Genomic DNA, 72,089 nt, shown 5'->3' with positions numbered 1-72,089 from the left:
ACCTGCTTTCTGGGCTGAGATGGGGAAGCGCTGAATTTTGGACTCGGCTTGTGACAAAATGTTCCAAACACACCCCATGCACAACTCCACCGGGGAAGGTGCCAGAAAGGAGTTCTTTTGGAACTTTTTACATTGCTCGGGTAGGCAGCTGAAAGGCACCACAAGACTTCTTCTACCTGCTTTCTGGGCTGAGATGGGGAAGCGCTGAATTTTGGACTCGGCTGGTGACAAAATGTACCAAACACACCCCATGCACAACTCCACCGGGGAAGGTGACAGAAAGGAGTTCCGTTGTAAGTTCTTCCACTACCCCGGTAGGCAGCTGAAAGGTACCACAGATGTAGTTCATCCTGCTTTCTGGGCTGAGATAGGGAAGCGCTGAATTTTGGCCTCGGCTGGTGACAAAATGTTCCAAACACACCCCATGCACAACTCCACCGGGGAAGGTGCCAGAAAGGAGTTCTCTTGGTACTTTTTACATTGCTCGGGTAGGCAGCTGAAAGGCACCACAAGACTTGTTCTACCTGCTTTCTGGGCTGAGATGGGGAAGCGCTGAATTTTGGCCTCGGCTGGTGACAAAATGTTCCAAACACACCCCATGCACAACTCCACTGGGGAAGGTGCCAGACAGGAGTTCTGTTGCTAGTTTTTACATTACTCGGGTAGGCAGCTGAAAGGCACCACAAGACTTGTTCTACCTGCTTTCTGGGCTGAGATGGGGAAGCGCTGAATTTTGGACTCGGCTGGTGACAAAATGTTCCAAACACACCCCATGCACAACTCCACCAAGGAAGGTGACAGAAAGGAGTTCCGTTGTAAGTTCTTCCACTACCCCGGTAGGCAGCTGAAAGGTACCACAGATGTAGTTCATCCTGCTTTCTGGGGTGAGGTGGGGAAGCGCTGAAGTTTGGCCTCGGCTGGTGACAAAATGTTCCAAACACACCCCATGCACGACTCCACCGGGGAAGGTGTCAGAAAGGAGTTCCTTTGCTAGTTTTTACACTACCCCGGTAGGCAGCTGAAAGGTACCACAGATGTAGTTCATCCTGCTTTCTGGGCTGAGATGGGGAAGCGCTGAATTTTGGACTCGGCTGGTGACAAAATGTACCAAACACACCCCATGCACAACTCCACCGGGGAAGGTGCCAGAAAGAAGTTCCTTTGCTAGTTTTTACACTACCCCGGTAGGCAGCTGAAAGGTACCACAGATGTAGTTCATCCTGCTTTCTGGGCTGAGATAGGGAAGCGCTGAATTTTGGACTCGGCTGGTGACAAAATGTTCCAAACACACCCCATGCACAACTCCACCGGGGAAGGGGCCAGAAAGGAGTTCTCTTGGTACTTTTTACATTGCTCGGGTAGGCAGCTGAAAGGCACCACAAGACTTGTTCTACCTGCTTTCTGGGCTGAGATGGGGAATCGCTGAATTTTGGACTCGGCTGGTGACAAAATGTTCCAAACACACCCCATGCACAACTCCACTGGGGAAGGTGCCAGACAGGAGTTCTGTTGCTAGTTTTTACTTTACTCGGGTAGGCAGCTGAAAGGCACCACAAGACTTGTTCTACCTGCTTTCTGGGCTGAGATGGGGAAGCGCTGAATTTTGGACTCGGCTGGTGACAAAATGTTCCAAACACACCCCATGCACAACTCCACCGGGGAAGGTGCCAGAAAGGAGTTCCGTTGTAAGTTCTTCCACTACCCCGGTAGGCAGCTGAAAGGTACCACAGATGTAGTTCATCCTGCTTTCTGGGCTGAGATAGGGAAGCGCTGAATTTTGGCCTCGGCTGGTGACAAAATGTTCCAAACACACCCCATGCACAACTCCACCGGGGAAGGTGCCAGAAACGAGTTCCTTTGCTATTTTTTACACTACCCCGGTAGGCAGCTGAAAGGTACCACAGATGTAGTTCATCCTGCTTTCTGGGCTGAGATAGGGAAGCGCTGAATTTTGGACTCGGCTGGTGACAAAATGTACCAAACACACCCCATGCACAACTCCACCGGGGAAGGTGCCAGAAAGAAGTTCCTTTGCTAGTTTTTACACTACCCTGGTAGGCAGCTGAAAGGTACCACAGATGTAGTTCATCCTGCTTTCTGGGCTGAGATAGGGAAGCGCTGAATTTTGGCCTCGGCTGGTGACAAAATGTTCCAAACACACCCCATGCACAACTCCACCGGGGAAGGTGCCAGAAAGGAGTTCTCTTGGTACTTTTTACATTGCTCGGGTAGGCAGCTGAAAGGCACCACAAGACTTGTTCTACCTGCTTTCTGGGCTGAGATGGGGAAGCGCTGAATTTTGGACTCGGCTGGTGACAAAATGTTCCAAACACACCCCATGCACAACTCCACTGGGGAAGGTGCCAGACAGGAGTTCTGTTGCTAGTTTTTACATTACTCGGGTAGGCAGCTGAAAGGCACCACAAGACTTGTTCTACCTGCTTTCTGGGCTGAGATGGGGAAGCGCTGAATTTTGGACTCGGCTGGTGACAAAATGTTCCAAACACACCCCATGCACAACTCCACCGGGGAAGGTGCCAGAAAGGAGTTCCGTTGTAAGTTCTTACACTACCCCGGTAGGCAGCTGAAAGGTACCACAGATGTAGTTCATCCTGCTTTCTGGGGTGAGGTGGGGAAGCGCTGAATTTTGGCCTCGGCTGGTGACAAAATGTTCCAAACACACCCCATGCACAACTCCACCGGGGAAGGTGTCAGAAAGGAGTTCCTTTGCTAGTTTTTACACTACCCCAGTAGGCAGCTGAAAGGTACCACAGATGTAGTTCATCCTGCTTTCTGGGCTGAGATGGGGAAGCGCTGAATTTTGGACTCGGCTGGTGACAAAATGTACCAAACACACCCCATGCACAACTCCACCGGGGAAGGTGCCAGAAAGAAGTTCCTTTGCTAGTTTTTACACTACCCCGGTAGGCAGCTGAAAGGTACCACAGATGTAGTTCATCCTGCTTTCTGGGCTGAGATAGGGAAGCGCTGAATTTTGGACTCGGCTGGTGACAAAATGTTCCAAACACACCCCATGCACAACTCCACCGGGGAAGGTGCCAGAAAGTAGTTCTCTTGGTACTTTTTACATTGCTCGGGTAGGCAGCTGAAAGGCACCACAAGACTTGTTCTACCTGCTTTCTGGGCTGAGATAGGGAAGCGCTGAATTTTGGACTCGGCTGGTGACAAAATGTTCCAAACACACCCCATGCACAACTCCACTGGGGAAGGTGCCAGACAGGAGTTCTGTTGCTAGTTTTTACATTACTCGGGTAGGCAGCTGAAAGGCACCACAAGACTTGTTCTACCTGCTTTCTGGGCTGAGATGGGGAAGCGCTGAATTTTGGACTCGGCTGGTGACAAAATGTACCAAACACACCCCATGCACAACTCCACCGGGGAAGGTGCCAGAAAGGAGTTCCGTTGTAAGTTCTTCCACTACCCCGGTAGGCAGCTGAAAGGTACCACAGATGTAGTTCATCCTGCTTTCTGGGCTGAGATAGGGAAGCGCTGAATTTTGGCCTCGGCTGGTGACAAAATGTTCCAAACACAGCCCATGCACAACTCCACCGGGGAAGGTGCCAGAAAGGAGTTCTCTTGGTACTTTTTACATTGCTCGGGTAGGCAGCTGAAGGGCACCACAAAACTTGTTCTACCTGCTTTCTGGGCTGAGATGGGGAAGCGCTGAATTTTGGACTCGGGTGGTGACAAAATGTTCCAAACACACCCCATGCACAACTCCACTGGGGAAGGTGCCAGACAGGAGTTCTGTTGCTAGTTTTTACATTACTCGGGTAGGCAGCTGAAAGGCACCACAAGACTTGTTCTACCTGCTTTCTGGGCTGAGATGGGGAAACGCTGAATTTTGGACTTGGCTGGTGACAAAATGTTCCAAACACACCCCATGCACAACTCCACCGGGGAAGGTGCCAGAAAGGAGTTCCGTTGTAAGTTCTTACACTACCCCGGTAGGCAGCTGAAAGGTACCACAGATGTAGTTCATCCTGCTTTCTGGGGTGAGGTGGGGAAGCGCTGAAGTTTGGCCTCGGCTGGTGACAAAATGTTCCAAACACACCCCATGCACGACTCCACCGGGGAAGGTGTCAGAAAGGAGTTCCTTTGCTAGTTTTTACACTACCCCGGTAGGCAGCTGAAAGGTACCACAGATGTAGTTCATCCTGCTTTCTGGGCTGAGATAGGGAAGCGCTGAATTTTGGACTCGGCTGGTGACAAAATGTTCCAAGCACACCCCATGCACAACTCCACCGGGGAAGGTGCCAGAAAGAAGTTCCTTTGCTAGTTTTTACACTACCCCGGTAGGCAGCTGAAAGGTACCACAGATGTAGTTCATCCTGCTTTCTGGGCTGAGATAGGGAAGCGCTGAATTTTGGACTCGGCTGGTGACAAAATGTTCCAAACACACCCCATGCACAACTCCACTTGGGAAGGTGCCAGACAGGAGTTCTGTTGCTAGTTTTTACATTACTCGGGTAGGCAGCTGAAAGGCACCACAAGACTTGTTCTACCTGCTTTCTGGGCTGAGATGGGGAAGCGCTGAATTTTGGACTCGGCTGGTGACAAAATGTTCCAAACACACCCCATGCACAACTCCACCGGGGAAGGTGCCAGAAAGGAGTTCCGTTGTAAGTTCTTACACTACCCCGGTAGGCAGCTGAAAGGTACCACAGATGTAGTTCATCCTGCTTTCTGGGGTGAGGTGGGGAAGCGCTGAATTTTGGCCTCGGCTGGTGACAAAATGTTCCAAACACACCCCATGCACAACTCCACCGGGGAAGGTGTCAGAAAGGAGTTCCTTTGCTAGTTTTTACACTACCCCGGTAGGCAGCTGAAAGGTACCACAGATGTAGTTCATCCTGCTTTCTGGGCTGAGATGGGGAAGCGCTGAATTTTGGACTCGGCTGGTGACAAAATCTACCAAACACACCCCATGCACAACTCCACCGGGGAAGGTGCCAGAAATGAGTTCTATTGGTAGTTTTTACACTACCCCGGTAGGCAGCTGAAAGGCACCACAAGACTTGTTCTACCTGCTTTCTGGGCTGAGATGGGGAAGCGCTGAATTTTGGACTCGGCTGGTGACAAAATGTTCCAAACACACCCCATGCACAACTCCACTGGGGAAGGTGCCAGACAGGAGTTCTGTTGCTAGTTTTTACATTACTCGGGTAGGCAGCTGAAAGGCACCACAAGACTTGTTCTACCTGCTTTCTGGGCTGAGATGGGGAAGCGCTGAATTTTGGACTCGGCTGGTGACAAAATGTACCAAACACACCCCATGCACAACTCCACCGGGGAAGGTGCCAGAAAGGAGTTCCGTTGTAAGTTCTTCCACTACCCCGGTAGGCAGCTGAAAGGTACCACAGATGTAGTTCATCCTGCTTTCTGGGCTGAGATAGGGAAGCGCTGAATTTTGGACTCGGCTGGTGACAAAATGTTCCAAACACACCCCATGCACAACTCCACCGGGGAAGGTGCCAGAAAGGAGTTCTCTTGGTACTTTTTACATTGCTCGGGTAGGCAGCTGAAAGGCACCACAAGACTTGTTCTACCTGCTTTCTGGGCTGAGATGGGGAATCGCTGAATTTTGGACTCGGCTGGTGACAAAATGTTCCAAACACACCCCATGCACAACTCCACTGGGGAAGGTGCCAGAAAGGAGTTCTCTTGGTACTTTTTACATTGCTCGGGTAGGCAGCTGAAAGGCACCACAAGACTTGTTCTACCTGCTTTCTGGGCTGAGATGGGGAAGCGCTGAATTTTGGACTTGGCTGGTGACAAAATGTTCCAAACACACCCAATGCACAACTCCACCGGGGAAGGTGCCAGAAAGGAGTTCCGTTGTAAGTTCTTCCATTACCCCGGTAGGCAGCTGAAAGGTACCACAGATGTAGTTCATCCTGCTTTCTGGGCTGAGATGGGGAAGCGCTGAATTTTGGCCTCGGCTGGTGACAAAATGTTCCAAACACACCCCATGCACAACTCCACCGGGGAAGGTGCCAGAAAGGAGTTCCGTTGTAAGTTCTTACACTACCCCGGTAGGCAGCTGAAAGGTACCACAGATGTAGTTCATCCTGCTTTCTGGGGTGAGGTGGGGAAGCGCTGAAGTTTGGACTCGGCTGGTGACAAAATGTTCCAAACACACCCCATGCACGACTCCACCGGGGAAGGTGCCAGAAAGGAGTTCTCTTGGTACTTTTTACATTGCTCGGGTAGGCAGCTGAAAGGCACCACAAAAGTTGTTCTAGCTGCTTTCTGGGCTGAGATGGGGAAGCGCTGAATTTTGGCCTCGGCTGGTGACAAAATGTTCCAAACACACCCCATGCACAACTCCATCGGGCAAGGTGCTAGAAAGGAGTTCCGTTGTAAGTTCTTCCACTACCCCGGTAGGCAGCTGAAAGGTACCACAGATGTAGTTCATCCTGCTTTCTGGGGTGAGGTGGGGAAGCGCTGAATTTTGGCCTCGGCTGGTGACAAAATGTTCCAAACACACCCCATGCACAACTCCACCGGGGAAGGTGCCAGAAAGGAGTTCTCTTGGTACTTTTTACATTGCTCGGGTAGGCAGCTGAAAGGCACCACAAGACTTGTTCTACCTGCTTTCCGGGCTGAGATGGGGAAGCGCTGAATTTTGGACTTGGCTGGTGACAAAATGTTCCAAACACACCCCATGCACAACTCCACCGGGGAAGGTGCCAGAAAGGAGTTCCGTTGTAAGTTCTTACACTACCCCGGTAGGCAGCTGAAAGGTACCACAGATGTAGTTCATCCTGCTTTCTGGGGTGAGGTGGGGAAGCGCTGAAGTTTGGCCTCGGCTGGTGACAAAATGTTCCAAACACACCCCATGCACAACTCCACCGGGGAAGGTGCCAGAAAGAAGTTCCTTTGCTAGTTTTTACACTACCCCGGTAGGCAGCTGAAAGGTACCACAGATGTAGTTCATCCTGCTTTCTGGGCTGAGATAGGGAAGCGCTGAATTTTGGACTCGGCTGGTGACAAAATGTACCAAACACACCCCATGCACGACTCCACCGGGGAAGGTGCCAGAAAGAAGTTCCTTTGCTAGTTTTTACACTACCCCGGTAGGCAGCTGAAAGGTACCACAGATGTAGTTCATCCTGCTTTCTGGGCTGAGATAGGGAAGCGCTGAATTTTGGACTCGGCTGGTGACAAAATGTTCCAAACACACCCCATGCACAACTCCACCGGGGAAGGTGCCAGAAAGGAGTTCTCTTGGTACTTTTTACATTGCTCGGGTAGGCAGCTGAAAGGCACCACAAGACTTGTTCTACCTGCTTTCTGGGCTGAGATGGGGAAGCGCTGAATTTTGGACTCGGCTGGTGACAAAATGTTCCAAACACACCCCATGCACAACTCCACTGGGGAAGGTGCCAGACAGGAGTTCTGTTGCTAGTTTTTACATTACTCGGGTAGGCAGCTGAAAGGCACCACAAGACTTGTTCTACCTGCTTTCTGGGCTGAGATGGGGAAGCGCTGAATTTTGGACTTGGCTGGTGACAAAATGTTCCAAACACACCCAATGCACAACTCCACCGGGGAAGGTGCCAGAAAGGAGTTCCGTTGTAAGTTCTTACACTACCCCGGTAGGCAGCTGAAAGGTACCACAGATGTAGTTCATCCTGATTTCTGGGGTGAGGTGGGGAAGCGCTGAATTTTGGCCTCGGCTGGTGACAAAATGTTCCAAACACACCCCATGCACAACTCCACCGGGGAAGGTGCCAGAAAGGAGTTCCGTTGTAAGTTCTTACACTACCCCGGTAGGCAGCTGAAAGGTACCACAGATGTAGTTCATCCTGCTTTCTGGGGTGAGGTGGGGAAGCGCTGAAGTTTGGACTCGGCTGGTGACAAAATGTTCCAAACACACCCCATGCACGACTCCACCGGGGAAGGTGCCAGAAAGGAGTTCTCTTGGTACTTTTTACATTGCTCGGGTAGGCAGCTGAAAGGCACCACAAAAGTTGTTCTAGCTGCTTTCTGGGCTGAGATGGGGAAGCGCTGAATTTTGGACTCGGCTGGTGACAAAATGTTCCAAACACACCCCATGCACAACTCCATCGGGCAAGGTGCCAGAAAGGAGTTCTGTTGGAAATTTTTACATTGCTCGGGTAGGCAGCTGAAAGGCACCACAAGACTTGTTCTACCTGCTTTCTGGGCTGAGATGGGGAAGCGCTGAATTTTGGACTCGGATGGTGACAAAATGTTCCAAACACACCCCATGCACAACTCCATCGGGGAAGGTGCCAGAAAGGAGTTCTGTTGCTAGTTTTTACATTACCCCGGTAGGCAGCTGAAAGGCACCACAAAACTTGTTCTACCTGCTTTCTGGGCTGAGATGGGGAATCGCTGAATTTTGGACTCGGCTGGTGACAAAATGTTCCAAACACACCCCATGCACAACTCCACTGGGGAAGGTGCCAGAAAGGAGTTCTGTTGGAACTTTTTACATTACTCGGGTAGGCAGCTGAAAGGCACCACAAGACTTGTTCTACCTGCTTTCTAGGCTGAGATGGGGAAGCGCTGAATTTTGGACTCGGCTGGTGACAAAATGTTCCAAACACACCCCATGCACAACTCCACCGGGGAAGGTGCCAGAAAGAAGTTCCTTTGCTAGTTTTTACACTACCCCGGTAGGCAGCTGAAAGGTACCCCAGATGTAGTTCATCCTGCTTTCTGGGCTGAGATAGGGAAGCGCTGAATTTTGGCCTCGGCTGGTGACAAAATGTTCCAAACACACCCCATGCACAACTCCACCGGGGAAGGTGCCAGAAAGGAGTTCCGTTGTAAGTTCTTACACTACCCCGGTAGGCAGCTGAAAGGTACCACAGATGTAGTTCATCCTGCTTTCTGGGGTGAGGTGGGGAAGCGCTGAAGTTTGGCCTCGGCTGGTGACAAAATGTTCCAAACACACCCCATGCACAACTCCACCGGGGAAGGTGCCAGAAAGAAGTTCCTTTGCTAGTTTTTACACTACCCCGGTAGGCAGCTGAAAGGTACCACAGATGTAGTTCATCCTGCTTTCTGGGCTGAGATAGGGAAGCGCTGAATTTTGGACTCGGCTGGTGACAAAATGTACCAAACACACCCCATGCACGACTCCACCGGGGAAGGTGCCAGAAAGAAGTTCCTTTGCTAGTTTTTACACTACCCCGGTAGGCAGCTGAAAGGTACCACAGATGTAGTTCATCCTGCTTTCTGGGCTGAGATAGGGAAGCGCTGAATTTTGGACTCGGCTGGTGACAAAATGTTCCAAACACACCCCATGCACAACTCCACCGGGGAAGGTGCCAGAAAGGAGTTCTCTTGGTACTTTTTACATTGCTCGGGTAGGCAGCTGAAAGGCACCACAAGACTTGTTCTACCTGCTTTCTGGGCTGAGATGGGGAAGCGCTGAATTTTGGACTCGGCTGGTGACAAAATGTTCCAAACACACCCCATGCACAACTCCACTGGGGAAGGTGCCAGACAGGAGTTCTGTTGCTAGTTTTTACATTACTCGGGTAGGCAGCTGAAAGGCACCACAAGACTTGTTCTACCTGCTTTCTGGGCTGAGATGGGGAAGCGCTGAATTTTGGACTTGGCTGGTGACAAAATGTTCCAAACACACCCAATGCACAACTCCACCGGGGAAGGTGCCAGAAAGGAGTTCCGTTGTAAGTTCTTACACTACCCCGGTAGGCAGCTGAAAGGTACCACAGATGTAGTTCATCCTGATTTCTGGGGTGAGGTGGGGAAGCGCTGAATTTTGGCCTCGGCTGGTGACAAAATGTTCCAAACACACCCCATGCACAACTCCACCGGGGAAGGTGCCAGAAAGGAGTTCCGTTGTAAGTTCTTACACTACCCCGGTAGGCAGCTGAAAGGTACCACAGATGTAGTTCATCCTGCTTTCTGGGGTGAGGTGGGGAAGCGCTGAAGTTTGGACTCGGCTGGTGACAAAATGTTCCAAACACACCCCATGCACGACTCCACCGGGGAAGGTGCCAGAAAGGAGTTCTCTTGGTACTTTTTACATTGCTCGGGTAGGCAGCTGAAAGGCACCACAAAAGTTGTTCTAGCTGCTTTCTGGGCTGAGATGGGGAAGCGCTGAATTTTGGACTCGGCTGGTGACAAAATGTTCCAAACACACCCCATGCACAACTCCATCGGGCAAGGTGCCAGAAAGGAGTTCTGTTGGAAATTTTTACATTGCTCGGGTAGGCAGCTGAAAGGCACCACAAGACTTGTTCTACCTGCTTTCTGGGCTGAGATGGGGAAGCGCTGAATTTTGGACTCGGATGGTGACAAAATGTTCCAAACACACCCCATGCACAACTCCATCGGGGAAGGTGCCAGAAAGGAGTTCTGTTGCTAGTTTTTACATTACCCCGGTAGGCAGCTGAAAGGCACCACAAAACTTGTTCTACCTGCTTTCTGGGCTGAGATGGGGAATCGCTGAATTTTGGACTCGGCTGGTGACAAAATGTTCCAAACACACCCCATGCACAACTCCACTGGGGAAGGTGCCAGAAAGGAGTTCTGTTGGAACTTTTTACATTACTCGGGTAGGCAGCTGAAAGGCACCACAAGACTTGTTCTACCTGCTTTCTAGGCTGAGATGGGGAAGCGCTGAATTTTGGACTCGGCTGGTGACAAAATGTTCCAAACACACCCCATGCACAACTCCACCGGGGAAGGTGCCAGAAAGAAGTTCCTTTGCTAGTTTTTACACTACCCCGGTAGGCAGCTGAAAGGTACCCCAGATGTAGTTCATCCTGCTTTCTGGGCTGAGATAGGGAAGCGCTGAATTTTGGCCTCGGCTGGTGACAAAATGTTCCAAACACACCCCATGCACAACTCCACTGGGGAAGGTGCCAGAAAGGAGTTCTGTTGCTAGTTTTTACATTACTCGGGTAGGCAGCTGAAAGGCACCACAAGACTTGTTCTACCTGCTTTCTGGGCTGAGATGGGGAAACGCTGAATTTTGGACTCGGCTGGTGACAAAATGTTCCAAACACACCCCATGCACAACTCCATCGGGAAAGGTGCCAGAAAGGAGTTCCGTTGTAAGTTCTTACACTACCCCGGTAGGCAGCTGAAAGGTACCACAGATGTAGTTCATCCTGCTTTCTGGGGTGAGGTGGGGAAGCGCTGAAGTTTGGACTCGGCTGGTGACAAAATGTTCCAAACACACCCCATGCACGACTCCACCGGGGAAGGTGCCAGAAAGGAGTTCTCTTGGTACTTTTTACATTGCTCGGGTAGGCAGCTGAAAGGCACCACAAAAGTTGTTCTAGCTGCTTTCTGGGCTGAGATGGGGAAGCGCTGAATTTTGGCCTCGGCTGGTGACAAAATGTTCCAAACACACCCCATGCACAACTCCATCGGGCAAGGTGCCAGAAAGGAGTTCTGTTGGAAATTTTTACATTGCTCGGGTAGGCAGCTGAAAGGCACCACAAGACTTGTTCTACCTGCTTTCTGGGCTGAGATGGGGAAGCGCTGAATTTTGGACTCGGATGGTGACAAAATGTTCCAAACACACCCCATGCACAACTCCATCGGGGAAGGTGCCAGAAAGGAGTTCTGTTGCTAGTTTTTACATTACCCCGGTAGGCAGCTGAAAGGCACCACAAAACTTGTTCTACCTGCTTTCTGGGCTGAGATGGGGAATCGCTGAATTTTGGACTCGGCTGGTGACAAAATGTTCCAAACACACCCCATGCACAACTCCACTGGGGAAGGTGCCAGAAAGGAGTTCTGTTGGAACTTTTTACATTACTCGGGTAGGCAGCTGAAAGGCACCACAAGACTTGTTCTACCTGCTTTCTAGGCTGAGATGGGGAAGCGCTGAATTTTGGACTCGGCTGGTGACAAAATGTTCCAAACACACCCCATGCACAACTCCACCGGGGAAGGTGCCAGAAAGAAGTTCCTTTGCTAGTTTTTACACTACCCCGGTAGGCAGCTGAAAGGTACCCCAGATGTAGTTCATCCTGCTTTCTGGGCTGAGATAGGGAAGCGCTGAATTTTGGCCTCGGCTGGTGACAAAATGTTCCAAACACACCCCATGCACAACTCCACTGGGGAAGGTGCCAGAAAGGAGTTCTGTTGCTAGTTTTTACATTACTCGGGTAGGCAGCTGAAAGGCACCACAAGACTTGTTCTACCTGCTTTCTGGGCTGAGATGGGGAAACGCTGAATTTTGGACTCGGCTGGTGACAAAATGTTCCAAACACACCCCATGCACAACTCCATCGGGAAAGGTGCCAGAAAGGAGTTCCGTTGTAAGTTCTTACACTACCCCGGTAGGCAGCTGAAAGGTACCACAGATGTAGTTCATCCTGCTTTCTGGGGTGAGGTGGGGAAGCGCTGAAGTTTGGACTCGGCTGGTGACAAAATGTTCCAAACACACCCCATGCACGACTCCACCGGGGAAGGTGCCAGAAAGGAGTTCTCTTGGTACTTTTTACATTGCTCGGGTAGGCAGCTGAAAGGCACCACAAAAGTTGTTCTAGCTGCTTTCTGGGCTGAGATGGGGAAGCGCTGAATTTTGGCCTCGGCTGGTGACAAAATGTTCCAAACACACCCCATGCACAACTCCATCGGGCAAGGTGCCAGAAAGGAGTTCTGTTGGAACTTTTTACATTGCTCGGGTAGGCAGCTGAAAGGCACCACAAGACTTGTTCTACCTGCTTTCTGGGCTGAGATGGGGAAGCGCTGAAGTTTGGACTCGGCTGGTGACAAAATGTTCCAAACACACCCCATGCACAACTCCTTCGGGGAAGGGGCCAGATATGAGTTCTCTTGCTAGTTTTTACATTACCCAGGTAGGCAGCTGAAAGGCACCACAAAAATTGTTCTACCTGCTTTCTGGGCTGAGATGGGGAAGCGCTGAATTTTGGCCTCGGCTGGTGACAAAATGTTCCAAACACACCCCATGCACAACTCCATCGGGGAAGGTGCCAGAAAGGAGTTCTCTTGGTACTTTTTACATTGCTCGGGTAGGCAGCTGAAAGGCACCACAAGACTTGTTCTACCTGCTTTCTGGGCTGAGATAGGGAAGCGCTGAATTTTGGCCTCGGCTGGTGACAAAATGTTCCAAACACACCCCATGCACAACTCCTTCGGGGAAGGGGCCAGATATGAGTTCTCTTGCTAGTTTTTACATTACCCAGGTAGGCAGCTGAAAGGCACCACAAAAATTGTTCTACCTGCTTTCTGGGCTGAGATGGGGAAGCGCTGAATTTTGGACTCGGCTGGTGACAAAATGTTCCAAACACACCCCATGCACAACTCCATCGGGGAAGGTGCCAGAAAGGAGTTCTGTTGGAACTTTTTACATTACTCGGGTAGGCAGCTGAAAGGCACCACAAGACTTGTTCTACCTGCTTTCTGGGCTGAGATGGGGAATCGCTGAATTTTGGACTCGGCTGGTGACAAAATGTTCCAAACACACCCCATGCACAACTCCACTGGGGAAGGTGCCAGAAAGGAGTTCTGTTGGAACTTTTTACATTACTCGGGTAGGCAGCTGAAAGGCACCACAAGACTTGTTCTACCTGCTTTCTAGGCTGAGATGGGGAAGCGCTGAATTTTGGACTCGGCTGGTGACAAAATGTTCCAAACACACCCCATGCACAACTCCACCGGGGAAGGTGCCAGAAAGAAGTTCCTTTGCTAGTTTTTACACTACCCCGGTAGGCAGCTGAAAGGTACCCCAGATGTAGTTCATCCTGCTTTCTGGGCTGAGATAGGGAAGCGCTGAATTTTGGCCTCGGCTGGTGACAAAATGTTCCAAACACACCCCATGCACAACTCCACTGGGGAAGGTGCCAGAAAGGAGTTCTGTTGCTAGTTTTTACATTACTCGGGTAGGCAGCTGAAAGGCACCACAAGACTTGTTCTACCTGCTTTCTGGGCTGAGATGGGGAAACGCTGAATTTTGGACTCGGCTGGTGACAAAATGTTCCAAACACACCCCATGCACAACTCCATCGGGAAAGGTGCCAGAAAGGAGTTCCGTTGTAAGTTCTTACACTACCCCGGTAGGCAGCTGAAAGGTACCACAGATGTAGTTCATCCTGCTTTCTGGGGTGAGGTGGGGAAGCGCTGAAGTTTGGACTCGGCTGGTGACAAAATGTTCCAAACACACCCCATGCACGACTCCACCGGGGAAGGTGCCAGAAAGGAGTTCTCTTGGTACTTTTTACATTGCTCGGGTAGGCAGCTGAAAGGCACCACAAAAGTTGTTCTAGCTGCTTTCTGGGCTGAGATGGGGAAGCGCTGAATTTTGGCCTCGGCTGGTGACAAAATGTTCCAAACACACCCCATGCACAACTCCATCGGGCAAGGTGCCAGAAAGGAGTTCTGTTGGAACTTTTTACATTGCTCGGGTAGGCAGCTGAAAGGCACCACAAGACTTGTTCTACCTGCTTTCTGGGCTGAGATGGGGAAGCGCTGAAGTTTGGACTCGGCTGGTGACAAAATGTTCCAAACACACCCCATGCACGACTCCACCGGGGAAGGTGTCAGAAAGAATTTTTTTTGCTAGTTTTTACACTACCCCGGTAGGCAGCTGAAAGGTACCACAGATGTAGTTCATCCTGCTTTCTGGGGTGAGGTGGGGAAGCGCTGAATTTTGGACTCGGCTGGTGACAAAATGTACCAAACACACCCCATGCACAACTCCACCGGGGAAGCTGCCAGAAAGAAGTTCCTTTGCTAGTTTTTACACTACCCCGGTAGGCAGCTGAAAGGTACCACAGATGTAGTGCATCCTGCTTTCTGGGCTGAGATAGGGAAGCGCTGAATTTTGGACTCGGCTGGTGACAAAATGTTCCAAACACACCCCATGCACAACTCCACCGGGGAAGGTGCCAGAAAGGAGTTCTCTTGGTACTTTTTACATTGCTCGGGTAGGCAGCTGAAAGGCACCACAAGACTTGTTCTACCTGCTTTCTGGGTTGAGATGGGGAAGCGCTGAATTTTGGACTCGGCTGGTGACAAAATGTTCCAAACACACCCCATGCACAACTCCACCGGGGAAGGTGCCAGAAAGGAGTTCCGTTGTAAGTTCTTCCACTACCCCGGTAGGCAGCTGAAAGGTACCAAAGATGTAGTTCATCCTGCTTTCTGGGGTGAGGTGGGGAAGCGCTGAAGTTTGGACTCGGCTGGTGACAAAATGTTCCAAACACACCCCATGCACGCCTCCATCGGGGAAGGGGCCAGAAAGGAGTTCTCTTGGTACTTTTTACATTGCTCGGGTAGGCAGCTGAAAGGCAGCACAAGACTTGTTCTACCTGCTTTCTGGGCTGAGATGGGGAAGAGCTGAATTTTGGCCTCGGCTGGTGACAAAATGTTCCAAACACACCCCATGCACAACTCCTTCGGGGAAGGGGCCAGATATGAGTTCTGTTCCTAGTTTTTCATTACCCCGGTAGGCAGCTGAAAGGCACCACAAAAGTTGTTCTACCTGCTTTCTGGGCTGAGATGGGGAAGCGCTGAATTTTGGGCTCGGCTGGTGACAAAATGTTCCAAACACACCCCATGCACAACTCCACCGGGGAAGGTGCCAGAAAGGAGTTCTCTTGGTACTTTTTACATTGCTCGGGTAGGCAGCTGAAAGGCACCACAAGACTTGTTCTACCTGCTTTCTGGGCTGAGATGGGGAAGCGCTGAATTTTGGCCTCGGCTGGTGACAAAATGTTCCAAACACACCCCATGCACAACTCCACCGGGGAAGGTGCCAGAAAGGAGTTCTCTTGGTACTTTTTACATTGCTCGGGTAGGCAGCTGAAAGGCACCACAAGACTTGTTCTACCTGCTTTCTGGGCTGAGATGGGGAAGCGCTGAATTTTGGCCTCGGCTGGTGACAAAATGTTCCAAACACACCCAATGCACAACTCCACCGGGGAAGGTGCCAGAAAGGAGTTCCGTTGTAAGTTCTTCCATTACCCCGGTAGGCAGCTGAAAGGTACCACAGATGTAGTTCATCCTGCTTTCTGGGCTGAGATGGGGAAGCGCTGAATTTTGGCCTCGGCTGGTGACAAAATGTTCCAAACACACCCCATGCACAACTCCACCGGGGAAGGTGCCAGAAAGGAGTTCCGTTGTAAGTTCTTACACTACCCCGGTAGGCAGCTGAAAGGTACCACAGATGTAGTTCATCCTGCTTTCTGGGGTGAGGTGGGGAAGCGCTGAAGTTTGGACTCGGCTGGTGACAAAATGTTCCAAACACACCCCATGCACGACTCCACCGGGGAAGGTGCCAGAAAGGAGTTCTCTTGGTACTTTTTACATTGCTCGGGTAGGCAGCTGAAAGGCACCACAAAAGTTGTTCTAGCTGCTTTCTGGGCTGAGATGGGGAAGCGCTGAATTTTGGCCTCGGCTGGTGACAAAATGTTCCAAACACACCCCATGCACAACTCCATCGGGCAAGGTGCTAGAAAGGAGTTCCGTTGTAAGTTCTTCCACTACCCCGGTAGGCAGCTGAAAGGTACCACAGATGTAGTTCATCCTGCTTTCTGGGGTGAGGTGGGGAAGCGCTGAATTTTGGCCTCGGCTGGTGACAAAATGTTCCAAACACACCCCATGCACAACTCCACCGGGGAAGGTGCCAGAAAGGAGTTCTCTTGGTACTTTTTACATTGCTCGGGTAGGCAGCTGAAAGGCACCACAAGACTTGTTCTACCTGCTTTCCGGGCTGAGATGGGGAAGCGCTGAATTTTGGACTTGGCTGGTGACAAAATGTTCCAAACACACCCCATGCACAACTCCACCGGGGAAGGTGCCAGAAAGGAGTTCCGTTGTAAGTTCTTACACTACCCCGGTAGGCAGCTGAAAGGTACCACAGATGTAGTTCATCCTGCTTTCTGGGGTGAGGTGGGGAAGCGCTGAAGTTTGGCCTCGGCTGGTGACAAAATGTTCCAAACACACCCCATGCACAACTCCACCGGGGAAGGTGCCAGAAAGAAGTTCCTTTGCTAGTTTTTACACTACCCCGGTAGGCAGCTGAAAGGTACCACAGATGTAGTTCATCCTGCTTTATGGGCTGAGATAGGGAAGCGCTGAATTTTGGACTCGGCTGGTGACAAAATGTACCAAACACACCCCATGCACGACTCCACCGGGGAAGGTGCCAGAAAGAAGTTCCTTTGCTAGTTTTTACACTACCCCGGTAGGCAGCTGAAAGGTACCACAGATGTAGTTCATCCTGCTTTCTGGGCTGAGATAGGGAAGCGCTGAATTTTGGACTCGGCTGGTGACAAAATGTTCCAAACACACCCCATGCACAACTCCACCGGGGAAGGTGCCAGAAAGGAGTTCTCTTGGTACTTTTTACATTGCTCGGGTAGGCAGCTGAAAGGCACCACAAGACTTGTTCTACCTGCTTTCTGGGCTGAGATGGGGAAGCGCTGAATTTTGGACTCGGCTGGTGACAAAATGTTCCAAACACACCCCATGCACAACTCCACTGGGGAAGGTGCCAGACAGGAGTTCTGTTGCTAGTTTTTACATTACTCGGGTAGGCAGCTGAAAGGCACCACAAGACTTGTTCTACCTGCTTTCTGGGCTGAGATGGGGAAGCGCTGAATTTTGGACTTGGCTGGTGACAAAATGTTCCAAACACACCCAATGCACAACTCCACCGGGGAAGGTGCCAGAAAGGAGTTCCGTTGTAAGTTCTTACACTACCCCGGTAGGCAGCTGAAAGGTACCACAGATGTAGTTCATCCTGATTTCTGGGGTGAGGTGGGGAAGCGCTGAATTTTGGCCTCGGCTGGTGACAAAATGTTCCAAACACACCCCATGCACAACTCCACCGGGGAAGGTGCCAGAAAGGAGTTCCGTTGTAAGTTCTTACACTACCCCGGTAGGCAGCTGAAAGGTACCACAGATGTAGTTCATCCTGCTTTCTGGGGTGAGGTGGGGAAGCGCTGAAGTTTGGACTCGGCTGGTGACAAAATGTTCCAAACACACCCCATGCACGACTCCACCGGGGAAGGTGCCAGAAAGGAGTTCTCTTGGTACTTTTTACATTGCTCGGGTAGGCAGCTGAAAGGCACCACAAAAGTTGTTCTAGCTGCTTTCTGGGCTGAGATGGGGAAGCGCTGAATTTTGGACTCGGCTGGTGACAAAATGTTCCAAACACACCCCATGCACAACTCCATCGGGCAAGGTGCCAGAAAGGAGTTCTGTTGGAAATTTTTACATTGCTCGGGTAGGCAGCTGAAAGGCACCACAAGACTTGTTCTACCTGCTTTCTGGGCTGAGATGGGGAAGCGCTGAATTTTGGACTCGGATGGTGACAAAATGTTCCAAACACACCCCATGCACAACTCCATCGGGGAAGGTGCCAGAAAGGAGTTCTGTTGCTAGTTTTTACATTACCCCGGTAGGCAGCTGAAAGGCACCACAAAACTTGTTCTACCTGCTTTCTGGGCTGAGATGGGGAATCGCTGAATTTTGGACTCGGCTGGTGACAAAATGTTCCAAACACACCCCATGCACAACTCCACTGGGGAAGGTGCCAGAAAGGAGTTCTGTTGGAACTTTTTACATTACTCGGGTAGGCAGCTGAAAGGCACCACAAGACTTGTTCTACCTGCTTTCTAGGCTGAGATGGGGAAGCGCTGAATTTTGGACTCGGCTGGTGACAAAATGTTCCAAACACACCCCATGCACAACTCCACCGGGGAAGGTGCCAGAAAGAAGTTCCTTTGCTAGTTTTTACACTACCCCGGTAGGCAGCTGAAAGGTACCCCAGATGTAGTTCATCCTGCTTTCTGGGCTGAGATAGGGAAGCGCTGAATTTTGGCCTCGGCTGGTGACAAAATGTTCCAAACACACCCCATGCACAACTCCACCGGGGAAGGTGCCAGAAAGGAGTTCCGTTGTAAGTTCTTACACTACCCCGGTAGGCAGCTGAAAGGTACCACAGATGTAGTTCATCCTGCTTTCTGGGGTGAGGTGGGGAAGCGCTGAAGTTTGGCCTCGGCTGGTGACAAAATGTTCCAAACACACCCCATGCACAACTCCACCGGGGAAGGTGCCAGAAAGAAGTTCCTTTGCTAGTTTTTACACTACCCCGGTAGGCAGCTGAAAGGTACCACAGATGTAGTTCATCCTGCTTTCTGGGCTGAGATAGGGAAGCGCTGAATTTTGGACTCGGCTGGTGACAAAATGTACCAAACACACCCCATGCACGACTCCACCGGGGAAGGTGCCAGAAAGAAGTTCCTTTGCTAGTTTTTACACTACCCCGGTAGGCAGCTGAAAGGTACCACAGATGTAGTTCATCCTGCTTTCTGGGCTGAGATAGGGAAGCGCTGAATTTTGGACTCGGCTGGTGACAAAATGTTCCAAACACACCCCATGCACAACTCCACCGGGGAAGGTGCCAGAAAGGAGTTCTCTTGGTACTTTTTACATTGCTCGGGTAGGCAGCTGAAAGGCACCACAAGACTTGTTCTACCTGCTTTCTGGGCTGAGATGGGGAAGCGCTGAATTTTGGACTCGGCTGGTGACAAAATGTTCCAAACACACCCCATGCACAACTCCACTGGGGAAGGTGCCAGACAGGAGTTCTGTTGCTAGTTTTTACATTACTCGGGTAGGCAGCTGAAAGGCACCACAAGACTTGTTCTACCTGCTTTCTGGGCTGAGATGGGGAAGCGCTGAATTTTGGACTTGGCTGGTGACAAAATGTTCCAAACACACCCAATGCACAACTCCACCGGGGAAGGTGCCAGAAAGGAGTTCCGTTGTAAGTTCTTACACTACCCCGGTAGGCAGCTGAAAGGTACCACAGATGTAGTTCATCCTGATTTCTGGGGTGAGGTGGGGAAGCGCTGAATTTTGGCCTCGGCTGGTGACAAAATGTTCCAAACACACCCCATGCACAACTCCACCGGGGAAGGTGCCAGAAAGGAGTTCCGTTGTAAGTTCTTACACTACCCCGGTAGGCAGCTGAAAGGTACCACAGATGTAGTTCATCCTGCTTTCTGGGGTGAGGTGGGGAAGCGCTGAAGTTTGGACTCGGCTGGTGACAAAATGTTCCAAACACACCCCATGCACGACTCCACCGGGGAAGGTGCCAGAAAGGAGTTCTCTTGGTACTTTTTACATTGCTCGGGTAGGCAGCTGAAAGGCACCACAAAAGTTGTTCTAGCTGCTTTCTGGGCTGAGATGGGGAAGCGCTGAATTTTGGACTCGGCTGGTGACAAAATGTTCCAAACACACCCCATGCACAACTCCATCGGGCAAGGTGCCAGAAAGGAGTTCTGTTGGAAATTTTTACATTGCTCGGGTAGGCAGCTGAAAGGCACCACAAGACTTGTTCTACCTGCTTTCTGGGCTGAGATGGGGAAGCGCTGAATTTTGGACTCGGATGGTGACAAAATGTTCCAAACACACCCCATGCACAACTCCATCGGGGAAGGTGCCAGAAAGGAGTTCTGTTGCTAGTTTTTACATTACCCCGGTAGGCAGCTGAAAGGCACCACAAAACTTGTTCTACCTGCTTTCTGGGCTGAGATGGGGAATCGCTGAATTTTGGACTCGGCTGGTGACAAAATGTTCCAAACACACCCCATGCACAACTCCACTGGGGAAGGTGCCAGAAAGGAGTTCTGTTGGAACTTTTTACATTACTCGGGTAGGCAGCTGAAAGGCACCACAAGACTTGTTCTACCTGCTTTCTAGGCTGAGATGGGGAAGCGCTGAATTTTGGACTCGGCTGGTGACAAAATGTTCCAAACACACCCCATGCACAACTCCACCGGGGAAGGTGCCAGAAAGAAGTTCCTTTGCTAGTTTTTACACTACCCCGGTAGGCAGCTGAAAGGTACCCCAGATGTAGTTCATCCTGCTTTCTGGGCTGAGATAGGGAAGCGCTGAATTTTGGCCTCGGCTGGTGACAAAATGTTCCAAACACACCCCATGCACAACTCCACTGGGGAAGGTGCCAGAAAGGAGTTCTGTTGCTAGTTTTTACATTACTCGGGTAGGCAGCTGAAAGGCACCACAAGACTTGTTCTACCTGCTTTCTGGGCTGAGATGGGGAAACGCTGAATTTTGGACTCGGCTGGTGACAAAATGTTCCAAACACACCCCATGCACAACTCCATCGGGAAAGGTGCCAGAAAGGAGTTCCGTTGTAAGTTCTTACACTACCCCGGTAGGCAGCTGAAAGGTACCACAGATGTAGTTCATCCTGCTTTCTGGGGTGAGGTGGGGAAGCGCTGAAGTTTGGACTCGGCTGGTGACAAAATGTTCCAAACACACCCCATGCACGACTCCACCGGGGAAGGTGCCAGAAAGGAGTTCTCTTGGTACTTTTTACATTGCTCGGGTAGGCAGCTGAAAGGCACCACAAAAGTTGTTCTAGCTGCTTTCTGGGCTGAGATGGGGAAGCGCTGAATTTTGGACTCGGCTGGTGACAAAATGTTCCAAACACACCCCATGCACAACTCCATCGGGCAAGGTGCCAGAAAGGAGTTCTGTTGGAAATTTTTACATTGCTCGGGTAGGCAGCTGAAAGGCACCACAAGACTTGTTCTACCTGCTTTCTGGGCTGAGATGGGGAAGCGCTGAATTTTGGACTCGGATGGTGACAAAATGTTCCAAACACACCCCATGCACAACTCCATCGGGGAAGGTGCCAGAAAGGAGTTCTGTTGCTAGTTTTTACATTACCCCGGTAGGCAGCTGAAAGGCACCACAAAACTTGTTCTACCTGCTTTCTGGGCTGAGATGGGGAATCGCTGAATTTTGGACTCGGCTGGTGACAAAATGTTCCAAACACACCCCATGCACAACTCCACTGGGGAAGGTGCCAGAAAGGAGTTCTGTTGGAACTTTTTACATTACTCGGGTAGGCAGCTGAAAGGCACCACAAGACTTGTTCTACCTGCTTTCTAGGCTGAGATGGGGAAGCGCTGAATTTTGGACTCGGCTGGTGACAAAATGTTCCAAACACACCCCATGCACAACTCCACCGGGGAAGGTGCCAGAAAGAAGTTCCTTTGCTAGTTTTTACACTACCCCGGTAGGCAGCTGAAAGGTACCCCAGATGTAGTTCATCCTGCTTTCTGGGCTGAGATAGGGAAGCGCTGAATTTTGGCCTCGGCTGGTGACAAAATGTTCCAAACACACCCCATGCACAACTCCACTGGGGAAGGTGCCAGAAAGGAGTTCTGTTGCTAGTTTTTACATTACTCGGGTAGGCAGCTGAAAGGCACCACAAGACTTGTTCTACCTGCTTTCTGGGCTGAGATGGGGAAACGCTGAATTTTGGACTCGGCTGGTGACAAAATGTTCCAAACACACCCCATGCACAACTCCATCGGGAAAGGTGCCAGAAAGGAGTTCCGTTGTAAGTTCTTACACTACCCCGGTAGGCAGCTGAAAGGTACCACAGATGTAGTTCATCCTGCTTTCTGGGGTGAGGTGGGGAAGCGCTGAAGTTTGGACTCGGCTGGTGACAAAATGTTCCAAACACACCCCATGCACGACTCCACCGGGGAAGGTGCCAGAAAGGAGTTCTCTTGGTACTTTTTACATTGCTCGGGTAGGCAGCTGAAAGGCACCACAAAAGTTGTTCTAGCTGCTTTCTGGGCTGAGATGGGGAAGCGCTGAATTTTGGCCTCGGCTGGTGACAAAATGTTCCAAACACACCCCATGCACAACTCCATCGGGCAAGGTGCCAGAAAGGAGTTCTGTTGGAACTTTTTACATTGCTCGGGTAGGCAGCTGAAAGGCACCACAAGACTTGTTCTACCTGCTTTCTGGGCTGAGATGGGGAAGCGCTGAAGTTTGGACTCGGCTGGTGACAAAATGTTCCAAACACACCCCATGCACGACTCCACCGGGGAAGGTGTCAGAAAGAATTTTTTTTGCTAGTTTTTACACTACCCCGGTAGGCAGCTGAAAGGTACCACAGATGTAGTTCATCCTGCTTTCTGGGGTGAGGTGGGGAAGCGCTGAATTTTGGACTCGGCTGGTGACAAAATGTACCAAACACACCCCATGCACAACTCCACCGGGGAAGGTGCCAGAAAGAAGTTCCTTTGCTAGTTTTTACACTACCCCGGTAGGCAGCTGAAAGGTACCACAGATGTAGTGCATCCTGCTTTCTGGGCTGAGATAGGGAAGCGCTGAATTTTGGACTCGGCTGGTGACAAAATGTTCCAAACACACCCCATGCACAACTCCACCGGGGAAGGTGCCAGAAAGGAGTTCTCTTGGTACTTTTTACATTGCTCGGGTAGGCAGCTGAAAGGCACCACAAGACTTGTTCTACCTGCTTTCTGGGGTGAGATGGGGAAGCGCTGAATTTTGGACTCGGCTGGTGACAAAATGTTCCAAACACACCCCATGCACAACTCCACCGGGGAAGGTGCCAGAAAGGAGTTCCGTTGTAAGTTCTTCCACTACCCCGGTAGGCAGCTGAAAGGTACCAAAGATGTAGTTCATCCTGCTTTCTGGGGTGAGGTGGGGAAGCGCTGAAGTTTGGACTCGGCTGGTGACAAAATGTTCCAAACACACCCCATGCACGCCTCCATCGGGGAAGGGGCCAGAAAGGAGTTCTCTTGGTACTTTTTACATTGCTCGGGTAGGCAGCTGAAAGGCAGCACAAGACTTGTTCTACCTGCTTTCTGGGCTGAGATGGGGAAGAGCTGAATTTTGGCCTCGGCTGGTGACAAAATGTTCCAAACACACCCCATGCACAACTCCTTCGGGGAAGGGGCCAGATATGAGTTCTGTTCCTAGTTTTTCATTACCCCGGTAGGCAGCTGAAAGGCACCACAAAAGTTGTTCTACCTGCTTTCTGGGCTGAGATGGGGAAGCGCTGAATTTTGGGCTCGGCTGGTGACAAAATGTTCCAAACACACCCCATGCACAACTCCACCGGGGAAGGTGCCAGAAAGGAGTTCTCTTGGTACTTTTTACATTGCTCGGGTAGGCAGCTGAAAGGCACCACAAGACTTGTTCTACCTGCTTTCTGGGCTGAGATGGGGAAGCGCTGAATTTTGGCCTCGGCTGGTGACAAAATGTTCCAAACACACCCCATGCACAACTCCACCGGGGAAGGTGCCAGAAAGGAGTTCTCTTGGTACTTTTTACATTGCTCGGGTAGGCAGCTGAAAGGCACCACAAGACTTGTTCTACCTGCTTTCTGGGCTGAGATAGGGAAGCGCTGAATTTTGGCCTCGGCTGGTGACAAAATGTTCCAAACACACCCCATGCACAACTCCTTCGGGGAAGGGGCCAGATATGAGTTCTCTTGCTAGTTTTTACATTACCCAGGTAGGCAGCTGAAAGGCACCACAAAAATTGTTCTACCTGCTTTCTGGGCTGAGATGGGGAAGCGCTGAATTTTGGACTCGGCTGGTGACAAAATGTTCCAAACACACCCCATGCACAACTCCATCGGGGAAGGTGCCAGAAAGGAGTTCTCTTGGTACTTTTTACATTGCTCGGGTAGGCAGCTGAAAGGCACCACAAGACTTGTTCTACCTGCTTTCTGGGCTGAGATAGGGAAGCGCTGAATTTTGGCCTCGGCTGGTGACAAAATGTTCCAAACACACCCCATGCACAACTCCTTCGGGGAAGGGGCCAGATATGAGTTCTCTTGCTAGTTTTTACATTACCCAGGTAGGCAGCTGAAAGGCACCACAAAAATTGTTCTACCTGCTTTCTGGGCTGAGATGGGGAAGCGCTGAATTTTGGACTCGGCTGGTGACAAAATGTTCCAAACACACCCCATGCACAACTCCATCGGGGAAGGTGCCAGAAAGGAGTTCTGTTGGAACTTTTTACATTACTCGGGTAGGCAGCTGAAAGGCACCACAAGACTTGTTCTACCTGCTTTCTGGGCTGAGATGGGGAATCGCTGAATTTTGGACTCGGCTGGTGACAAAATGTTCCAAACACACCCCATGCACAACTCCACTGGGGAAGGTGCCAGAAAGGAGTTCTGTTGGAACTTTTTACATTACTCGGGTAGGCAGCTGAAAGGCACCACAAGACTTGTTCTACCTGCTTTCTAGGCTGAGATGGGGAAGCGCTGAATTTTGGACTCGGCTGGTGACAAAATGTTCCAAACACACCCCATGCACAACTCCACCGGGGAAGGTGCCAGAAAGAAGTTCCTTTGCTAGTTTTTACACTACCCCGGTAGGCAGCTGAAAGGTACCCCAGATGTAGTTCATCCTGCTTTCTGGGCTGAGATAGGGAAGCGCTGAATTTTGGCCTCGGCTGGTGACAAAATGTTCCAAACACACCCCATGCACAACTCCACTGGGGAAGGTGCCAGAAAGGAGTTCTGTTGCTAGTTTTTACATTACTCGGGTAGGCAGCTGAAAGGCACCACAAGACTTGTTCTACCTGCTTTCTGGGCTGAGATGGGGAAACGCTGAATTTTGGACTCGGCTGGTGACAAAATGTTCCAAACACACCCCATGCACAACTCCATCGGGAAAGGTGCCAGAAAGGAGTTCCGTTGTAAGTTCTTACACTACCCCGGTAGGCAGCTGAAAGGTACCACAGATGTAGTTCATCCTGCTTTCTGGGGTGAGGTGGGGAAGCGCTGAAGTTTGGACTCGGCTGGTGACAAAATGTTCCAAACACACCCCATGCACGACTCCACCGGGGAAGGTGCCAGAAAGGAGTTCTCTTGGTACTTTTTACATTGCTCGGGTAGGCAGCTGAAAGGCACCACAAAAGTTGTTCTAGCTGCTTTCTGGGCTGAGATGGGGAAGCGCTGAATTTTGGCCTCGGCTGGTGACAAAATGTTCCAAACACACCCCATGCACAACTCCATCGGGCAAGGTGCCAGAAAGGAGTTCTGTTGGAACTTTTTACATTGCTCGGGTAGGCAGCTGAAAGGCACCACAAGACTTGTTCTACCTGCTTTCTGGGCTGAGATGGGGAAGCGCTGAAGTTTGGACTCGGCTGGTGACAAAATGTTCCAAACACACCCCATGCACGACTCCACCGGGGAAGGTGTCAGAAAGAATTTTTTTTGCTAGTTTTTACACTACCCCGGTAGGCAGCTGAAAGGTACCACAGATGTAGTTCATCCTGCTTTCTGGGGTGAGGTGGGGAAGCGCTGAATTTTGGACTCGGCTGGTGACAAAATGTACCAAACACACCCCATGCACAACTCCACCGGGGAAGGTGCCAGAAAGAAGTTCCTTTGCTAGTTTTTACACTACCCCGGTAGGCAGCTGAAAGGTACCACAGATGTAGTGCATCCTGCTTTCTGGGCTGAGATAGGGAAGCGCTGAATTTTGGACTCGGCTGGTGACAAAATGTTCCAAACACACCCCATGCACAACTCCACCGGGGAAGGTGCCAGAAAGGAGTTCTCTTGGTACTTTTTACATTGCTCGGGTAGGCAGCTGAAAGGCACCACAAGACTTGTTCTACCTGCTTTCTGGGCTGAGATGGGGAAGCGCTGAATTTTGGACTCGGCTGGTGACAAAATGTTCCAAACACACCCCATGCACAACTCCACCGGGGAAGGTGCCAGAAAGGAGTTCCGTTGTAAGTTCTTCCACTACCCCGGTAGGCAGCTGAAAGGTACCAAAGATGTAGTTCATCCTGCTTTCTGGGGTGAGGTGGGGAAGCGCTGAAGTTTGGACTCGGCTGGTGACAAAATGTTCCAAACACACCCCATGCACGCCTCCATCGGGGAAGGGGCCAGAAAGGAGTTCTCTTGGTACTTTTTACATTGCTCGGGTAGGCAGCTGAAAGGCAGCACAAGACTTGTTCTACCTGCTTTCTGGGCTGAGATGGGGAAGAGCTGAATTTTGGCCTCGGCTGGTGACAAAATGTTCCAAACACACCCCATGCACAACTCCTTCGGGGAAGGGGCCAGATATGAGTTCTGTTCCTAGTTTTTCATTACCCCGGTAGGCAGCTGAAAGGCACCACAAAAGTTGTTCTACCTGCTTTCTGGGCTGAGATGGGGAAGCGCTGAATTTTGGGCTCGGCTGGTGACAAAATGTTCCAAACACACCCCATGCACAACTCCACCGGGGAAGGTGCCAGAAAGGAGTTCTCTTGGTACTTTTTACATTGCTCGGGTAGGCAGCTGAAAGGCACCACAAGACTTGTTCTACCTGCTTTCTGGGCTGAGATGGGGAAGCGCTGAATTTTGGCCTCGGCTGGTGACAAAATGTTCCAAACACACCCCATGCACAACTCCACCGGGGAAGGTGCCAGAAAGGAGTTCTCTTGGTACTTTTTACATTGCTCGGGTAGGCAGCTGAAAGGCACCACAAGACTTGTTCTACCTGCTTTCTGGGCTGAGATAGGGAAGCGCTGAATTTTGGCCTCGGCTGGTGACAAAATGTTCCAAACACACCCCATGCACAACTCCTTCGGGGAAGGGGCCAGATATGAGTTCTCTTGCTAGTTTTTACATTACCCAGGTAGGCAGCTGAAAGGCACCACAAAAATTGTTCTACCTGCTTTCTGGGCTGAGATGGGGAAGCGCTGAATTTTGGACTCGGCTGGTGACAAAATGTTCCAAACACACCCCATGCACAACTCCATCGGGGAAGGTGCCAGAAAGGAGTTCTCTTGGTACTTTTTACATTGCTCGGGTAGGCAGCTGAAAGGCACCACAAGACTTGTTCTACCTGCTTTCTGGGCTGAGATAGGGAAGCGCTGAATTTTGGCCTCGGCTGGTGACAAAATGTTCCAAACACACCCCATGCACAACTCCTTCGGGGAAGGGGCCAGATATGAGTTCTCTTGCTAGTTTTTACATTACCCAGGTAGGCAGCTGAAAGGCACCACAAAAATTGTTCTACCTGCTTTCTGGGCTGAGATGGGGAAGCGCTGAATTTTGGACTCGGCTGGTGACAAAATGTTCCAAACACACCCCATGCACAACTCCATCGGGGAAGGTGCCAGAAAGGAGTTCTGTTGGAACTTTTTACATTACTCGGGTAGGCAGCTGAAAGGCACCACAAGACTTGTTCTACCTGCTTTCTGGGCTGAGATGGGGAATCGCTGAATTTTGGACTCGGCTGGTGACAAAATGTTCCAAACACACCCCATGCACAACTCCACTGGGGAAGGTGCCAGAAAGGAGTTCTGTTGGAACTTTTTACATTACTCGGGTAGGCAGCTGAAAGGCACCACAAGACTTGTTCTACCTGCTTTCTAGGCTGAGATGGGGAAGCGCTGAATTTTGGACTCGGCTGGTGACAAAATGTTCCAAACACACCCCATGCACAACTCCACCGGGGAAGGTGCCAGAAAGAAGTTCCTTTGCTAGTTTTTACACTACCCCGGTAGGCAGCTGAAAGGTACCCCAGATGTAGTTCATCCTGCTTTCTGGGCTGAGATAGGGAAGCGCTGAATTTTGGCCTCGGCTGGTGACAAAATGTTCCAAACACACCCCATGCACAACTCCACTGGGGAAGGTGCCAGAAAGGAGTTCTGTTGCTAGTTTTTACATTACTCGGGTAGGCAGCTGAAAGGCACCACAAGACTTGTTCTACCTGCTTTCTGGGCTGAGATGGGGAAACGCTGAATTTTGGACTCGGCTGGTGACAAAATGTTCCAAACACACCCCATGCACAACTCCATCGGGAAAGGTGCCAGAAAGGAGTTCCGTTGTAAGTTCTTACACTACCCCGGTAGGCAGCTGAAAGGTACCACAGATGTAGTTCATCCTGCTTTCTGGGGTGAGGTGGGGAAGCGCTGAAGTTTGGACTCGGCTGGTGACAAAATGTTCCAAACACACCCCATGCACGACTCCACCGGGGAAGGTGCCAGAAAGGAGTTCTCTTGGTACTTTTTACATTGCTCGGGTAGGCAGCTGAAAGGCACCACAAAAGTTGTTCTAGCTGCTTTCTGGGCTGAGATGGGGAAGCGCTGAATTTTGGCCTCGGCTGGTGACAAAATGTTCCAAACACACCCCATGCACAACTCCATCGGGCAAGGTGCCAGAAAGGAGTTCTGTTGGAAATTTTTACATTGCTCGGGTAGGCAGCTGAAAGGCACCACAAGACTTGTTCTACCTGCTTTCTGGGCTGAGATGGGGAAGCGCTGAATTTTGGACTCGGATGGTGACAAAATGTTCCAAACACACCCCATGCACAACTCCATCGGGGAAGGTGCCAGAAAGGAGTTCTGTTGCTAGTTTTTACATTACCCCGGTAGGCAGCTGAAAGGCACCACAAAACTTGTTCTACCTGCTTTCTGGGCTGAGATGGGGAATCGCTGAATTTTGGACTCGGCTGGTGACAAAATGTTCCAAACACACCCCATGCACAACTCCACTGGGGAAGGTGCCAGAAAGGAGTTCTGTTGGAACTTTTTACATTACTCGGGTAGGCAGCTGAAAGGCACCACAAGACTTGTTCTACCTGCTTTCTAGGCTGAGATGGGGAAGCGCTGAATTTTGGACTCGGCTGGTGACAAAATGTTCCAAACACACCCCATGCACAACTCCACCGGGGAAGGTGCCAGAAAGAAGTTCCTTTGCTAGTTTTTACACTACCCCGGTAGGCAGCTGAAAGGTACCCCAGATGTAGTTCATCCTGCTTTCTGGGCTGAGATAGGGAAGCGCTGAATTTTGGCCTCGGCTGGTGACAAAATGTTCCAAACACACCCCATGCACAACTCCACTGGGGAAGGTGCCAGAAAGGAGTTCTGTTGCTAGTTTTTACATTACTCGGGTAGGCAGCTGAAAGGCACCACAAGACTTGTTCTACCTGCTTTCTGGGCTGAGATGGGGAAACGCTGAATTTTGGACTCGGCTGGTGACAAAATGTTCCAAACACACCCCATGCACAACTCCATCGGGGAAGGTGCCAGAAAGGAGTTCCGTTGTAAGTTCTTACACTACCCCGGTAGGCAGCTGAAAGGTACCACAGATGTAGTTCATCCTGCTTTCTGGGGTGAGGTGGGGAAGCGCTGAAGTTTGGACTCGGCTGGTGACAAAATGTTCCAAACACACCCCATGCACGACTCCACCGGGGAAGGTGCCAGAAAGGAGTTCTCTTGGTACTTTTTACATTGCTCGGGTAGGCAGCTGAAAGGCACCACAAAAGTTGTTCTAGCTGCTTTCTGGGCTGAGATGGGGAAGCGCTGAATTTTGGCCTCGGCTGGTGACAAAATGTTCCAAACACACCCCATGCACAACTCCATCGGGCAAGGTGCCAGAAAGGAGTTCTGTTGGAACTTTTTACATTGCTCGGGTAGGCAGCTGAAAGGCACCACAAGACTTGTTCTACCTGCTTTCTGGGCTGAGATGGGGAAGCGCTGAAGTTTGGACTCGGCTGGTGACAAAATGTTCCAAACACACCCCATGCACGACTCCACCGGGGAAGGTGTCAGAAAGAATTTTTTTTGCTAGTTTTTACACTACCCCGGTAGGCAGCTGAAAGGTACCACAGATGTAGTTCATCCTGCTTTCTGGGGTGAGGTGGGGAAGCGCTGAATTTTGGACTGGGCTGGTGACAAAATGTACCAAACACACCCCATGCACAACTCCACCGGGGAAGGTGCCAGAAAGAAGTTCCTTTGCTAGTTTTTACACTACCCCGGTAGGCAGCTGAAAGGTACCACAGATGTAGTGCATCCTGCTTTCTGGGCTGAGATAGGGAAGCGCTGAATTTTGGACTCGGCTGGTGACAAAATGTTCCAAACACACCCCATGCACAACTCCACCGGGGAAGGTGCCAGAAAGGAGTTCTCTTGGTACTTTTTACATTGCTCGGGTAGGCAGCTGAAAGGCACCACAAGACTTGTTCTACCTGCTTTCTGGGCTGAGATGGGGAAGCGCTGAATTTTGGACTCGGCTGGTGACAAAATGTTCCAAACACACCCCATGCACAACTCCACCGGGGAAGGTGCCAGAAAGGAGTTCCGTTGTAAGTTCTTCCACTACCCCGGTAGGCAGCTGAAAGGTACCAAAGATGTAGTTCATCCTGCTTTCTGGGGTGAGGTGGGGAAGCGCTGAAGTTTGGACTCGGCTGGTGACAAAATGTTCCAAACACACCCCATGCACGCCTCCATCGGGGAAGGGGCCAGAAAGGAGTTCTCTTGGTACTTTTTACATTGCTCGGGTAGGCAGCTGAAAGGCAGCACAAGACTTGTTCTACCTGCTTTCTGGGCTGAGATGGGGAAGAGCTGAATTTTGGCCTCGGCTGGTGACAAAATGTTCCAAACACACCCCATGCACAACTCCTTCGGGGAAGGGGCCAGATATGAGTTCTGTTCCTAGTTTTTACATTACCCCGGTAGGCAGCTGAAAGGCACCACAAAAGTTGTTCTACCTGCTTTCTGGGCTGAGATGGGGAAGCGCTGAATTTTGGGCTCGGCTGGTGACAAAATGTTCCAAACACACCCCATGCACAACTCCACCGGGGAAGGTGCCAGAAAGGAGTTCTCTTGGTACTTTTTACATTGCTCGGGTAGGCAGCTGAAAGGCACCACAAGACTTGTTCTACCTGCTTTCTGGGCTGAGATGGGGAAGCGCTGAATTTTGGCCTCGGCTGGTGACAAAATGTTCCAAACACACCCCATGCACAACTCCACCGGGGAAGGTGCCAGAAAGGAGTTCTCTTGGTACTTTTTACATTGCTCGGGTAGGCAGCTGAAAGGCACCACAAGACTTGTTCTACCTGCTTTCTGGGCTGAGATAGGGAAGCGCTGAATTTTGGCCTCGGCTGGTGACAAAATGTTCCAAACACACCCCATGCACAACTCCTTCGGGGAAGGGGCCAGATATGAGTTCTCTTGCTAGTTTTTACATTACCCAGGTAGGCAGCTGAAAGGCACCACAAAAATTGTTCTACCTGCTTTCTGGGCTGAGATGGGGAAGCGCTGAATTTTGGACTCGGCTGGTGACAAAATGTTCCAAACACACCCCATGCACAACTCCATCGGGGAAGGTGCCAGAAAGGAGTTCTGTTGGAACTTTTTACATTACTCGGGTAGGCAGCTGAAAGGCACCACAAGACTTGTTCTACCTGCTTTCTGGGCTGAGATGGGGAAGCGCTGAATTTTGGACTCGGCTGGTGACAAAATGTTCCAAACACACCCCATGCACAACTCCATCGGGGAAGGTGCCAGAAAGGAGTTCTCTTGGTACTTTTTACATTGCTCAGGTAGGCAGCTGAAAGGCACCACAAGACTTGTTCTACCTGCTTTCTGGGCTGAGATTGGGAAGCGCTGAATTTTGGACTTGGCTGGTGACAAAATGTTCCAAACACACCCCATACACAACTCCTTCGGGGAAGGGGCCAGATATGAGTTCTCTTGCTAGTTTTTACATTACCCAGTAGGCAGCTGAAAGGCACCACAAAACTTGTTCTACCTGCTTTCTGGGCTGAGATGGGGAAGCGCTGAATTTTGGACTCGGCTGGTGACAAAATGTTCCAAACACACCCCATGCACAACTCCATCGGGCAAGGTGCCAGAAAGGAGTTCTGTTGGAACTTTTTACATTACTCGGGTAGGCAGCTGAAAGGCACCACAAGACTTGTTCTACCTGCTTTCTGGGCTGAGATGGGGAAGCGCTGAATTTTGGACTCGGCTTGTGACAAAATGTTCCAAACACACCCCATGCACAACTCCATCGGGGAAGGGGCCAGATACGAGTTCTGTTGCTAGTTTTTACATTACCCCGGTAGGCAGCTGAAAGGCACCACAAAACTTGTTCTACCTGCTTTCTGGGCTGAGATGGGGAAGCGCTGAATTTTGGACTCGGCTGGTGACAAAATGTTCCAAACACACCCCATGCACAACTCCACCGGGGAAGGTGCCAGAAAGGAGTTCTTTTGGAACTTTTTACATTGCTCGGGTAGGCAGCTGAAAGGCACCACAAGACTTCTTCTACCTGCTTTCTGGGCTGAGATGGGGAAGCGCTGATTTTTGGACTCGGCTGGTGACAAAATGTACCAAACACACCCCATGCACAACTCCACCAAGGAAGGTGACAGAAAGGAGTTCCGTTGTAAGTTCTTCCACTACCCCGGTAGGCAGCTGAAAGGTACCACAGATGTAGTTCATCCTGCTTTCTGGGGTGAGGTGGGGAAGCGCTGAAGTTTGGCCTCGGCTGGTGACAAAATGTTCCAAACACACCCCATGCACGACTCCACCGGGGAAGGTGTCAGAAAGGAGTTCCTTTGCTAGTTTTTACACTACCCCGGTAGGCAGCTGAAAGGTACCACAGATGTAGTTCATCCTGCTTTCTGGGCTGAGATGGGGAAGCGCTGAATTTTGGACTCGGCTGGTGACAAAATGTACCAAACACACCCCATGCACAACTCCACCGGGGAAGGTGCCAGAAAGAAGTTCCTTTGCTAGTTTTTACACTACCCCGGTAGGCAGCTGAAAGGTACCACAGATGTAGTTCATCCTGCTTTCTGGGCTGAGATAGGGAAGCGCTGAATTTTGGACTCGGCTGGTGACAAAATGTTCCAAACACACCCCATGCACAACTCCACCGGGGAAGGTGCCAGAAAGGAGTTCTCTTGGTACTTTTTACATTGCTCGGGTAGGCAGCTGAAAGGCACCACAAGACTTGTTCTACCTGCTTTCTGGGCTGAGATGGGGAATCGCTGAATTTTGGACTCGGCTGGTGACAAAATGTTCCAAACACACCCCATGCACAACTCCACTGGGGAAGGTGCCAGACAGGAGTTCTGTTGCTAGTTTTTACTTTACTCGGGTAGGCAGCTGAAAGGCACCACAAGACTTGTTCTACCTGCTTTCTGGGCTGAGATGGGGAAGCGCTGAATTTTGGACTCGGCTGGTGACAAAATGTACCAAACACACCCCATGCACAACTCCACCGGGGAAGGTGCCAGAAAGGAGTTCCGTTGTAAGTTCTTCCACTACCCCGGTAGGCAGCTGAAAGGTACCACAGATGTAGTTCATCCTGTTTTCTGGGCTGAGATAGGGAAGCGCTGAATTTTGGCCTCGGCTGGTGACAAAATGTTCCAAACACACCCCATGCACAACTCCACCGGGGAAGGTGCCAGAAACGAGTTCCTTTGCTAGTTTTTACACTACCCCGGTAGGCAGCTGAAAGGTACCACAGATGTAGTTCATCCTGCTTTCTGGGCTGAGATAGGGAAGCGCTGAATTTTGGACTCGGCTGGTGACAAAATGTACCAAACACACCCCATGCACAACTCCACCGGGGAAGGTGCCAGAAAGAAGTTCCTTTGCTAGTTTTTACACTACCCTGGTAGGCAGCTGAAAGGTACCACAGATGTAGTTCATCCTGCTTTCTGGGCTGAGATAGGGAAGCGCTGAATTTTGGCCTCGGCTGGTGACAAAATGTTCCAAACACACCCCATGCACAACTCCACCGGGGAAGGTGCCAGAAAGGAGTTCTCTTGGTACTTTTTACATTGCTCGGGTAGGCAGCTGAAAGGCACCACAAGACTTGTTCTACCTGCTTTCTGGGCTGAGATGGGGAAGCGCTGAATTTTGGACTCGGCTGGTGACAAAATGTTCCAAACACACCCCATGCACAACTCCACTGGGGAAGGTGCCAGAAAGGAGTTCTGTTGCTAGTTTTTACATTACTCGGGTAGGCAGCTGAAAGGCACCACAAGACTTGTTCTACCTGCTTTCTGGGCTGAGATGGGGAAGCGCTGAATTTTGGACTCGGCTGGTGACAAAATGTTCCAAACACACCCCATGCACAACTCCACCGGGGAAGGTGCCAGAAAGGAGTTCCGTTGTAAGTTCTTACACTACCCCGGTAGGCAGCTGAAAGGTACCACAGATGTAGTTCATCCTGCTTTCTGGGGTGAGGTGGGGAAGCGCTGAATTTTGGCCTCGGCTGGTGACAAAATGTTCCAAACACACCCCATGCACAACTCCACCGGGGAAGGTGTCAGAAAGGAGTTCCTTTGCTAGTTTTTACACTACCCCGGTAGGCAGCTGAAAGGTACCACAGATGTAGTTCATCCTGCTTTCTGGGCTGAGATGGGGAAGCGCTGAATTTTGGACTCGGCTGGTGACAAAATGTACCAAACACACCCCATGCACAACTCCACCGGGGAAGGTGCCAGAAAGAAGTTCCTTTGCTAGTTTTTACACTACCCCGGTAGGCAGCTGAAAGGTACCACAGATGTAGTTCATCCTGCTTTCTGGGCTGAGATAGGGAAGCGCTGAATTTTGGACTCGGCTGGTGACAAAATGTTCCAAACACACCCCATGCACAACTCCACCGGGGAAGGTGCCAGAAAGTAGTTCTCTTGGTACTTTTTACATTGCTCGGGTAGGCAGCTGAAAGGCACCACAAGACTTGTTCTACCTGCTTTCTGGGCTGAGATGGGGAAGCGCTGAATTTTGGACTCGGCTGGTGACAAAATGTTCCAAACACACCCCATGCACAACTCCACTGGGGAAGGTGCCAGACAGGAGTTCTGTTGCTAGTTTTTACATTACTCGGGTAGGCAGCTGAAAGGCACCACAAGACTTGTTCTACCTGCTTTCTGGGCTGAGATGGGGAAGCGCTGAATTTTGGACTCGGCTGGTGACAAAATGTACCAAACACACCCCATGCACAACTCCACCGGGGAAGGTGCCAGAAAGGAGTTCCGTTGTAAGTTCTTCCACTACCCCGGTAGGCAGCTGAAAGGTACCACAGATGTAGTTCATCCTGCTTTCTGGGCTGAGATAGGGAAGCGCTGAATTTTGGCCTCGGCTGGTGACAAAATGTTCCAAACACAGCCCATGCACAACTCCACCGGGGAAGGTGCCAGAAAGGAGTTCTCTTGGTACTTTTTACATTGCTCGGGTAGGCAGCTGAAAGGCACCACAAGACTTGTTCTACCTGCTTTCTGGGCTGAGATGGGGAAGCGCTGAATTTTGGACTCGGGTGGTGACAAAATGTTCCAAACACACCCCATGCACAACTCCACTGGGGAAGGTGCCAGACAGGAGTTCTGTTGCTAGTTTTTACATTACTCGGGTAGGCAGCTGAAAGGCACCACAAGACTTGTTCTACCTGCTTTCTGGGCTGAGATGGGGAAACGCTGAATTTTGGACTTGGCTGGTGACAAAATGTTCCAAACACACCCCATGCACAACTCCACCGGGGAAGGTGCCAGAAAGGAGTTCCGTTGTAAGTTCTTACACTACCCCGGTAGGCAGCTGAAAGGTACCACAGATGTAGTTCATCCTGCTTTCTGGGGTGAGGTGGGGAAGCGCTGAAGTTTGGCCTCGGCTGGTGACAAAATGTTCCAAACACACCCCATGCACGACTCCACCGGGGAAGGTGTCAGAAAGGAGTTCCTTTGCTAGTTTTTACACTACCCCGGTAGGCAGCTGAAAGGTACCACAGATGTAGTTCATCCTGCTTTCTGGGCTGAGATGGGGAAGCGCTGAATTTTGGACTCGGCTGGTGACAAAATGTTCCAAACACACCCCATGCACAACTCCACCGGGGAAGGTGCCAGAAAGAAGTTCCTTTGCTAGTTTTTACACTACCCTGGTAGGCAGCTGAAAGGTACCACAGATGTAGTTCATCCTGCTTTCTGGGCTGAGATAGGGAAGCGCTGAATTTTGGACTCGGCTGGTGACAAAATGTTCCAAACACACCCCATGCACAACTCCACTGGGGAAGGTGCCAGACAGGAGTTCTGTTGCTAGTTTTTACATTACTCGGGTAGGCAGCTGAAAGGCACCACAAGACTTGTTCTACCTGCTTTCTGGGCTGAGATGGGGAAGCGCTGAATTTTGGACTCGGCTGGTGACAAAATGTTCCAAACACACCCCATGCACAACTCCACCGGGGAAGGTGCCAGAAAGGAGTTCCGTTGTAAGTTCTTACACTACCCCGGTAGGCAGCTGAAAGGTACCACAGATGTAGTTCATCCTGCTTTCTGGGGTGAGGTGGGGAAGCGCTGAATTTTGGCCTCGGCTGGTGACAAAATGTTCCAAACACACCCCATGCACAACTCCACCGGGGAAGGTGTCAGAAAGGAGTTCCTTTGCTAGTTTTTACACTACCCCGGTAGGCAGCTGAAAGGTACCACAGATGTAGTTCATCCTGCTTTCTGGGCTGAGATGGGGAGGCGCTGAATTTTGGACTCGGCTGGTGACAAAATGTACCAAACACACCCCATGCACAACTCCACCGGGGAAGGTGCCAGAAAGAAGTTCCTTTGCTAGTTTTTACACTACCCCGGTAGGCAGCTGAAAGGTACCACAGATGTAGTTCATCCTGCTTTCTGGGCTGAGATAGGGAAGCGCTGAATTTTGGACTCGGCTGGTGACAAAATGTTCCAAACACACCCCATGCACAACTCCACCGGGGAAGGTGCCAGAAAGGAGTTCTCTTGGTACTTTTTACATTGCTCGGGTAGGCAGCTGAAAGGCACCACAAGACTTGTTCTACCTGCTTTCTGGGCTGAGATGGGGAAGCGCTGAATTTTGGACTCGGCTGGTGACAAAATGTTCCAAACACACCCCATGCACAACTCCACTGGGGAAGGTGCCAGACAGGAGTTCTGTTGCTAGTTTTTACATTACTCGGGTAGGCAGCTGAAAGGCACCACAAGACTTGTTCTACCTGCTTTCTGGGCTGAGATGGGGAAACGCTGAATTTTGGACTTGGCTGGTGACAAAATGTTCCAAACACACCCCATGCACAACTCCACCGGGGAAGGTGCCAGAAAGGAGTTCCGTTGTAAGTTCTTACACTACCCCGGTAGGCAGCTGAAAGGTACCACAGATGTAGTTCATCCTGCTTTCTGGGGTGAGGTGGGGAAGCGCTGAAGTTTGGCCTCGGCTGGTGACAAAATGTTCCAAACACACCCCATGCACAACTCCACCGGGGAAGGTGCCAGAAAGTAGTTCTCTTGGTACTTTTTACATTGCTCGGGTAGGCAGCTGAAAGGCACCACAAGACTTGTTCTACCTGCTTTCTGGGCTGAGATGGGGAAGCGCTGAATTTTGGACTCGGCTGGTGACAAAATGTTCCAAACACACCCCATGCACAACTCCACTGGGGAAGGTGCCAGACAGGAGTTCTGTTGCTAGTTTTTACATTACTCGGGTAGGCAGCTGAAAGGCACCACAAGACTTGTTCTACCTGCTTTCTGGGCTGAGATGGGGAAGCGCTGAATTTTGGACTCGGCTGGTGACAAAATGTACCAAACACACCCCATGCACAACTCCACCGGGGAAGGTGCCAGAAAGGAGTTCCGTTGTAAGTTCTTCCACTACCCCGGTAGGCAGCTGAAAGGTACCACAGATGTAGTTCATCCTGCTTTCTGGGCTGAGATAGGGAAGCGCTGAATTTTGGCCTCGGCTGGTGACAAAATGTTCCAAACACACCCCATGCACAACTCCACCGGGGAAGGTGCCAGAAAGGAGTTCTCTTGGTACTTTTTACATTGCTCGGGTAGGCAGCTGAAAGGCACCACAAGACTTGTTCTACCTGCTTTCTGGGCTGAGATGGGGAAGCGCTGAATTTTGGACTCGGCTGGTGACAAAATGTTCCAAACACACCCCATGCACAACTCCACTGGGGAAGGTGCCAGACAGGAGTTCTGTTGCTAGTTTTTACATTGCTCGGGTAGGCAGCTGAAAGGCACCACAAGACTTGTTCTACCTGCTTTTTGGGCTGAGATGGGGAAACGCTGAATTTTGGACTTGGCTGGTGACAAAATGTTCCAAACACACCCCATGCACAACTCCACCGGGGAAGGTGCCAGAAAGGAGTTCCGTTGTAAGTTCTTACACTACCCCGGTAGGCAGCTGAAAGGTACCACAGATGTAGTTCATCCTGCTTTCTGGGGTGAGGTGGGGAAGCGCTGAAGTTTGGCCTCGGCTGGTGACAAAATGTTCCAAACACACCCCATGCACGACTCCACCGGGGAAGGTGTCAGAAAGGAGTTCCTTTGCTAGTTTTTACACTACCCCGGTAGGCAGCTGAAAGGTACCACAGATGTAGTTCATCCTGCTTTCTGGGCTGAGATAGGGAAGCGCTGAATTTTGGACTCGGCTGGTGACAAAATGTTCCAAACACACCCCATGCACAACTCCACCGGGGAAGGTGCCAGAAAGAAGTTCCTTTGCTAGTTTTTACACTACCCTGGTAGGCAGCTGAAAGGTACCACAGATGTAGTTCATCCTGCTTTCTGGGCTGAGATAGGGAAGCGCTGAATTTTGGACTCGGCTGGTGACAAAATGTTCCAAACACACCCCATGCACAACTCCACCGGGGAAGGTGCCAGAAAGGAGTTCTCTTGGTACTTTTTACATTGCTCGGGTAGGCAGCTGAAAGGCACCACAAGACTTGTTCTACCTGCTTTCTGGGCTGAGATGGGGAATCGCTGAATTTTGGACTCGGCTGGTGACAAAATGTTCCAAACACACCCCATGCACAACTCCACAGGGGAAGGTGCCAGAAAGGAGTTCTCTTGGTACTTTTTACATTGCTCGGGTAGGCAGCTGAAAGGCACCACAAGACTTGTTCTACCTGCTTTCTGGGCTGAGATGGGGAAGCGCTGAATTTTGGACTTGGCTGGTGACAAAATGTTCCAAACACACCCAATGCACAACTCCACCGGGGAAGGTGCCAGAAAGGAGTTCCGTTGTAAGTTCTTCCATTACCCCGGTAGGCAGCTGAAAGGTACCACAGATGTAGTTCATCCTGCTTTCTGGGCTGAGATGGGGAAGCGCTGAATTTTGGCCTCGGCTGGTGACAAAATGTTCCAAACACACCCCATGCACAACTCCACCGGGGAAGGTGCCAGAAAGGAGTTCCGTTGTAAGTTCTTACACTACCCCGGTAGGCAGCTGAAAGGTACCACAGATGTAGTTCATCCTGCTTTCTGGGGTGAGGTGGGGAAGCGCTGAATTTTGGACTCGGCTGGTGACAAAATGTTCCAAACACACCCCATGCACGACTCCACCGGGGAAGGCGCCAGAAAGGAGTTCTCTTGGTACTTTTTACATTGCTCGGGTAGGCAGCTGAAAGGCACCACAAAAGTTGTTCTAGCTGCTTTCTGGGCTGAGATGGGGAAGCGCTGAATTTTGGCCTCGGCTGGTGACAAAATGTTCCAAACACACCCCATGCACAACTCCATCGGGCAAGGTGCCAGAAAGGAGTTCTGTTGGAAATTTTTACATTGCTCGGGTAGGCAGCTGAAAGGCACCACAAGACTTGTTCTACCTGCTTTCTGGGCTGAGATGGGGAAGCGCTGAATTTTGGACTCGGCTGGTGACAAAATGTTCCAAACACACCCCATGCACAACTCCATCGGGGAAGGGGCCAGATACGAGTTCTGTTGCTAGTTTTTACATTACCCCGGTAGGCAGCTGAAAGGCACCACAAAACTTGTTCTACCTGCTTTCTGGGCTGAGATGGGGAAGCGCTGAATTTTGGACTCGGCTGGTGACAAAATGTTCCAAACACACCCCATGCACAACTCCACTGGGGAAGGTGCCAGACAGGAGTTCTGTTGCTAGTTTTTACATTACTCGGGTAGGCAGCTGAAAGGCACCACAAGACTTGTTCTACCTGCTTTCTGGGCTGAGATGGGGAAGCGCTGAATTTTGGACTCGGCTGGTGACAAAATGTACCAAACACACCCCATGCACAACTCCACCGGGGAAGGTGCCAGAAAGGAGTTCCGTTGTAAGTTCTTCCACTACCCCGGTAGGCAGCTGAAAGGTACCACAGATGTAGTTCATCCTGCTTTCTGGGCTGAGATAGGGAAGCGCTGAATTTTGGCCTCGGCTGGTGACAAAATGTTCCAAACACACCCCATGTACAACTCCACCGGGGAAGGTGCCAGAAAGGAGTTCTGTTGGAACTTTTTACATTGCTCGGATAGGCAGCTGAAAGGCACCACAAGACTTGTTCTACCTGCTTTCTGGGCTGAGATGGGGAAGCGCTGAATTTTGGACTCGGGTGGTGACAAAATGTTCCAAACACACCCCATGCACAACTCCACTGGGGAAGGTGCCAGACAGGAGTTCTGTTGCTAGTTTTTACATTACTCGGGTAGGCAGCTGAAAGGCACCACAAGACTTGTTCTACCTGCTTTCTGGGCTGAGATGGGGAAACGCTGAATTTTGGACTTGGCTGGTGACAAAATGTTCCAAACACACCCCATGCACAACTCCACCGGGGAAGGTGCCAGAAAGGAGTTCCGTTGTAAGTTCTTACACTACCCCGGTAGGCAGCTGAAAGGTACCACAGATGTAGTTCATCCTGCTTTCTGGGGTGAGGTGGGGAAGCGCTGAAGTTTGGCCTCGGCTGGTGACAAAATGTTCCAAACACACCCCATGCACGACTCCACCGGGGAAGATGTCAGAAACGAGTTCCGTTGTAAGTTCTTACACTACCCCGGTAGGCAGCTGAAAGGTACCACAGATGTAGTTCATCCTGCTTTCTGGGCTGAGATAGGGAAGCGCTGAATTTTGGACTCGGCTGGTGACAAAATGTACCAAACACACCCCATGCACAACTCCACCGGGGAAGGTGCCAGAAAGAAGTTCCTTTGCTAGTTTTTACACTACCCTGGTAGGCAGCTGAAAGGTACCACAGATGTAGTTCATCCTGCTTTCTGGGCTGAGCTAGGGAAGCGCTGAATTTTGGACTCGGCTGGTGACAAAATGTTCCAAACACACCCCATGCACAACTCCACTGGGGAAGGTGCCAGAAAGGAGTTCTCTTGGTACTTTTTACATTGCTCGGGTAGGCAGCTGAAAGGCACCACAAGACTTGTTCTACCTGCTTTCTGGGCTGAGATGGGGAAGCGCTGAATTTTGGACTTGGCTGGTGACAAAATGTTCCAAACACACCCAATGCACAACTCCACCGGGGAAGGTGCCAGAAAGGAGTTCCGTTGTAAGTTCTTCCACTACCCCGGTAGGCAGCTGAAAGGTACCACAGATGTAGTTCATCCTGCTTTCTGGGGTGAGGTGGGGAAGCGCTGAATTTTGGCCTCGGCTGGTGACAAAATGTTCCAAACACACCCCATGCACAACTCCACCGGGGAAGGTGCCAGAAAGGAGTTCCGTTGTAAGTTCTTACACTACCCCGGTAGGCAGCTGAAAGGTACCACAGATGTAGTTCATCCTGCTTTCTGGGCTGAGATAGGGAAGCGCTGAATTTTGGACTCGGCTGGTGACAAAATGTACCAAACACACCCCATGCACAACTCCACCGGGGAAGGTGCCAGAAAGAAGTTCCTTTGCTAGTTTTTACACTACCCCGGTAGGCAGCTGAAAGGTACCACAGATGTAGTTCATCCTGCTTTCTGGGCTGAGATAGGGAAGCGCTGAATTTTGGCCTCGGCTGGTGACAAAATGTTCCAAACACACCCCATGCACAACTCCACCGGGGAAGGTGCCAGAAAGGAGTTCTCTTGGTACTTTTTACATTGCTCGGGTAGGCAGCTGAAAGGCACCACAAGACTTGTTCTACCTGCTTTCTGGGCTGAGATGGGGAAGCGCTGAATTTTGGACTCGGCTGGTGACAAAATGTTCCAAACACACCCCATGCACAACTCTACTGGGGAAGGTGCCAGACAGGAGTTCTGTTGCTAGTTTTTACATTACTCGGGTAGGCAGCTGAAAGGCACCACAAGACTTGTTCTACCTGCTTTCTGGGCTGAGATGGGGAAGCGCTGAATTTTGGACTCGGCTGGTGACAAAATGTTCCAAACACACCCCATGCACAACTCCACCGGGGAAGGTGCCAGAAAGGAGTTCCGTTGTAAGTTCTTACACTACCCCGGTAGGCAGCTGAAAGGTACCACAGATGTAGTTCATCCTGCTTTCTGGGGTGAGGTGGGGAAGCGCTGAATTTTGGCCTCGGCTGGTGACAAAATGTTCCAAACACACCCCATGCACAACTCCACCGGGGAAGGTGTCAGAAAGGAGTTCCTTTGCTAGTTTTTACACTACCCCGGTAGGCAGCTGAAAGGTACCACAGATGTAGTTCATCCTGCTTTCTGGGCTGAGATGGGGAAGCGCTGAATTTTGGACTCGGCTGGTGACAAAATGTACCAAACACACTCCATGCACAACTCCACCGGGGAAGGTGCCAGAAAGAAGTTCCTTTGCTAGTTTTTACACTACCCCGGTAGGCAGCTGAAAGGTACCACAGATGTAGTTCATCCTGCTTTCTGGGCTGAGATAGGGAAGCGCTGAATTTTGGACTCGGCTGGTGACAAAATGTTCCAAACACACCCCATGCACAACTCCACCGGGGAAGGTGCCAGAAAGTAGTTCTCTTGGTACTTTTTACATTGCTCGGGTAGGCAGCTGAAAGGCACCACAAGACTTGTTCTACCTGCTTTCTGGGCTGAGATGGGGAAGCGCTGAATTTTGGACTCGGCTGGTGACAAAATGTTCCAAACACACCCCATGCACAACTCCACTGGGGAAGGTGCCAGACAGGAGTTCTGTTGCTAGTTTTTACATTACTCGGGTAGGCAGCTGAAAGGCACCACAAGACTTGTTCTACCTGCTTTCTGGGCTGAGATGGGGAAGCGCTGAATTTTGGACTCGGCTGGTGACAAAATGTACCAAACACACCCCATGCACAACTCCACCGGGGAAGGTGCCAGAAAGGAGTTCCGTTGTAAGTTCTTCCACTACCCCGGTAGGCAGCTGAAAGGTACCACAGATGTAGTTCATCCTGCTTTCTGGGCTGAGATAGGGAAGCGCTGAATTTTGGCCTCGGCTGGTGACAAAATGTTCCAAACACAGCCCATGCACAACTCCACCGGGGAAGGTGCCAGAAAGGAGTTCTCTTGGTACTTTTTACATTGCTCGGGTAGGGAGCTGAAAGGAACCACAAGACTTGTTCTACCTGCTTTCTGGGCTGAGATGGGGAAGCGCTGAATTTTGGACTCGGGTGGTGACAAAATGTTCCAAACACACCCCATGCACAACTCCACTGGGGAAGGTGCCAGACAGGAGTTCTGTTGCTAGTTTTTACATTACTCGGGTAGGCAGCTGAAAGGCACCACAAGACTTGTTCTACCTGCTTTCTGGGCTGAGATGGGGAAACGCTGAATTTTGGACTTGGCTGGTGACAAAATGTTCCAAACACACCCCATGCACAACTCCACCGGGGAAGGTGCCAGAAAGGAGTTCCGTTGTAAGTTCTTACACTACCCCGGTAGGCAGCTGAAAGGTACCACAGATGTAGTTCATCCTGCTTTCTGGGGTGAGGTGGGGAAGCGCTGAAGTTTGGCCTCGGCTGGTGACAAAATGTTCCAAACACACCCCATGCACGACTCCACCGGGGAAGGTGTCAGAAAGGAGTTCCTTTGCTAGTTTTTACACTACCCCGGTAGGCAGCTGAAAGGTACCACAGATGTAGTTCATCCTGCTTTCTGGGCTGAGATGGGGAAGCGCTGAATTTTGGACTCGGCTGGTGACAAAATGTTCCAAACACACCCCATGCACAACTCCACCGGGGAAGGTGCCAGAAAGAAGTTCCTTTGCTAGTTTTTACACTACCCTGGTAGGCAGCTGAAAGGTACCACAGATGTAGTTCATCCTGCTTTCTGGGCTGAGATAGGGAAGCGCTGAATTTTGGACTCGGCTGGTGACAAAATGTTCCAAACACACCCCATGCACAACTCCACTGGGGAAGGTGCCAGACAGGAGTTCTGTTGCTAGTTTTTACATTACTCGGGTAGGCAGCTGAAAGGCACCACAAGACTTGTTCTACCTGCTTTCTGGGCTGAGATGGGGAAGCGCTGAATTTTGGACTCGGCTGGTGACAAAATGTTCCAAACACACCCCATGCACAACTCCACCGGGGAAGGTGCCAGAAAGGAGTTCCGTTGTAAGTTCTTACACTACCCCGGTAGGCAGCTGAAAGGTACCACAGATGTAGTTCATCCTGCTTTCTGGGCTGAGATGGGGAGGCGCTGAATTTTGGACTCGGCTGGTGACAAAATGTACCAAACACACCCCATGCACAACTCCACCGGGGAAGGTGCCAGAAAGAAGTTCCTTTGCTAGTTTTTACACTACCCCGGTAGGCAGCTGAAAGGTACCACAGATGTAGTTCATCCTGCTTTCTGGGCTGAGATAGGGAAGCGCTGAATTTTGGACTCGGCTGGTGACAAAATGTTCCAAACACACCCCATGCACAACTCCACCGGGGAAGGTGCCAGAAAGTAGTTCTCTTGGTACTTTTTACATTGCTCGGGTAGGCAGCTGAAAGGCACCACAAGACTTGTTCTACCTGCTTTCTGGGCTGAGATGGGGAAGCGCTGAATTTTGGACTCGGCTGGTGACAAAATGTTCCAAACACACCCCATGCACAACTCCACTGGGGAAGGTGCCAGACAGGAGTTCTGTTGCTAGTTTTTACATTACTCGGGTAGGCAGCTGAAAGGCACCACAAGACTTGTTCTACCTGCTTTCTGGGCTGAGATGGGGAAGCGCTGAATTTTGGACTCGGCTGGTGACAAAATGTACCAAACACACCCCATGCACAACTCCACCGGGGAAGGTGCCAGAAAGGAGTTCCGTTGTAAGTTCTTCCACTACCCCGGTAGGCAGCTGAAAGGTACCACAGATGTAGTTCATCCTGCTTTCTGGGCTGAGATAGGGAAGCGCTGAATTTTGGCCTCGGCTGGTGACAAAATGTTCCAAACACACCCCATGCACAACTCCACCGGGGAAGGTGCCAGAAAGGAGTTCTCTTGGTACTTTTTACATTGCTCGGGTAGGCAGCTGAAAGGCACCACAAGACTTGTTCTACCTGCTTTCTGGGCTGAGATGGGGAAGCGCTGAATTTTGGACTCGGCTGGTGACAAAATGTTCCAAACACACCCCATGCACAACTCCACTGGGGAAGGTGCCAGACAGGAGTTCTGTTGCTAGTTTTTACATTACTCGGGTAGGCAGCTGAAAGGCACCACAAGACTTGTTCTACCTGCTTTCTGGGCTGAGATGGGGAAACGCTGAATTTTGGACTTGGCTGGTGACAAAATGTTCCAAACACACCCCATGCACAACTCCACCGGGGAAGGTGCCAGAAAGGAGTTCCGTTGTAAGTTCTTACACTACCCCGGTAGGCAGCTGAAAGGTACCACAGATGTAGTTCATCCTGCTTTCTGGGGTGAGGTGGGGAAGCGCTGAAGTTTGGCCTCGGCTGGTGACAAAATGTTCCAAACACACCCCATGCACGACTCCACCGGGGAAGGTGTCAGAAAGGAGTTCCTTTGCTAGTTTTTACACTACCCCGGTAGGCAGCTGAAAGGTACCACAGATGTAGTTCATCCTGCTTTCTGGGCTGAGATAGGGAAGCGCTGAATTTTGGACTCGGCTGGTGACAAAATGTTCCAAACACACCCCATGCACAACTCCACCGGGGAAGGTGCCAGAAAGAAGTTCCTTTGCTAGTTTTTACACTACCCTGGTAGGCAGCTGAAAGGTACCACAGATGTAGTTCATCCTGCTTTCTGGGCTGAGATAGGGAAGCGCTGAATTTTGGCCTCGGCTGGTGACAAAATGTTCCAAACACACCCCATGCACAACTCCACCGGGGAAAGTGCCAGAAAGGAGTTCTCTTGGTACTTTTTACATTGCTCGGGTAGGCAGCTGAAAGGCACCACAAGACTTGTTCTACCTGCTTTCTGGGCTGAGATGGGGAATCGCTGAATTTTGGACTCGGCTGGTGACAAAATGTTCCAAACACACCCCATGCACAACTCCACTGGGGAAGGTGCCAGAAAGGAGTTCTCTTGGTACTTTTTACATTGCTCGGGTAGGCAGCTGAAAGGCACCACAAGACTTGTTCTACCTGCTTTCTGGGCTGAGATGGGGAAGCGCTGAATTTTGGACTTGGCTGGTGACAAAATGTTCCAAACACACCCAATGCACAACTCCACCGGGGAAGGTGCCAGAAAGGAGTTCCGTTGTAAGTTCTTCCATTACCCCGGTAGGCAGCTGAAAGGTACCACAGATGTAGTTCATCCTGCTTTCTGGGCTGAGATGGGGAAGCGCTGAATTTTGGCCTCGGCTGGTGACAAAATGTTCCAAACACACCCCATGCACAACTCCACCGGGGAAGGTGCCAGAAAGGAGTTCCGTTGTAAGTTCTTACACTACCCCGGTAGGCAGCTGAAAGGTACCACAGATGTAGTTCATCCTGCTTTCTGGGGTGAGGTGGGGAAGCGCTGAAGTTTGGCCTCGGCTGGTGACAAAATGTTCCAAACACACCCCATGCACGACTCCACCGGGGAAGGTGTCAGAAAGGAGTTCCTTTGCTAGTTTTTACACTACCCCGGTAGGCAGCTGAAAGGTACCACAGATGTAGTTCATCCTGCTTTCTGGGCTGAGATAGGGAAGCGCTGAATTTTGGACTCGGCTGGTGACAAAATGTTCCAAACACACCCCATGCACAACTCCACCGGGGAAGGTGCCAGAAAGAAGTTCCTTTGCTAGTTTTTACACTACCCTGGTAGGCAGCTGAAAGGTACCACAGATGTAGTTCATCCTGCTTTCTGGGCTGAGATAGGGAAGCGCTGAATTTTGGACTCGGCTGGTGACAAAATGTTCCAAACACACCCCATGCACAACTCCACCGGGGAAAGTGCCAGAAAGGAGTTCTCTTGGTACTTTTTACATTGCTCGGGTAGGCAGCTGAAAGGCACCACAAGACTTGTTCTACCTGCTTTCTGGGCTGAGATGGGGAATCGCTGAATTTTGGACTCGGCTGGTGACAAAATGTTCCAAACACACCCCATGCACAACTCCACTGGGGAAGGTGCCAGAAAGGAGTTCTCTTGGTACTTTTTACATTGCTCGGGTAGGCAGCTGAAAGGCACCACAAGACTTGTTCTACCTGCTTTCTGGGCTGAGATGGGGAAGCGCTGAATTTTGGACTTGGCTGGTGACAAAATGTTCCAAACACACCCAATGCACAACTCCACCGGGGAAGGTGCCAGAAAGGAGTTCCGTTGTAAGTTCTTCCATTACCCCGGTAGGCAGCTGAAAGGTACCACAGATGTTGTTCATCCTGCTTTCTGGGCTGAGATGGGGAAGCGCTGAATTTTGGCCTCGGCTGGTGACAAAATGTTCCAAACACACCCCATGCACAACTCCACCGGGGAAGGTGCCAGAAAGGAGTTCCGTTGTAAGTTCTTACACTACCCCGGTAGGCAGCTGAAAGGTACCACAGATGTAGTTCATCCTGCTTTCTGGGGTGAGGTGGGGAAGCGCTGAATTTTGGACTCGGCTGGTGACAAAATGTTCCAAACACACCCCATGCACGACTCCACCGGGGAAGGTGCCAGAAAGGAGTTCTCTTGGTACTTTTTACATTGCTCGGGTAGGCAGCTGAAAGGCACCACAAAAGTTGTTCTAGCTGCTTTCTGGGCTGAGATGGGGAAGCGCTGAATTTTGGCCTCGGCTGGTGACAAAATGTTCCAAACACACCCCATGCACAACTCCATCGGGCAAGGTGCCAGAAAGGAGTTCTGTTGGAAATTTTTACATTGCTCGGGTAGGCAGCTGAAAGGCACCACAAGACTTGTTCTACCTGCTTTCTGGGCTGAGATGGGGAAGCGCTGAATTTTGGACTCGGCTGGTGACAAAATGTTCCAAACACACCCCATGCACAACTCCATCGGGGAAGGGGCCAGATACGAGTTCTGTTGCTAGTTTTTACATTACCCCGGTAGGCAGCTGAAAGGCACCACAAAACGTGTTCTACCTGCTTTCTGGGCTGAGATGGGGAAGCGCTGAATTTTGGACTCGGCTGGTGACAAAATGTTCCAAACACACCCCATGCACAACTCCACTGGGGAAGGTGCCAGACAGGAGTTCTGTTGCTAGTTTTTACATTACTCGGGTAGGCAGCTGAAAGGCACCACAAGACTTGTTCTACCTGCTTTCTGGGCTGAGATGGGGAAGCGCTGAATTTTGGACTCGGCTGGTGACAAAATGTACCAAACACACCCCATGCACAACTCCACCGGGGAAGGTGCCAGAAAGGAGTTCCGTTGTAAGTTCTTCCACTACCCCGGTAGGCAGCTGAAAGGTACCACAGATGTAGTTCATCCTGCTTTCTGGGCTGAGATAGGGAAGCGCTGAATTTTGGCCTCGGCTGGTGACAAAATGTTCCAAACACACCCCATGTACAACTCCACCGGGGAAGGTGCCAGAAAGGAGTTCTGTTGGAACTTTTTACATTGCTCGGATAGGCAGCTGAAAGGCACCACAAGACTTGTTCTACCTGCTTTCTGGGCTGAGATGGGGAAGCGCTGAATTTTGGACTCGGCTGGTGACAAAATGTTCCAAACACACCCCATGCACAACTCCACTGGGGAAGGTGCCAGACAGGAGTTCTGTTGCTAGTTTTTACATTACTCGGGTAGGCAGCTGAAAGGCACCACAAGACTTGTTCTACCTGCTTTCTGGGCTGAGATGGGGAAACGCTGAATTTTGGACTTGGCTGGTGACAAAATGTTCCAAACACACCCCATGCACAACTCCACCGGGGAAGGTGCCAGAAAGGAGTTCCGTTGTAAGTTCTTACACTACCCCGGTAGGCAGCTGAAAGGTACCACAGATGTAGTTCATCCTGCTTTCTGGGGTGAGGTGGGGAAGCGCTGAAGTTTGGACTCGGCTGGTGACAAAATGTTCCAAACACACCCCATGCACGACTCCACCGGGGAAGATGTCAGAAACGAGTTCCGTTGTAAGTTCTTACACTACCCCGGTAGGCAGCTGAAAGGTACCACAGATGTAGTTCATCCTGCTTTCTGGGGTGAGGTGGGGAAGCGCTGAATTTTGGACTCGGCTGGTGACAAAATGTACCAAACACACCCCATGCACAACTCCACCGGGGAAGGTGCCAGAAAGAAGTTCCTTTGCTAGTTTTTACACTACCCTGGTAGGCAGCTGAAAGGTACCACAGATGTAGTTCATCCTGCTTTCTGGGCTGAGATAGGGAAGCGCTGAATTTTGGACTCGGCTGGTGACAAAATGTTCCAAACACACCCCATGCACAACTCCACTGGGGAAGGTGCCAGAAAGGAGTTCTCTTGGTACTTTTTACATTGCTCGAGTAGGCAGCTGAAAGGCACCACAAGACTTGTTCTACCTGCTTTCTGGGCTGAGATGGGGAAGCGCTGAATTTTGGACTTGGCTGGTGACAAAATGTTCCAAACACACCCAATGCACAACTCCACCGGGGAAGGTGCCAGAAAGGAGTTCCGTTGTAAGTTCTTCCACTACCCCGGTAGGCAGCTGAAAGGTACCACAGATGTAGTTCATCCTGCTTTCTGGGGTGAGGTGGGGAAGCGCTGAATTTTGGCCTCGGCTGGTGACAAAATGTTCCAAACACACCCCATGCACAACTCCACCGGGGAAGGTGCCAGAAAGGAGTTCCGTTGTAAGTTCTTACACTACCCCGGTAGGCAGCTGAAAGGTACCACAGATGTAGTTCATCCTGCTTTCTGGGGTGAGGTGGGGAAGCGCTGAAGTTTGGACTCGGCTGGTGACAAAATGTTCCAAACACACCCCATGCACGACTCCACCGGGGAAGGTGCCAGAAAGGAGTTCTCTTGGTACTTTTTACATTGCTCGGGTAGGCAGCTGAAAGGCACCACAAAAGTTGTTCTAGCTGCTTTCTGGGCTGAGATCTGGAAGCGCTGAATTTTGGCCTCGGCTGGTGACAAAATGTTCCAAACACACCCCATGCACAACTCCATCGGGCAAGGTGCCAGAAAGGAGTTCTGTTGGAAATTTTTACATTGCTCGGGTAGGCAGCTGAAAGGCACCACAAAACTTGTTCTACCTGCTTTCTGGGCTGAGATGGGGAAGCGCTGAATTTTGGACTCGGCTGGTGACAAAATGTTCCAAACACACCCCATGCACAACTCCACTGGGGAAGGTGCCAGAAAGGAGTTCTGTTGGAACTTTTTACATTACTCGGGTAGGCAGCTCAAAGGCACCACAAGACTTGTTCTACCTGCTTTCTGGGCTGAGATGGGGAAGCGCTGAATTTTGGACTCGGCTGGTGACAAAATGTTCCAAACACACCCCATGCACAACTCCACCGGGGAAGGTGCCAGAAAGAAGTTCCTTTGCTAGTTTTTACACTACCCCGGTAGGCAGCTGAAAGGTACCCCAGATGTAGTTCATCCTGCTTTCTGGGCTGAGATAGGGAAGCGCTGAATTTTGGCCTCGGCTGGTGACAAAATGTTCCAAACACACCCCATGTACAACTCCACCGGGGAAGGTGCCAGAAAGGAGTTCTGTTGGAACTTTTTACATTGCTCGGGTAGGCAGCTGAAAGGCACCACAAGACTTGTTCTACCTGCTTTCTGGGCTGAGATGGGGAAGCGCTGAATTTTGGACTCGGCTGGTGACAAAATGTTCCAAACACACCCCATGCACAACTCCACTGGGGAAGGTGCCAGACAGGAGTTCTGTTGCTAGTTTTTACATTACTCGGGTAGGCAGCTGAAAGGCACCACAAGACTTGTTCTACCTGCTTTCTGGGCTGAGATGGGGAAACGCTGAATTTTGGACTTGGCTGGTGACAAAATGTTCCAAACACACCCCATGCACAACTCCACCGGGGAAGGTGCCAGAAAGGAGTTCCGTTGTAAGTTCTTACACTACCCCGGTAGGCAGCTGAAAGGTACCACAGATGTAGTTCATCCTGCTTTCTGGGGTGAGGTGGGGAAGCGCTGAAGTTTGGCCTCGGCTGGTGACAAAATGTTCCAAACACACCCCATGCACGACTCCACCGGGGAAGATGTCAGAAACGAGTTCCGTTGTAAGTTCTTACACTACCCCGGTAGGCAGCTGAAAGGTACCACAGATGTAGTTCATCCTGCTTTCTGGGCTGAGATAGGGAAGCGCTGAATTTTGGACTCGGCTGGTGACAAAATGTACCAAACACACCCCATGCACAACTCCACCGGGGAAGGTGCCAGAAAGAAGTTCCTTTGCTAGTTTTTACACTACCCTGGTAGGCAGCTGAAAGGTACCACAGATGTAGTTCATCCTGCTTTCTGGGCTGAGATAGGGAAGCGCTGAATTTTGGACTCGGCTGGTGACAAAATGTTCCAAACACACCCCATGCACAACTCCACCGGGGAAGGTGCCAGAAAGGAGTTCTCTTGGTACTTTTTACATTGCTCGGGTAGGCAGCTGAAAGGCACCACAAGACTTGTTCTACCTGCTTTCTGGGCTGAGATGGGGAATCGCTGAATTTTGGACTCGGCTGGTGACAAAATATTCCAAACACACCCCATGCACAACTCCACTGGGGAAGGTGCCAGAAAGGAGTTCTCTTGGTACTTTTTACATTGCTCGGGTAGGCAGCTGAAAGGCACCACAAGACTTGTTCTACCTGCTTTCTGGGCTGAGATGGGGAAACGCTGAATTTTGGACTTGGCTGGTGACAAAATGTTCCAAACACACCCCATGCACAACTCCACCGGGGAAGGTGCCAGAAAGGAGTTCCGTTGTAAGTTCTTACACTACCCTGGTAGGCAGCTGAAAGGTACCACAGATGTAGTTCATCCTGCTTTCTGGGGTGAGGTGGGGAAGCGCTGAAGTTTGGCCTCGGCTGGTGACAAAATGTTCCAAACACACCCCATGCACGACTCCACCGGGGAAGGTGTCAGAAAGGAGTTCCTTTGCTAGTTTTTACACTACCCCGGTAGGCAGCTGAAAGGTACCACAGATGTAGTTCATCCTGCTTTCTGGGCTGAGATAGGGAAGCGCTGAATTTTGGACTCGGCTGGTGACAAAATGTTCCAAACACAACCCATGCACAACTCCACCGGGGAAGGTGCCAGAAAGAAGTTCCTTTGCTAGTTTTTACACTACCCTGGTAGGCAGCTGAAAGGTACCACAGATGTAGTTCATCCTGCTTTCTGGGCTGAGATAGGGAAGCGCTGAATTTTGGACTCGGCTGGTGACAAAATGTTCCAAACACACCCCATGCACAACTCCACCGGGGAAGGTGCCAGAAAGGAGTTCTCTTGGTACTTTTTACATTGCTCGGGTAGGCAGCTGAAAGGCACCACAAGACTTGTTCTACCTGCTTTCTGGGCTGAGATGGGGAATCGCTGAATTTTGGACTCGGCTGGTGACAAAATGTTCCAAACACACCCCATGCACAACTCCACTGGGGAAGGTGCCAGAAAGGAGTTCTCTTGGTACTTTTTACATTGCTCGGGTAGGCAGCTGAAAGGCACCACAAGACTTGTTCTACCTGCTTTCTGGGCTGAGATGGGGAAGCGCTGAATTTTGGACTTGGCTGGTGACAAAATGTTCCAAACACACCCAATGCACAACTCCACCGGGGAAGGTGCCAGAAAGGAGTTCCGTTGTAAGTTCTTCCATTACCCCGGTAGGCAGCTGAAAGGTACCACAGATGTAGTTCATCCTGCTTTCTGGGGTGAGGTGGGGAAGCGCTGAATTTTGGCCTCGGCTGGTGACAAAATGTTCCAAACACACCCCATGCACAACTCCACCGGGGAAGGTGCCAGAAAGGAGTTCCGTTGTAAGTTCTTACACTACCCCGGTAGGCAGCTGAAAGGTACCACAGATGTAGTTCATCCTGCTTTCTGGGGTGAGGTGGGGAAGCGCTGAAGTTTGGACTCGGCTGGTGACAAAATGTTCCAAACACACCCCATGCACGACTCCACCGGGGAAGGTGCCAGAAAGGAGTTCTCTTGGTACTTTTTACATTGCTCGGGTAGGCAGCTGAAAGGCACCACAAAAGTTGTTCTAGCTGCTTTCTGGGCTGAGATGGGGAAGCGCTGAATTTTGGCCTCGGCTGGTGACAAAATGTTCCAAACACACCCCATGCACAACTCCATCGGGCAAGGTGCCAGAAAGGAGTTCTGTTGGAAATTTTTACATTGCTCGGGTAGGCAGCTGAAAGGCACCACAAGACTTGTTCTACCTGCTTTCTGGGCTGAGATGGGGAAGCGCTGAATTTTGGACTCGGCTGGTGACAAAATGTTCCAAACACACCCCATGCACAACTCCATCGGGGAAGGGGCCAGATACGAGTTCTGTTGCTAGTTTTTACATTACCCCGGTAGGCAGCTGAAAGGCACCACAAAACTTGTTCTACCTGCTTTCTGGGCTGAGATGGGGAAGCGCTGAATTTTGGACTCGGCTGGTGACAAAATGTTCCAAACACACCCCATGCACAACTCCACTGGGGAAGGTGCCAGAAAGGAGTTCTGTTGCTAGTTTTTACATTACTCGGGTAGGCAGCTCAAAGGCACCACAAGACTTGTTCTACCTGCTTTCTGGGCTGAGATGGGGAAGCGCTGAATTTTGGACTCGGCTGGTGACAAAATGTACCAAACACACCCCATGCACAACTCCACCGGGGAAGGTGCCAGAAAGGAGTTCCGTTGTAAGTTCTTCCACTACCCCGGTAGGCAGCTGAAAGGTACCACAGATGTAGTTCATCCTGCTTTCTGGGCTGAGATAGGGAAGCGCTGAATTTTGGCCTCGGCTGGTGACAAAATGTTCCAAACACACCCCATGTACAACTCCACCGGGGAAGGTGCCAGAAAGGAGTTCTGTTGGAACTTTTTACATTGCTCGGATAGGCAGCTGAAAGGCACCACAAGACTTGTTCTACCTGCTTTCTGGGCTGAGATGGGGAAGCGCTGAATTTTGGACTCGGGTGGTGACAAAATGTTCCAAACACACCCCATGCACAACTCCACTGGGGAAGGTGCCAGACAGGAGTTCTGTTGCTAGTTTTTACATTACTCGGGTAGGCAGCTGAAAGGCACCACAAGACTTGTTCTACCTGCTTTCTGGGCTGAGATGGGGAAGCGCTGAATTTTGGACTCGGGTGGTGACAAAATGTTCCAAACACACCCCATGCACAACTCCACTGGGGAAGGTGCCAGACAGGAGTTCTGTTGCTAGTTTTTACATTACTCGGGTAGGCAGCTGAAAGGCACCACAAGACTTGTTCTACCTGCTTTCTGGGCTGAGATGGGGAAACGCTGAATTTTGGACTTGGCTGGTGACAAAATGTTCCAAACACACCCCATGCACAACTCCGCCGGGGAAGGTGCCAGAAAGGAGTTCCGTTGTAAGTTCTTACACTACCCCGGTAGGCAGCTGAAAGGTACCACAGATGTAGTTCATCCTGCTTTCTGGGGTGAGGTGGGGAAGCGCTGAAGTTTGGCCTCGGCTGGTGACAAAATGTTCCAAACACACCCCATGCACGACTCCACCGGGGAAGATGTCAGAAACGAGTTCCGTTGTAAGTTCTTACACTACCCCGGTAGGCAGCTGAAAGGTACCACAGATGTAGTTCATCCTGCTTTCTGGGCTGAGATAGGGAAGCGCTGAATTTTGGACTCGGCTGGTGACAAAATGTACCAAACACACCCCATGCACAACTCCACCGGGGAAGGTGCCAGAAAGAAGTTCCTTTGCTAGTTTTTACACTACCCTGGTAGGCAGCTGAAAGGTACCACAGATGTAGTTCATCCTGCTTTCTGGGCTGAGATAGGGAAGCGCTGAATTTTGGACTCGGCTGGTGACAAAATGTTCCAAACACACCCCATGCACAACTCCACCGGGGAAGGTGCCAGAAAGGAGTTCTCTTGGTACTTTTTACATTGCTCGGGTAGGCAGCTGAAAGGCACCACAAGACTTGTTCTACCTGCTTTCTGGGCTGAGATGGGGAAGCGCTGAATTTTGGACTCGGCTGGTGACAAAATGTTCCAAACACACCCCATGCACAACTCCACTGGGGAAGGTGCCAGAAAGGAGTTCTCTTGGTACTTTTTACATTGCTCGGGTAGGCAGCTGAAAGGCACCACAAGACTTGTTCTACCTGCTTTCTGGGCTGAGATGGGGAAGCGCTGAATTTTGGACTTGGCTGGTGACAAAATGTTCCAAACACACCCAATGCACAACTCCACCGGGGAAGGTGCCAGAAAGGAGTTCCGTTGTAAGTTCTTCCACTACCCCGGTAGGCAGCTGAAAGGTACCACAGATGTAGTTCATCCTGCTTTCTGGGGTGAGGTGGGGAAGCGCTGAATTTTGGCCTCGGCTGGTGACAAAATGTTCCAAACACACCCCATGCACAACTCCACCGGGGAAGGTGCCAGAAAGGAGTTCCGTTGTAAGTTCTTACACTACCCCGGTAGGCAGCTGAAAGGTACCACAGATGTAGTTCATCCTGCTTTCTGGGGTGAGGTGGGGAAGCGCTGAAGTTTGGACTCGGCTGGTGACAAAATGTTCCAAACACACCCCATGCACGACTCCACCGGGGAAGGTGCCAGAAAGGAGTTCTCTTGGTACTTTTTACATTGCTCGGGTAGGCAGCTGAAAGGCACCACAAAAGTTGTTCTAGCTGCTTTCTGGGCTGAGATGGGGAAGCGCTGAATTTTGGCCTCGGCTGGTGACAAAATGTTCCAAACACACCCCATGCACAACTCCATCGGGCAAGGTGCCAGAAAGGAGTTCTGTTGGAAATTTTTACATTGCTCGGGTAGGCAGCTGAAAGGCACCACAAGACTTGTTCTACCTGCTTTCTGGGCTGAGATGGGGAAGCGCTGAATTTTGGACTTGGCTGGTGACAAAATGTTCCAAACACACCCCATGCACAACTCCACTGGGGAAGGTGCCAGACAGGAGTTCTGTTGCTAGTTTTTACATTACTCGGGTAGGCAGCTGAAAGGCACCACAAGACTTGTTCTACCTGCTTTCTGGGCTGAGATGGGGAAACGCTGAATTTTGGACTTGGCTGGTGACAAAATGTTCCAAACACACCCCATGCACAACTCCACCGGGGAAGGTGCCAGAAAGGAGTTCCGTTGTAAGTTCTTACACTACCCCGGTAGGCAGCTGAAAGGTACCACAGATGTAGTTCATCCTGCTTTCTGGGGTGAGGTGGGGAAGCGCTGAAGTTTGGCCTCGGCTGGTGACAAAATGTTCCAAACACACCCCATGCACGACTCCACCGGGGAAGATGTCAGAAACGAGTTCCGTTGTAAGTTCTTACACTACCCCGGTAGGCAGCTGAAAGGTACCACAGATGTAGTTCATCCTGCTTTCTGGGCTGAGATAGGGAAGCGCTGAATTTTGGACTCGGCTGGTGACAAAATGTACCAAACACACCCCATGCACAACTCCACCGGGGAAGGTGCCAGAAAGAAGTTCCTTTGCTAGTTTTTACACTACCCTGGTAGGCAGCTGAAAGGTACCACAGATGTAGTTCATCCTGCTTTCTGGGCTGAGATAGGGAAGCGCTGAATTTTGGACTCGGCTGGTGACAAAATGTTCCAAACACACCCCATGCACAACTCCACCGGGGAAGGTGCCAGAAAGGAGTTCTCTTGGTACTTTTTACATTGCTCGGGTAGGCAGCTGAAAGGCACCACAAGACTTGTTCTACCTGCTTTCTGGGCTGAGATGGGGAATCGCTGAATTTTGGACTCGGCTGGTGACAAAATATTCCAAACACACCCCATGCACAACTCCACTGGGGAAGGTGCCAGAAAGGAGTTCTCTTGGTACTTTTTACATTGCTCGGGTAGGCAGCTGAAAGGCACCACAAGACTTGTTCTACCTGCTTTCTGGGCTGAGATGGGGAAGCGCTGAATTTTGGACTTGGCTGGTGACAAAATGTTCCAAACACACCCAATGCACAACTCCACCGGGGAAGGTGCCAGAAAGGAGTTCCGTTGTAAGTTCTTCCACTACCCCGGTAGGCAGCTGAAAGGTACCACAGATGTAGTTCATCCTGCTTTCTGGGGTGAGGTGGGGAAGCGCTGAATTTTGGCCTCGGCTGGTGACAAAATGTTCCAAACACACCCCATGCACAACTCCACCGGGGAAGGTGCCAGAAAGGAGTTCCGTTGTAAGTTCTTACACTACCCCGGTAGGCAGCTGAAAGGTACCACAGATGTAGTTCATCCTGCTTTCTGGGGTGAGGTGGGGAAGCGCTGAAGTTTGGACTCGGCTGGTGACAAAATGTTCCAAACACACCCCATGCACGACTCCACCGGGGAAGGTGCCAGAAAGGAGTTCTCTTGGTACTTTTTACATTGCTCGGGTAGGCAGCTGAAAGGCACCACAAAAGTTGTTCTAGCTGCTTTCTGGGCTGAGATGGGGAAGCGCTGAATTTTGGCCTCGGCTGGTGACAAAATGTTCCAAACACACCCCATGTACAACTCCACCGGGGAAGGTGCCAGAAAGGAGTTCTGTTGGAACTTTTTACATTGCTCGGATAGGCAGCTGAAAGGCACCACAAGACTTGTTCTACCTGCTTTCTGGGCTGAGATGGGGAAGCGCTGAATTTTGGACTCGGGTGGTGACAAAATGTTCCAAACACACCCCATGCACAACTCCACTGGGGAAGGTGCCAGACAGGAGTTCTGTTGCTAGTTTTTACATTACTCGGGTAGGCAGCTGAAAGGCACCACAAGACTTGTTCTACCTGCTTTCTGGGCTGAGATGGGGAAGCGCTGAATTTTGGACTCGGCTGGTGACAAAATGTTCCAAACACACCCCATGCACAACTCCACTGGGGAAGGTGCCAGACAGGAGTTCTGTTGCTAGTTTTTACATTACTCGGGTAGGCAGCTGAAAGGCACCACAAGACTTGTTCTACCTGCTTTCTGGGCTGAGATGGGGAAGCGCTGAATTTTGGACTCGGCTGGTGACAAAATGTTCCAAACACACCCCATGCACAACTCCGCCGGGGAAGGTGCCAGAAAGGAGTTCCGTTGTAAGTTCTTACACTACCCCGGTAGGCAGCTGAAAGGTACCACAGATGTAGTTCATCCTGCTTTCTGGGGTGAGGTGGGGAAGCGCTGAAGTTTGGCCTCGGCTGGTGACAAAATGTTCCAAACACACCCCATGCACGACTCCACCGGGGAAGATGTCAGAAACGAGTTCCGTTGTAAGTTCTTACACTACCCCGGTAGGCAGCTGAAAGGTACCACAGATGTAGTTCATCCTGCTTTCTGGGCTGAGATAGGGAAGCGCTGAATTTTGGCCTCGGCTGGTGACAAAATGTACCAAACACACCCCATGCACAACTCCACCGGGGAAGGTGCCAGAAAGAAGTTCCTTTGCTAGTTTTTACACTACCCTGGTAGGCAGCTGAAAGGTACCACAGATGTAGTTCATCCTGCTTTCTGGGCTGAGATAGGGAAGCGCTGAATTTTGGACTCGGCTGGTGACAAAATGTTCCAAACACACCCCATGCACAACTCCACCGGGGAAGGTGCCAGAAAGGAGTTCTCTTGGTACTTTTTACATTGCTCGGGTAGGCAGCTGAAAGGCACCACAAGACTTGTTCTACCTGCTTTCTGGGCTGAGATGGGGAAGCGCTGAATTTTGGACTCGGCTGGTGACAAAATGTTCCAAACACACCCCATGCACAACTCCACTGGGGAAGGTGCCAGAAAGGAGTTCTCTTGGTACTTTTTACATTGCTCGGGTAGGCAGCTGAAAGGCACCACAAGACTTGTTCTACCTGCTTTCTGGGCTGAGATGGGGAAGCGCTGAATTTTGGACTTGGCTGGTGACAAAATGTTCCAAACACACCCAATGCACAACTCCACCGGGGAAGGTGCCAGAAAGGAGTTCCGTTGTAAGTTCTTCCACTACCCCGGTAGGCAGCTGAAAGGTACCACAGATGTAGTTCATCCTGCTTTCTGGGGTGAGGTGGGGAAGCGCTGAATTTTGGCCTCGGCTGGTGACAAAATGTTCCAAACACACCCCATGCACAACTCCACCGGGGAAGGTGCCAGAAAGGAGTTCCGTTGTAAGTTCTTACACTACCCCGGTAGGCAGCTGAAAGGTACCACAGATGTAGTTCATCCTGCTTTCTGGGGTGAGGTGGGGAAGCGCTGAAGTTTGGACTCGGCTGGTGACAAAATGTTCCAAACACACCCCATGCACGACTCCACCGGGGAAGGTGCCAGAAAGGAGTTCTCTTGGTACTTTTTACATTGCTCGGGTAGGCAGCTGAAAGGCACCACAAAAGTTGTTCTAGCTGCTTTCTGGGCTGAGATGGGGAAGCGCTGAATTTTGGCCTCGGCTGGTGACAAAATGTTCCAAACACACCCCATGCACAACTCCATCGGGCAAGGTGCCAGAAAGGAGTTCTGTTGGAAATTTTTACATTGCTCGGGTAGGCAGCTGAAAGGCACCACAAGACTTGTTCTACCTGCTTTCTGGGCTGAGATGGGGAAGCGCTGAATTTTGGACTTGGCTGGTGACAAAATGTTCCAAACACACCCCATGCACAACTCCATCGGGGAAGGGGACAGATACGAGTTCTGTTGCTAGTTTTTACATTACCCCGGTAGGCAGCTGAAAGGCACCACAAAACTTGTTCTACCTGCTTTCTGGGCTGAGATGGGGAAGCGCTGAATTTTGGACTCGGCTGGTGACAAAATGTTCCAAACACACCCCATGCACAACTCCACTGGGGAAGGTGCCAGAAAGGAGTTCTGTTGGAACTTTTTACATTACTCGGGTAGGCAGCTCAAAGGCACCACAAGACTTGTTCTACCTGCTTTCTGGGCTGAGATGGGGAAGCGCTGAATTTTGGACTCGGCTGGTGACAAAATGTTCCAAACACACCCCATGCACAACTCCATCGGGCAAGGTGCCAGAAAGAAGTTCCTTTGCTAGTTTTTACACTACCCCGGTAGGCAGCTGAAAGGTACCACAGATGTAGTTCATCCTGCTTTCTGGGCTGAGATAGGGAAGCGCTGAATTTTGGCCTCGGCTGGTGACAAAATGTTCCAAACACACCCCATGTACAACTCCACCGGGGAAGGTGCCAGAAAGGAGTTCTGTTGGAACTTTTTACATTGCTCGGGTAGGCAGCTGAAAGGCACCACAAGACTTGTTCTACCTGCTTTCTGGGCTGAGATGGGGAAGCGCTGAATTTTGGACTCGGCTGGTGACAAAATGTTCCAAACACACCCCATGCACAACTCCACTGGGGAAGGTGCCAGACAGGAGTTCTGTTGCTAGTTTTTACATTACTCGGGTAGGCAGCTGAAAGGCACCACAAGACTTGTTCTACCTGCTTTCTGGGCTGAGATGGGGAAACGCTGAATTTTGGACTTGGCTGGTGACAAAATGTTCAAAACACACCCCATGCACAACTCCACCGGGGAAGGTGCCAGAAAGGAGTTCCGTTGTAAGTTCTTACACTACCCCGGTAGGCAGCTGAAAGGTACCACAGATGTAGTTCATCCTGCTTTCTGGGGTGAGGTGGGGAAGCGCTGAAGTTTGGCCTCGGCTGGTGACAAAATGTTCCAAACACACCCCATGCACGACTCCACCGGGGAAGATGTCAGAAACGAGTTCCGTTGTAAGTTCTTACACTACCCCGGTAGGCAGCTGAAAGGTACCACAGATGTAGTTCATCCTGCTTTCTGGGCTGAGATAGGGAAGCGCTGAATTTTGGACTCGGCTGGTGACAAAATGTACCAAACACACCCCATGCACAACTCCACCGGGGAAGGTGCCAGAAAGAAGTTCCTTTGCTAGTTTTTACACTACCCTGGTAGGCAGCTGAAAGGTACCACAGATGTAGTTCATCCTGCTTTCTGGGCTGAGATAGGGAAGCGCTGAATTTTGGCCTCGGCTGGTGACAAAATGTTCCAAACACACCCCATGCACAACTCCACCGGGGAAGGTGCCAGAAAGGAGTTCTCTTGGTACTTTTTACATTGCTCGGGTAGGCAGCTGAAAGGCACCACAAGACTTGTTCTACCTGCTTTCTGGGCTGAGATGGGGAATCGCTGAATTTTGGCCTCGGCTGGTGACAAAATATTCCAAACACACCCCATGCACAACTCCACTGGGGAAGGTGCCAGAAAGGAGTTCTCTTGGTACTTTTTACATTACTCGGGTAGGCAGCTGAAAGGCACCACAAGACTTGTTCTACCTGCTTTCTGGGCTGAGATGGGGAAGCGCTGAATTTTGGACTTGGCTGGTGACAAAATGTTCCAAACACACCCCATGCACAACTCCACCGGGGAAGGTGCCAGAAAGGAGTTCCGTTGTAAGTTCTTACACTACCCCGGTAGGCAGCTGAAAGGTACCACAGATGTAGTTCATCCTGCTTTCTGGGGTGAGGTGGGGAAGCGCTGAAGTTTGGACTCGGCTGGTGACAAAATGTTCCAAACACACCCCATGCACGACTCCACCGGGGAAGGTGCCAGAAAGGAGTTCTCTTGGTACTTTTTACATTGCTCGGGTAGGCAGCTGAAAGGCACCACAAAAGTTGTTCTAGCTGCTTTCTGGGCTGAGATGGGGAAGCGCTGAATTTTGGCCTCGGCTGGTGACAAAATGTTCCAAACACACCCCATGCACAACTCCATCGGGGAAGGTGCCAGAAAGGAGTTCTGTTGGAAATTTTTACATTGCTCGGGTAGGCAGCTGAAAGGCACCACAAGACTTGTTCTACCTGCTTTCTGGGCTGAGATGGGGAAGCGCTGAATTTTGGACTCGGCTGGTGACAAAATGTTCCAAACACACCCCATGCACAACTCCATCGGGGAAGGGGCCAGATACGAGTTCTGTTGCTAGTTTTTACATTACCCCGGTAGGCAGCTGAAAGGCACCACAAAACTTGTTCTACCTGCTTTCTGGGCTGAGATGGGGAAGCGCTGAATTTTGGACTCGGCTGGTGACAAAATGTTCCAAACACACTCCATGCACAACTCCACTGGGGAAGGTGCCAGAAAGGAGTTCTGTTGGAACTTTTTACATTACTCGGGTAGGCAGCTCAAAGGCACCACAAGACTTGTTCTACCTGCTTTCTGGGCTGAGATGGGGAAGCGCTGAATTTTGGACTCGGCTGGTGACAAAATGTTCCAAACACACCCCATGCACAACTCCACCGGGGAAGGTGCCAGAAAGAAGTTCCTTTGCTAGTTTTTACACTACCCCGGTAGGCAGCTGAAAGGTACCCCAGATGTAGTTCATCCTGCTTTCTGGGCTGAGATAGGGAAGCGCTGAAGTTTGGCCTCGGCTGGTGACAAAATGTTCCAAACACACCCCATGCACAACTCCACCGGGGAAGGTGCCAGAAAGGAGTTCTCTTGGTACTTTTTACATTGCTCGGGTAGGCAGCTGAAAGGCACCACAAGACTTGTTCTACCTGCTTTCTGGGCTGAGATGGGGAAGCGCTGAATTTTGGACTCGGCTGGTGACAAAATGTTCCAAACACACCCCATGCACAACTCCATCGGGGAAGGTGCCAGAAAGGAGTTCTGTTGCTAGTTTTTACATTACTCGGGTAGGCAGCTGAAAGGCACCACAAGACTTGTTCTACCTGCTTTCTGGGCTGAGATGGGGAATCGCTGAATTTTGGACTCGGCTGGTGACAAAATGTTCCAAACACACCCCATGCACAACTCCATCGGGAAAGGTGCCAGAAAGGAGTTCCGTTGTATGTTCTTACACTACCCCGGTAGGCAGCTGAAAGGTACCACAGATGTAGTTCATCCTGCTTTCTGGGGTGAGGTGGGGAAGCGCTGAAGTTTGGCCTCGGCTGGTGACAAAATGTTCCAAACACACCCCATGCACGACTCCACCGGGGAAGGTGCCAGACAGGAGTTCTCTTGGTACTTTTTACATTGCTCGGGTAGGCAGCTGAAAGGCACCACAAAAGTTGTTCTAGCTGCTTTCTGGGCTGAGATGGGGAAGCGCTGAATTTTGGCCTCGGCTGGTGACAAAATGTTCCAAACACACCCCATGCACAACTCCATCGGGCAAGGTGCCAGAAAGGAGTTCTGTTGGAACTTTTTACATTGCTCGGGTAGGCAGCTGAAAGGCACCACAAGACTTGTTCTACCTGCTTTCTGGGCTGAGATGGGGAAGCGCTGAAGTTTGGCCTCGGGTGGTGACAAAATGTTCCAAACACACCCCATGCACGACTCCACCGGGGAAGGTGTCAGAAAGGATTTCCTTTGCTAGTTTTTACACTACCCCGGTAGGCAGCTGAAAGGTACCACAGATGTAGTTCATCCTGCTTTCTGGGGTGAGGTGGGGAAGCGCTGAAGTTTGGACTCGGCTGGTGACAAAATGTTCCAAACACACCCCATGCACGACTCCACCGGGGAAGGTGCCAGAAAGGAGTTCTCTTGGTACTTTTTACATTGCTCGGGTAGGCAGCTGAAAGGCACCACAAAAGTTGTTCTAGCTGCTTTCTGGGCTGAGATGGGGAAGCGCTGAATTTTGGCCTCGGCTGGTGACAAAATGTTCCAAACACACCCCATGCACAACTCCATCGGGCAAGGTGCCAGAAAGGAGTTCTGTTGGAACTTTTTACATTACTCGGGTAGGCAGCTGAAAGGCACCACAAGACTTGTTCTACCTGCTTTCTGGGCTGAGATGGGGAAGCGCTGAATTTTGGACTCGGCTGGTGACAAAATGTTCCAAACACACCCCATGCACGACTCCACCGGGGAAGGTGTCAGAAAGGATTTCCTTTGCTAGTTTTTACACTACCCCGGTAGGCAGCTGAAAGGTACCACAGATGTAGTTCATCCTGCTTTGTGGGCTGAGATAGGGAAGCGCTGAATTTTGGACTCGGCTGGTGACAAAATGTACCAAACACACCCCATGCACAACTCCACCGGGGAAGGTGCCAGAAAGAAGTTCCTTTGCTATTTTTTACACTACCCCGGTAGGCAGCTGAAAGGTACCACAGATGTAGTTCATCCTGCTTTCTGGGCTGAGATAGGGAAGCGCTGAATTTTGGACTCGGCTGGTGACAAAATGTTCCAAACACACCCCATGCACAACTCCACCGGGGAAGGTGCCAGAAAGGAGTTCTCTTGGTACTTTTTACATTGCTCGGGTAGGCAGCTGAAAGGCACCACAAGACTTGTTCTACCTGCTTTCTGGGCTGAGATGGGGAAGCGCTGAATTTTGGACTCGGCTGGTGACAAAATGTTCCAAACACACCCCATGCACAACTCCACTGGGGAAGGTGCCAGAAAGGAGTTCTGTTGCTAGTTTTTACATTACTCGGGTAGGCAGCTGAAAGGCACCACAAGACTTGTTCTACCTGCTTTCTGGGCTGAGATGGGGAAGCGCTGAATTTTGGACTTGGCTGGTGACAAAATGTTCCAAACACACCCAATGCACAACTCCACCGGGGAAGGTGCCAGAAAGGAGTTCCGTTGTAAGTTCTTCCACTACCCCGGTAGGCAGCTGAAAGGTACCACAGATGTAGTTCATCCTGCTTTCTGGGGTGAGGTGGGGAAGCGCTGAATTTTGGCCTCGGCTGGTGACAAAATGTTCCAAACACACCCCATGCACGACTCCACCGGGGAAGGTGCCAGAAAGGAGTTCTCTTGGTACTTTTTACATTGCTCGGGTAGGCAGCTGAAAGGCACCACAAAAGTTGTTCAAGCTGCTTTCTGGGCTGAGATGGGGAAGCGCTGAATTTTGGCCTCGGCTGGTGACAAAATGTTCCAAACACACCCCATGCACAACTCCATCGGGCAAGGTGCCAGAAAGGAGTTCTGTTGGAAATTTTTACATTGCTCGGGTAGGCAGCTGAAAGGCACCACAAGACTTGTTCTACCTGCTTTCTGGGCTGAGATGGGGAAGCGCTGAATTTTGGACTCGGCTGGTAACAAAATGTTCCAAACACACCCCATGCACAACTCCATCGGGGAAGGTGCCAGAAAGGAGTTCTGTTGCTAGTTTTTACATTACCCCGGTAGGCAGCTGAAAGGCACCACAAAACTTGTTCTACCTGCTTTCTGGGCTGAGATGGGGAAGCGCTGAATTTTGGCCTCGGCTGGTGACAAAATGTTCCAAACACACCCCATGCACAACTCCATCGGGGAAGGTGCCAGAAAGGAGTTCTGTTGGAACTTTTTACATTACTCGGGTAGGCAGCTCAAAGGCACCACAAGACTTGTTCTACCTGCTTTCTGGGCTGAGATGGGGAAGCGCTGAATTTTGGACTCGGCTGGTGACAAAATGTTCCAAACACACCCCATGCATAACTCCACCGGGGAAGGTGCCAGAAAGAAGTTCCTTTGCTAGTTTTTACACTACCCCGGTAGGCAGCTGAAAGGTACCACAGATGTAGTTCATCCTGCTTTCTGGGCTGAGATGGGGAAGCGCTGAATTTTGGACTCGGCTGGTGACAAAATGTTCCAAACACACCCCATGCACAACTCCTCCGGGGAAGGTGCCAGAAAGGAGTTCCTTTGTAAGTTCTTCCACTACCCCGGTAGGCAGCTGAAAGGTACCACAGATGTAGTTCATCCTGCTTTCTGGGGTGAGGTGGGGAAGCGCTGAAGTTTGGCCTCGGCTGGTGACAAAATGTTACAAACACACCCCATGCACAACTCCACCGGGGAAGGTGTCAGAAAGGAGTTCTGTTGGTACTTTTTACATTGCTAGCGTAGGCAGCTGGAAGGCACCACAAAAGTTGTTCTACCTGCTTTCTGGGCTGAGATGGGGAAGCGCTGAATTTTGGACTCGGCTGGTGACAAAATGTTCCAAACACACCCCATGCACAACTCCACCGGGGAAGGTGCCAGAAAGGAGTTCCGTTGTAAGTTCTTCCACTACCCCGGTAGGCAGCTTAAAGGTACCACAGATGTAGTTCATCCTGCTTTCTGGGGTGAGGTGGGGAAGCGCTGAAGTTTGGACTCGGCTGGTGACAAAATGTTCCAAACACACCCCATGCACGACTCCACCGGGCAAGGTGCCAGAAAGGAGTTCTCTTGGTACTTTTTACATTGCTCGGGTAGGCAGCTGAAAGGCACCACAAAAGTTGTTCTAGCTTCTTTCTGGGCTGAGATGGGGAAGCGCTGAATTTTGGCCTCGGCTGGTGACAAAATGTTCCAAACACACCCAATGCACAACTCCACCGGGGAAGGTGCCAGAAAGGAGTTCCGTTGGAACTTTTTACATTGCTCGGGTAGGCAGCTGAAAGGCACCACAAGACTTGTTCTACCTGCTTTCTGGGCTGAGATGGGGAAGCGCTGAAGTTTGGCCTCGGGTGGTGACAAAATGTTCCAAACACACCCCATGCACGACTCCACCGGGGAAGGTGTCAGAAAGGATTTCCTTTGCTAGTTTTTACACTACCCCGGTAGGCAGCTGAAAGGTACCACAGATGTAGTTCATCCTGCTTTCTGGGCTGAGATAGGGAAGCGCTGAATTTTGGACTCGGCTGGTGACAAAATGTACCAAACACACCCCATGCACAACTCCACCGGGGAAGGTGCCAGAAAGAAGTTCCTTTGCTATTTTTTTACACTACCCCGGTAGGCAGCTGAAAGGTACCACAGATGTAGTTCATCCTGCTTTCTGGGCTGAGATAGGGAAGCGCTGAATTTTGGACTCGGCTGGTGACAAAATGTTCCAAACACACCCCATGCACAACTCCACCGGGGAAGGTGCCAGAAAGGAGTTCTCTTGGTACTTTTTACATTGCTCGGGTAGGCAGCTGAAAGGCACCACAAGACTTGTTCTACCTGCTTTCTGGGCTGAGATGGGGAAGCGCTGAATTTTGGACTCGGCTGGTGACAAAATGTTCCAAACACACCCCATGCACAACTCCACTGGGGAAGGTGCCAGAAAGGAGTTCTGTTGCTAGTTTTTACATTACTCGGGTAGGCAGCTGAAAGGCACCACAAGACTTGTTCTACCTGCTTTCTGGGCTGAGATGGGGAAGCGCTGAATTTTGGACTCGGCTGGTGACAAAATGTTCCAAACACACCCCATGCACAACTCCACTGGGGAAGGTGCCAGAAAGGAGTTCCGTTGTAAGTTCTTCCACTACCCCGGTAGGCAGCTGAAAGGTACCACAGATGTAGTTCATCCTGCTTTCTGGGGTGAGGTGGGGAAGCGCTGAATTTTGGCCTCGGCTGGTGACAAAATGTTCCAAACACACCCCATGCACAACTCCACCGGGGAAGGTGCCAGAAAGGAGTTCCGTTGTAAGTTCTTACACTACCCCGGTAGGCAGCTGAAAGGTACCACAGATGTAGTTCATCCTGCTTTCTGGGGTGAGGTGGGGAAGCGCTGAAGTTTGGACTCGGCTGGTGACAAAATGTTCCAAACACACCCCATGCACGACTCCACCGGGGAAGGTGCCAGAAAGGAGTTCTCTTGGTACTTTTTACATTGCTCGGGTAGGCAGCTGAAAGGCACCACAAAAGTTGTTCTAGCTGCTTTCTGGGCTGAGATGGGGAAGCGCTGAATTTTGGCCTCGGCTGGTGACAAAATGTTCCAAACACACCCCATGCACAACTCCACCGGGGAAGGTGCCAGAAAGGAGTTCTTTTGGTACTTTTTACACTACCCCAGTAGGCAGCTGAAAGGCACCACATAACTTGTTCTACCTGCTTTCTGGGCTGAGATGGGGAAGCGCTGAATTTTGGACTCGGCTGGTGACAAAATGTTCCAAACACACCCCATGCACAACTCCACTGGGGAAGGTGCCAGAAAGGAGTTCTGTTGAAATTTTTTACATTACTCGGGTAGGGAGCTGAAAGGCACCACAAGACTTGTTCTACCTGCTTTCTGGGCTGAGATGGGGAAGCGCTGAATTTTGGACTCGGCTGGTGACAAAATGTTCCAAACACACCCCATGCACAACTCCACCGGGGAAGGTGCCAGAAAGGAGTTCTGTTGCTAGTTTTTACATTACTCGGGTAGGCAGCTGAAAGGCACCACAAGACTTGTTCTACCTGCTTTCTGGGCTGAGATGGGGAAGCGCTGAATTTTGGACTCGGCTGGTGACAAAATGTTCCAAACACACCCCATGCACAACTCCACTGGGGAAGGTGCCATACAGGAGTTCTCTTGGTAGTTTTTACACTACCGCGGTAGGCAGGTAAAAGGCACCACAGAAGTTGTTCTACCTGCTTTCTGGGCTGAGATGGGGAAGCGCTGAAGTATGGACTCGGCTGGTGACAAAATGTTCCAAACACACCCCATGCACAACTCCACCGGGGAAGGTGCCAGAAAGGAGTTCCGTTGGAACTTTTTACATTGCTCGGGTAGGCAGCTGAAAGGCACCACAAGACTTGTTCTACCTGCTTTCTGGGCTGAGATGGGGAAGCGCTGAAGTTTGGCCTCGGGTGGTGACAAAATGTTCCAAACACACCCCATGCACGACTCCACCGGGGAAGGTGTCAGAAAGGATTTCCTTTGCTAGTTTTTACACTACCCCGGTAGGCAGCTGAAAGGTACCACAGATGTAGTTCATCCTGCTTTCTGGGGTGAGGTGGGGAAGCGCTGAAGTTTGGACTCGGCTGGTGACAAAATGTTCCAAACACACCCCATGCACGACTCCACCGGGGAAGGTGCCAGAAAGGAGTTCTCTTGGTACTTTTTACATTGCTCGGGTAGGCAGCTGAAAGGCACCACAAAAGTTGTTCTAGCTGCTTTCTGGGTTGAGATGGGGAAGCGCTGAATTTTGGCCTCGGCTGGTGACAAAATGTTCCAAACACACCCCATGCACAACTCCATCGGGCAAGGTGCCAGAAAGGAGTTCTGTTGCTAGTTTTTACATTACCCCGGTAGGCAGCTGAAAGGCACCACAAAACTTGTTCTACCTGCTTTCTGGGCTGAGATGGGGAAGCGCTGAATTTTGGACTTGGCTGGTGACAAAATGTTCCAAACACACCCCATGCACAACTCCTCCGGGGAAGGTGCCAGAAAGGAGTTCCTTTGTAAGTTCTTCCACTACCCCGGTAGGCAGCTGAAAGGTACCACAGATGTAGTTCATCCTGCTTTCTGGGGTGAGGTGGGGAAGCGCTGAAGTTTGGCCTCGGCTGGTGACAAAATGTTCCAAACACACCCCATGCACAACTCCACCGGGGAAGGTGTCAGAAAGGAGTTCTGTTGGTACTTTTTACATTGCTAGCGTAGGCAGCTGGAAGGCACCACAAAAGTTGTTCTACCTGCTTTCTGGGCTGAGATGGGGAAGCGCTGAATTTTGGACTCGGCTGGTGACAAAATGTTCCAAACACACCCCATGCACAACTCCACCGGGGAAGGTGCCAGAAAGGAGTTCCGTTGTAAGTTCTTCCACTACCCCGGTAGGCAGCTGAAAGGTACCACAGATGTAGTTCATCCTGCTTTCTGGGGTGAGGTGGGGAAGCGCTGAAGTTTGGACTCGGCTGGTGACAAAATGTTCCAAACACACCCCATGCACGACTCCACCGGGGAAGGTGCCAGAAAGGAGTTCTCTTGGTACTTTTTACATTGCTCGGGTAGGCAGCTGAAAGACACCCAAAAGTTGTTCTAGCTGCTTTCTGGGCTGAGATGGGGAAGCGCTGAATTTTGGCCTCGGCTGGTGACAAAATGTTCCAAACACACCCCATGCACATCTCCATCGGGCAAGGTGCCAGAAAGGAGTTCTGTTGGAACTTTTTACATTACTCGGGTAGGCAGCTGAAAGGCACCACAAGACTTGTTTTACCTGCTTTCTGGGCTGAGATGGGGAAGCGCTGAAGTTTGGCCTCGGGTGGTGACAAAATGTTCCAAACACACCCCATGCACGACTCCACCGGGGAAGGTGTCAGAAAGGATTTCCTTTGCTAGTTTTTACACTACCCCGGTAGGCAGCTGAAAGGTACCACAGATGTAGTTCATCCTGCTTTCTGGGCTGAGATAGGGAAGCGCTGAATTTTGGACTCGGCTGGTGACAAAATGTACCAAACACACCCCATGCACAACTCCACCGGGGAAGGTGCCAGAAAGAAGTTCCTTTGCTATTTTTTACACTACCCCGGTAGGCAGCTGAAAGGTACCACAGATGTAGTTCATCCTGCTTTCTGGGCTGAGATAGGGAAGCGCTGAATTTTGGACTCGGCTGGTGACAAAATGTTCCAAACACACCCCATGCACAACTCCACCGGGGAAGGTGCCAGAAAGGAGTTCTCTTGGTACTTTTTACATTGCTCGGGTAGGCAGCTGAAAGGCACCACAAGACTTGTTCTACCTGCTTTCTGGGCTGAGATGGGGAAGCGCTGAATTTTGGACTCGGCTGGTGACAAAATGTTCCAAACACACCCCATGCACAACTCCACTGGGGAAGGTGCCAGAAAGGAGTTCTGTTGCTAGTTTTTACATTACTCGGGTAGGCAGCTGAAAGGCACCACAAGACTTGTTCTACCTGCTTTCTGGGCTGAGATGGGGAAGCGCTGAATTTTGGACTCGGCTGGTGACAAAATGTTCCAAACACACCCCATGCACAACTCCACTGGGGAAGGTGCCAGAAAGGAGTTCCGTTGTAAGTTCTTCCACTACCCCGGTAGGCAGCTGAAAGGTACCACAGATGTAGTTCATCCTGCTTTCTGGGGTGAGGTGGGGAAGCGCTGAATTTTGGCCTCGGCTGGTGACAAAATGTTCCAAACACACCCCATGCACAACTCCACCGGGGAAGGTGCCAGAAAGGAGTTCCGTTGTAAGTTCTTACACTACCCCGGTAGGCAGCTGAAAGGTACCACAGATGTAGTTCATCCTGCTTTCTGGGGTGAGGTGGGGAAGCGCTGAAGTTTGGACTCGGCTGGTGACAAAATGTTCCAAACACACCCCATGCACGACTCCACCGGGGAAGGTGCCAGAAAGGAGTTCTCTTGGTACTTTTTACATTGCTCGGGTAGGCAGCTGAAAGGCACCACAAAAGTTGTTCTAGCTGCTTTCTGGGCTGAGATGGGGAAGCGCTGAATTTTGGCCTCGGCTGGTGACAAAATGTTCCAAACACACCCCATGCACAACTCCACCGGGGAAGGTGCCAGAAAGGAGTTCTTTTGGTACTTTTTACACTACCCCAGTAGGCAGCTGAAAGGCACCACATAACTTGTTCTACCTGCTTTCTGGGCTGAGATGGGGAAGCGCTGAATTTTGGACTCGGCTGGTGACAAAATGTTCCAAACACACCCCATGCACAACTCCACTGGGGAAGGTGCCAGAAAGGAGTTCTGTTGAAATTTTTTACATTACTCGGGTAGGGAGCTGAAAGGCACCACAAGACTTGTTCTACCTGCTTTCTGGGCTGAGATGGGGAAGCGCTGAATTTTGGACTCGGCTGGTGACAA

The sequence above is a fragment of the Falco peregrinus genome, chromosome 1 (genome assembly GCF_023634155.1).
Source record: "Falco peregrinus isolate bFalPer1 chromosome 1, bFalPer1.pri, whole genome shotgun sequence".
NCBI lineage: Eukaryota > Metazoa > Chordata > Aves > Falconiformes > Falconidae > Falco > Falco peregrinus.
The sequence above is the reverse complement of the archived record's forward strand: the minus strand, read 5'-3'. Positions refer to the sequence as shown.